Genomic DNA, 72,089 nt, shown 5'->3' on the forward strand with positions numbered 1-72,089 from the left:
TCAATCTCTCTTTGCACCATTATATCTTCCCGTAACTCAAATAAGTATAGAAGTTCTTAATGCTTCAAGATCTATGTGTTAAAGGTAGAATTATTGATGCTCTAATCTCTATGTGATGAGTTTATCTTTCTCATTATCCTCTCTCATTACTCTGCAAAAGCTTAGTAAATTGTAAGTCCTCGAACTACTTGGCCTCCATTGTTTTATGCATATATTTCTGCGATTTGTACATGTGAACATAAATTCATGGCTTAGTCCTTTAGATGAATGAACCAACCCATTCCATTTAAGTATATACATATATAAAATATATGTGATGTCTGTAATTTATTCATAATCATATGAGAAACACAGAATCTAGATGTGCCCACACATTGGTCTTGTAAGCAATTTGAGGTTGTCTTTGGGAGTGAAAAAATCGTTTGGCGCCATTTCTAGGGAATGTATTGAAGAATTTTTCCCCTGGGATATGACAAGTTGAGCACTCTTTGTGTAGGTGATCAAAGATGTTCTGATTACATCCACATCACCTTGGCGACTCCACACACCCCATTATCATTTATCAAGAATTTAAAAAGCCTCAGACTCACTTAGATACCTCTCATTAGAAAACCCCATTTGTATCTGACCCAAAGCAATTAATTTTCAGGAAAGTCTGGAAGGAGAAAACTCCTACTACCTGAGCTACTATCCCATTAGTCTTTGAAGCCTCCTCAAAACAACTATCAACCTATTGTTACTCACTACTCAGGAATTACTCCTAAACCCCTTACATACCTTGCTTTTAGTCTAGCCATTCCTACCACTGTATTTTTTTTCCCAAGTTCCTCAGGTAAGTCTCAGTCCCCCTCCATTAATCAAGATTGCTCTTATGGGTTTTTTGCTAAATTAATATGCCCATATTAATTTACCTTAGCCCTAAGTGCTATTCCCCAGGACTATGTGAAGCTTTTGCCTAGGTTCATTGGGGAGGATGAAAAAAATGCACAAAGACACATCGAAACCTTCTCCACTTTTACTGAGAATCTAAACATGGAACATCTGGATGTGGTCATGAGAATTTTTGTACAATCCCTTGATGGAGAAGCCAGGAAATGGTTTAAAGCTCTACCCAATTCCTCCATCACTTCTGGGAGGAACTTGAAAGATCTTTCACACAAAAATAGGGTGAAAAGAGAAATCATGAGTACCTCTTCACAGAGTTTAATGCTATAAGGAAGAAGCCAAAAGAGGATATCTTAGAATTTATAAAAAGGTTCAATGAGAAGTGTAATAACTTGCTGAGTGAAATAAAGCCTCCTCTAGCTACTACTAGAGTATATTTTCTAGGAGCCTTTGAATCCGACTTTGGTTTTACTCTATGGGAAAGGAATTATCTCACTTTAGATCAAATCCAAATTGATGCACTTGACGTGGAAGAAAATTTCACCTCAACTGGGAAGTCAAGATGAAAGGAGGAACTTACTGAGAATAAAAGACTGAAAGGAGAGGCATCCTCCTCTGGTCAATCTAGAGAATCACCATACCTGAAGTGTGATGAACTAGATAAACTCATTAGGAATTTATCACATAAGGTTGGAAAGCTTGAACTTGAGAACAAGAGTGTCTCCAAAGAGAATGCTCAAGTCAACAACCAAGGTTATAACCCACAGTATATAATGCCTCCATTACAGATACTTCCAAGGAAAATAAAGGAACAAATTGATCAGATCCCTCATGCTCTATCTTTAGAAGATTATCCTAATGAACAATCCTCAGATACACATGAGATGTAGGGAAACTTGTATTCCTATTTCTCTAAAGAAGAACATGAAAATATGGCTCACTAGGAGACCATTCATAATATAGAAACAATAAATGAGGAGGATATAGATTATTTTGTAAATAGTTTGTGGATTTCATGCAAGAACAACCATGCCGTTATAGGGAAAAGTGTCTATTTAGAACTGCTCTATCCCACTAAGGTGTGACAACTGCCTTAGAAACAAACAGAGAAAAAACTACTTTTGTATTTCCTTTATGAACTATAGATAGAGAGGAATAGAAAGAACCAACATGTGTCTTGCGCTAATCCTTTGATCCAATCCCTCTCTTCTTTGATAGTCTCCAGCTACCTGCTCCCTTACTTGCTCAGCTTCACAAAGTACCTGTAAGATCACAGAAGAAGAACACTATACAAAGACATGGATCTATATTCATAAACAACTTAGGATCAGATTTAAGTTAACCATACAAATGTAACAAGCATCAATGATACAAAAGCATGGAGGAAAACTCAAATAGTTTTTATTGATAAACAAGAAAAGATCCAGGAGGAGTTACAACCAGTGGTTCCTGACCCAGCATCAACCTCCCAGCAAAGAAGCCCCTCTTCACCTCAAACAAAGCATAGACCACCCAACAATCTGATGTTTGTCTCAAAAAACCAACAGCAATTCCTTACAATCTGCAAAATTCCAGCCTCTATATCTTTGGGATGAGGGATCCATATATATATATATCTGTAAGGAGGATGAGTTAGCTTGTGATTTGATTAGTTTCTTCTCTCTATCAGTTCTTGCTTCCACTTGGAGACTGAAGGCCTCTTACTCATCCTTGGTCGAATTCAGTGAGGCAAGTGTCATAGGAGAAGATTCTGGAAGCTTCCATTGTCTCTCCACCTCGCAGAATGACACTGCCATTTGTCATTTCTCGCCCATCGCATCCCACAGAAGGGACTTTTGAAATGCAACACACCCTCACAGTGTATTTAGGTGCAATGCAACGCACCTAGCCAGTGGAGCAGCTGAAATGATCCTGTTTTGACTTATTCTGAGTAGTTTCTGGTGGAGAACTTCTGGGAGAAGCTGTAATCTGTTGACCTTGTTCCTTTAGGGGTTAGAACAACACTTTTAGGGACTTAGAAGCCCTTGGTTTATGGACATTTCATGCTTGGAGTTGCAAGGCACAAAAATGTCTATAACAGTTGCCCCCTAAAGTATGAGGCCATTAACCTTTTGGTGTCGGGTGAAATGCTTTATTATGAGGATCCGAAGTTCTTTCAATGCTGGGAGGAGACCTGTAATAAGATATAATACAATACATTATCTTCATACTGTTTTCATGATCTAGCTGAGGCGGGCATTCCCATGCTCAACTTTATAAATTCATTTTCATGTATATAGGACAGACAATCGTCTGAGTGTAGACTGATGATTCTGGTAGAGCCATCATCCTTTTGAGTGGATGATCATCTGTGCAGCAATGATGTACATTTAATGTCTTTATTTCCATGAATATATATCGCAGCCCAGATGGATGAAACTACATCCAGGGTCTTCAAACTCGTTCGATCTTCACTCGAAGTACAAGTCAATCCATGTGAGAAATGTTTTGAAGTTGAACATGGAAAGACATCGCTTGATTACCGGTCAATGATGTAAACCATTAACAAGCGCGAGAGGAATCACCGATAATGATAATGACCCTCAAGGTACTGCAGTACAATTCACGTGGTGTGAATAAAGGACTTGGCGTCGAACACCACGCAAAACCTTTCGGTCGAAGGCCATTGATGTAAACCTGTCGCCGGAAGTGAGAAACTTGCCATTGAGGCATGCAAGCTTCAAAGTACTGAATGGGGTGTTCCTAAATCAACTCCTTGGATAATGAGCTGATGTCGACAAGAAGCGATCCGTCACAGGAGGGCCTTAATGAATCCCACATCAATGACACGGAACGGAGCAAATGATTTTAATGGAAGTGAAAACGATCTGGTGATATAAGGTTCAGGGTGGCGGTCATGAAAGAATGGAGTATAATGTATGGTAGTGGGTGAGGCACATGTGACTTCTCTGGATGACTTCTCTTGAACATATCGGCGACACTGATGTGATGGATTGGTAGCATTAACCCCAAATGTGGATGGTATGGCATGACCATGGTGATGTGACCGGTGAATGAAACAACCCAACCCGACTCGGACACGGAGTGGAAGTGTCATGTTCAAGAGCGACTTGCTACCAATAATGTTTCTTTGAGTTTTCTTCCCAATTTTCCCCAGTCATTGCTGACCAGTACCTCTTTATTTTTGTCAATCTTGAGGAGGATAACATATTCTTGTTCTATAATTTGCCCTTCGGGCAAACCCATCGCTATGTTTTAACGAGCCTAGCGATAGTGAAACTCGTTCTTGTCTATAGACAAGTTTGTCGCTATTAATCTTTTTAACGAGTTTAACGACAAAGATAACTCGGTCCTTTTCAATTGTAGAGAGTCTGAAAAGGAACGTAAAGGAAACTCCAAAATTCCTTTTTCGTCATCTAATCCCTTAAGTCTGAAAAAGTATAAAACAATACAGAAGGGATGAATTTTCGATACTTTTAACGAGCCGAATAAAACAAGCGCTCAATATTTTTGTGTAATAATCCCTCAGGTCCAAAAAGATTAAAATCTAGAGGAGGGATAACACTTCCTGTCCCTTTAACGAGCTGGAAGGCCAAGGACTCGGCAATCTTTTCATATTTTACGAGTCAATTGAAAAGAGCTTAAAGGAGAATCGTCTTTTGAGGAACAAGTGATAACATGGGTAGCAACTGATTCCAGGTAAGGTTTAGAATTTTCCAATCACGGTAGTGTCACAAGGATGGCTAGTGAGGTCACTCTTTGCAACTATTCCTAAAAATGGGTAAACCATCAAATGGAGGTGAATGATTGGCCAATGAAAAGTGGAGGTGACGGTGCAAACACGACCATGGCTTTAATGGCTGAAGTACTGCATTCACGATGGTTATTTACCGGGGAATAGTTCATTTTTTAACGAGCTTAAACACGGGTAGAAACATTTGCTCATGTCTTATGTTTATTTTTTAACGAGCTTGAACTATGTGCTAAAACTGCTCGATTAATCCAGTTGTATGATAAGAATGTCCCATATAAAAACGACTACTTTTAGAGTTTTGCCCCACATCCTTTCTTTATGCAAGTTAGGAAATGATCAATCCAAAAAACAGATAAATGATCACTCTTTTCTTGCACTCCAAAAGGTTTGCATGCCCCCAGGTATAAAACAGAGTTTCAAGGTCACCCTTTATTCGAGCTGAAAAAACATTTGTTTTATCACGAAGGGTCTACCTCTTACAGGTTACCCAAAGATTGTTCTATTCACAGTGCAAACAAAACACTTCTTCAGCGATGTCTACCGAAATAAACAAAGGTGAGCGGATGGTATGGCGTGACCGTCCCTGACATAACTTTGACAAGAGGATCTTGTTCCAGTCCAACTCCCCCTTCCAATCACGGACGGGAGTACGGAGGTCATATTCTCTCACGGAAACCTACCTTATACCCGAAGTTTTCCTGCCGAAGAAGACCAGGATGCATGCCCCCTGGGTTTCAGTCATGTCCCCCCGAATCACTCGCACTCATCGGGTGGACGGACTGGAGATTGAGACATTTCTTGCATGAAAAGACCATTTAGGGATGGTATATGACTATTTTCTGTGCGTGATCCGGGAAATGAAAGATGGTCTACGAGCTTGACCAGTCTTCCTTCGTGCGGAAAACACATTACTCTAAAGAGTGAGGAGACAATTGCTCCCATGCAATAAATATAGTCTCATCCAAGGAGTAGATTGTAATCCAGGGGTCCTTGAACTACCATCACATTCATCTGAACAATTTTCCCTCTCAATGTTATGGGCACATTGGGAAGGATCCCTAACGGTCGACTGGTTTCTTTGTCAAAGCTTGTCAGATTTCTCATCTCAGGCAGAAGCGATGGCGAACCAAGCGCTATCCAAGCAGTCGAGGAAATGATACTCACAGAAGCCCCCTCATCTATGATGGTACCATCCATAACCATTCTATATATTTGAACAATAATTTGGAATGGTATACTAGCTGGTAAATGGGGTCTGCCTAGTTGATTCCAGTCGAAGGAGACAACTAGGTTGCTTGGAGGTGGGACCGAATAGACGGCCGGGTACGACTCTGAAGAACTTTCTTCCTGCGGTAAAGGAACGGGTAAATTGCCCCCATGTTCGTTGGAGTCTGTGTTTATGAAGAGAATTTGGACACTGTCATCCTTGTTCTCTTCAGTGAGTGTATCATCTGAAGATGAAACCTCTGAAGGCAAGACCGGGTCAACTGCCGCCTCGACCTTTTGACTTTCATTTGGTATGGATTCAGATGGTTTATCTTCAATGATAGGTGCTTCAACCGACCACATGAGCGGTCCTGCCAGGTTTTCAACTGGTGACGGACTCGGTAAGAGTTTTTTATATACAGGAGGAAGTCGTGACGGTGAAATCGGACGATCGTCCAAAAATCTTTTAGCCAGTCGTCTAAGAAGGGACAACGGTGGACGGCATGATCACCTTCGCACAAGAAATCTATATTTTCCTTTTTGTCCTGGGGCTTCACTTTCACTAGTTGACGGTGTGTTTTCAACATGATCATCAGAGGTTGACGACAACGGGTTGTGCAAATGGGGAGACTAGTCCCTTAAGATCCGAGGGATACAAGGACAATCTCTGTGATAGTGGTCTCCCTTGCAAATGACACATGGCGATTTAGGCCTGGTCAGTGCAGTGTGTGGATTTTCGTTAGACGACACTCATTTGCCCCCATTCGCTTTCGGCTCCTTCTTCTTCTTCTCTTTCTTCTTCTTTTCCTTCTTCTCCTTAGGTACTTGACTTTTGGCTTTAGTAGCCCCATCAAGCGAAGAGGAAGGAGGAGGGGAAGAATTAGAGGAAGTAGAAGGTTGGTGGGTAACTCTGGACTCGTCTAATTGCTGATTCGATTGTTCAGGAATAGTGGTGTTTTGAACGATAGAGGTTGAGAAGAGCCATACAGGCAAACCAATTGTCAGTCCTGGAAGCGACAATGTGGCCATATGGGGTGCACCAACATCTCCCCAAGAGGAGAAGGGACTAGGATTTCCTCCAAGGGGAATTCCTTGGTTGGTGGACTACATTTTCTCAACCCAAGATCAATGTAGAAAAGGGGTAATGAATATTCCGTTTAAAATAAATTTTAGACGCTTTGGCACAACTTGTTTTTTCAGTTTTTAAGAGTCGAGAAAAAACAAAAGATGACTCTAGTCTCCTTCGATTTTTAATGAGCCTGAAGTGACAAGTGCTCAGATGGACCTTTTCCATTAAGGAGTCTGAAAAGGAACGAAAGGGACTGCTCTGGAAGTCTAGGTAGAGGGAGTACCAAACCAATCGCAAAACTACAGAATACTTTTTATGGTACAACAATCAATCTTCCCGAATGCTGTGTTCATTGCATTCCGATCGATAGGGCGGCAGACACGACTTCTTATGGATAAAGGATTTAAGCCTATAGGGGTCTCCCAAAATATACTCGACGGTACATGGGAGCACAAGTCCGTACTGGCACTTATCGTCTCAAAGTGGAGGAATCACACAACCAACAGTGAGAACAACAGTTACCAGGCTTTACGACACCGGAATACGTCTCTAGCCTAGACCTCTAAATGTTGTGCGTTAAGTTCCAAAGCATTGTTAGATTCATTGAATTTATTTTAAGTTGATCTTGCTTATGAAGTTTTCCTTTTATTCAATGAAAATCCTAGCTACTAGGGAAAAGAAAGACATAATCTTTTCACAAAGAGCAAAGAGCACACTGTAAATGCACTTTCCTAAATCAAGCCAAACAGACTGTCTATATGCAAATGCACATGCATGTATTTTTTTTCGACTTTCTTAGTATATGGATGCTAAAAAGAAAGTTGATGCACAAATCTGAATTTCTTTTCAAGCGACAAACACAAACAAGCTTCTTTTCGAAATAAAAAATAGAGATAATTACGACACCTTACGATTTTGAAATGAATACTCATTTTTGACACTAGAAAATCAGAAATTTAGACCAAAAGCAATAGTAACAGGATAATCAACCATCAACAGCAATCAAACTCTTTCCTACGATTGAAATCGACACTTACGACAGATTCAAATCAAAGGACGACAGTACGATTACGCTACTTTTGCTAAGGAGAACTGTAAATGACTCAACAAACACACAAAAACATCTACATTTCTTTTGTACAAAGGAGGCGGAGTAACAGCAAGGAAAAGGCGTTTCAAACAAACATATATTGATCATAGGCAGCAAAATTCAGAGATAGAACTGGAAAGAATGAAGCACAAGAACCACAGCTGCACAGGGCTAGTCTGATGAGCGCACCTGTAACACAGAGAATCTGAAATGCAGCGGAGGTTGCCCTTTCAGGAAGTGCACTGAAATTCAGGATCTCTTAACAGTACCTACGCTGGGCCAGAAACGAGACTATGTCCAGGTTCCGGGTCACAGTTTGCAGTTCAGTCTTTGGTTTTTGGCCGAGTCAAAAGCAATCAGTAATTCAACAATCAGGGGTAGATCTAAGGAGGATCTAAGAGCTGTCACAAGGGCAATCAGATAGTTTGTGAATAGTTGTTTAAATCATAAATAGATCCAGTGAATGGATTGAAGCAGCTGATGTCTACTTTGCATTTGTTATGGAAAATGCAGTTCGAATGCCACTTATAAGTTTATGAAACAAACAAACAAAGAATGATAAACAAACAAACTAATTAGCTCCCCAGTGGAGTCGCCATTTTGTTACATGGAAAAGTGTCTATTTAGAACTGCTCTATCTCACTAAGGTGTGACAGCTGCCTTAGAGACAAACAAAGAAAAAACTACTTTCGTATTTCCTTTATGAACTATAGATAGAGAGGAATAGAAAGAACCAACCTGTTTCTTGTGCTAATCCTTTGATCCAATCCCTCTCTTCTTTGATAGTCTCCAGCTACCTGCTCCCTTACTTGCCCAGCTTCACAAAGCACCTGTAAGATCACAGAAGAAGAACACTATACAAAGACATGGATCTATATTCATAAACAACTTAGGATCAGATTTAAGTTAACCATACAAATGTAACAAGCATCAATGATACGAAAGCATGGAGGAAAACTCAAATAGTTTTTATTGATAAACAAGAAAAGATCCAGGAGGAGTTACAACCAGTGGTTCCTGACCCAGCATCAACCTCCCAGCAAAGAAGCCCCTCTTCACCTCAAACAAAGCATAGACCACCCAACAATCTGATGTTTGTCTCAAAAAACCAACAACAATTCCTTACAATATGCAAAATTCCAGCCTCTGGATCTCTGGGATGAGGGATCCATATATAGATATCTGTAAGGAGGATGAGTCAGCTTGTGATTTGATTAGTGTCTTCTCTCTGTCAATTCTTGCTTCCACTTGGAGACTGAAGGCCTCTTACTCATCCTTTGTCGAATTCAGTGAGGCAAGTGTCATAGGAGAAGATTTTGGAAGCTTCCATTGTCTCTCCACCTCGCGGAATGACACTGCCATTTGTCATTTCTCACCCATCGCACCCCACAGAAGGGACTTTTGAAATGCAACGCACCCTCACAGTGTATTTAGGTGCAATGCAACGCACCTAGCCAGTGGAGCAGCTGAAATGATCCTGTTTTGACTTATTCTGAGCAGTTTCTGGTGGAGAACTTCTGGGAGAAGCTGTAATCTGTTGACCTTGTTCCTTTAGGGGTTAGAACAACACTTTTAGGGACTTAGGAGCCCTTGGTTTATGGACATTTCATGCTTGGAGTTGTAAGGCACAAAAATGTCTATAACACACGCCAAAAATATGATCTAGGATCTTCAAGAAAGAGGTCAAGGGAACCAAAACAACAAGAGGGAATTTCTCCACAAGTTATTACCCCAGTACCAGACAAAGGGAAAGGTAAGATGAATCCTGACTCTACCAAGATAAAAGTCTCCTCAAATAAGGAAATAAATAGTTCCAAGGCACATGTAGAGAAGGAGAAACCTGTTCTGCATCAAAATGCTAGTGGTAAGGAGGGAGAAGTAGAGCCATGAGGTATAGAAAAAGTCCAACCTACATTCAATCTTCAGAAGGAGCTTGAAAAGGTAAAGATTCATGTTCCTTTGATTGAGCTTCTAAAGTATCCTACATATAAAGCTCAAGTTTCTCAATTCATCCATTCATCCACCTCAGCACCAATCCAAGATAGTTTCAACCTTCAAGAAGGGAGGCCAATGTTTGTTTTTGGGCTGCATGTGGAAGAAATCGATCCTTCTACTACACCCTTCTATGTGACCCTAGTAATCCATGACCTCTTATTGCATAATTTCATGTTGGATTTTGAAGCCTCACACAACCTCATGCTATTAGAAGTGATGGAATAGTTGGGCTTGTAGATCACTAGGCCCTACAAGTACTTATACTCCTTTGACTCTAAGGTGGTCAAATTCTTGGGAATGATAAAATATTTGGTGGTAAACCTGGCTCATATCCCTGTGAAGAGTGTGGTAATGGACATAGTAGTGGCAGACATTCCCCCTCAATTTAACATGCTCCTATGTAGATCTTGGGGTTCCAAGGAGGGGGGGTCTATCAACTTAGATGTGACTTATGCCACTATTCCCACTTTTGGAGGCGAGCAAAGGATCTTAGCCTCACACTCATGTGATGAACACAATAATAAGTCCAAAACAATTAAATTATTCAAAATCAAGAAAGTTGGATTTAATCCTACCTTTCTAGATTGAGTTTGTTCCTCATGGTTAGGAGTTAGTTTAGGCTTAGATTCTTGAGAGATTCTCTCCAACTAGTTAGGCTCCTAGATTAGTGTTTGGTTCAGAGATTTTCCCAACCATAGTGTCCAAGATAGGCGTACCATCTTGAGAAAAAATTCCTCATTTATTTATATGTGTATCATAAGAATTACATGGAGAGTGTGAGGAATATAATACAGTGAGGCTCTCATGCCTTTTCCACCATGTCTAATTTGTGTATATGTCTATTGTTTATTTTATTAGTTGATTGAATTCCATTCATGTGGTATTAGAGCCAATGATTTTGAACTATGAATGAGTGTAACCGAATCTATTGTGGTGAGGAGAATGCTTGTGATACTGTGTAAGTATCGAGACTTGCTCAAAGCGGTGGAATCGGAGGAATCCGGTCCTCTGGGAATCCAAAGTCTCTCAAGAACCCCACAACAATTTAATTTTCTTCACTAGATTCAAATCTGTTGACACAAATTTCAGTTGACTTCAATTTAAATTTTCTCAAGACCTAAGGCGTGCTCAGAATCATCTCAGATCGTGGAACGTGGAAGGCATAACGTGGATCTCCTAACGACATTTTTGGATCAGAAGGAGATGCTATGGATCTTCCTGAGCAAGTGATTTTGGGAAACCTAGTGGAAGTCACGATGGGAGGTTGCAGATCTTACTCTATAAGAGCCGAGAACACTATAGTTTAAGGCAATAACGATGATATGCATCCAGATTCAAGTAGTGACAATGCCAGACCCATTGAACATCCAAGGGAGGTAGTAGAGAGCATCCAAAATTGTTTGTACTTTTTAATGGCTTGTAAGACCAAAGGACCAGGCATATTATTGACAACTTTGAGAAACTAAAGCTAATTTGTCGCAGCGGCCACCAAATCAACGCTGATGACAATTTTCTTGGAAGCTTTGATTTCATTTTTTTCAGCTTCGAGTGTAGTGGAGTAAAGTGTCAAAAGAGCACCCAGGTGGAATCTTCCGCAAGTATTATTTCCTTGTAGATCAACAATGTTGAACAAGGCAAATGGTCAACTCAAAAATCATAGTTGCCTTTGCTAGAATAAATGCTCATCTTGCCTTGATTGTTTTTGGTTCACGAACAAATTTTGAATGCGTAAATATGAATAGCGATGAGATTGAAGGTATATGGTGGAAAACATTTCGTTAAGGCCAAATTCAAGTATTGATATCTCAAAGGAACTAAATGGTGCGTATACCTTTATAGTTTAAAAGGAAGCCTTTAATCACTTTTTATAAAGTGACTTCATGAAGTTCATTACATTATTTTAATGGAAAGTATGTAAAAGCATGATCATAAAGGCTTTTTAAAGAGTGATCATAATATTTTTTTATGGAGGGATAAGAGTGGTATGTGATAGTGGGGGCATATTTTGTATGTGGAGTGATAATATAATTTTCATTAGAGAAAGTCATTGTTGAACTCCAAAGTAATATTTTACTTTGAGAGAGATTGAGTAAGTGAACATCCTGTTTTTGAAGACAATTTGCCTCAATGATGAAAGGTTGATGTACTCAAATACTTAATAAAGACTTATTTTTTGTGGTGTTGAAATGTCCTAGATCCCCCTGAAACTGAATAAGAGGATCTTAGGTACACCTTGTGTAGTGATTGATTGTGCATGTTTTGTGTCTAGTTTTGACACTACAATTATCTTATCTAACACACACAAGGAGTCTAAATCAAGTGAATGAAACAAGCACATTAATCAAAGCACCTAAAGTTAAGAAGCTGCAATGAGAATTCAATCAAGCACAAACAATCACATGCATTTACACAACTACAACACATAATCAAAGTTGGCAACATCAACGTTCTACATCAACAAGAAAACTCACTCAAGGCAAATCAGGTTAATAAAGCTCAAAACTCATGCATTCCAAGGCAAAGTCTACATCAACATTCAACGACACTTAGTCATTGTATAACTTGCAAATAATTTTTGTTTTTTTTTTTAAGTTAACTTGTAAATAAACTCAAATAAAATGGAGTTGAATTGTAAAGGTGCATTCTGGCTCGAAACCGACACCCAAATTGTGAATTTATATGAGGTAAAGTGAGTCAAATCTCCTCAACTGAGTCAATTAAGTGAGTCAATATCATTTGAACTTGTCATTCTAAACATTGGGTGCATTTTTGGTGGTATTCGACACCCTAATCCTATTACAAAATTCAAGCGAGCATGAGTTCAATCATTCCATTGATAAACTAAATTAGGCACAGAAATTCAAGAATTCAAGCGAGCAAGATCTTCAAATCTTGCAAGTGTTATAAGCAAGCATCAAGGAAAATCAAGAAAGAAAGCGAGTGAGTACAAGCGAGTGTGTCAAAAGTCATAATGGGTAAAGGAGGAAAACGTCTTCAAAGTGCAAAAATGGAGATTAAATATTTGCAATATTGCAATCGTGAGTTACAAAAGAAAGTTAAAATACTGGAACGGAAGCTAAAGAAGAATCAAACCTTAATCAATCAAATGACTAGTAAATTAGAAGCAGTGAAAGTATTTCAAATTGAGCTCAAAATGAAAGAAAAAGTCATTCATGCACTTCAAATTAAGTTAAGTGAAAAACAAGATTTACTAGATGCATAATGTCTAGAGAAGATAGATGCAAGTTGTGACATAGAAGACCTCATCAAAAGGACAAATGAAAGTAGTGATACAAGTGATCTTATTCATCATATTAATGAAGGTTGCAACACAGATGATCTAAGAAAATAGGTTGATATAATTTGTGACACAAGTGATCTCATCTAATCAATTGTACTACCAAATGATGCAACAAGTAGTACCAAAGATCAAACTGATCATTTTGATGCAGCGTGTCAAATAGATGAATCGTTAATGATTGATGCTTAGGGTGACACAAAATGTTTAATAAATCAAGAAACATGTTAGCAACAACAATGTTATATACCTAGGGGGGATAATATGGGTACTAAGGGAGGTACCCAAGGTAATAATGTAATAATGGGATGAGCCATAGTAATAAATAAGGTGGCTAACCCATGTCATGTAAGGGACCACAAGTAGTTAATAATAATGTAACGGGCCCATGGTATTAGTTGATGGTATGAGGGAACCATGGTAATGACCCATGGTATTGTATATATGAGGCCTATATAGAGGCTAGAAACTCCACTTGGGAGATAGCGAAGTATTATTGTATGAACAGGCATATGGCTTGTGGAGTGTTCTCCTTCCTTAAGGAGTGAATGTATGGTGTTGCCCTACCTTAAGGGTATTGATAATAAAGAAGAATTTCCATATATTTCTATCTTTTTATTCTTGGGTTATTTCTATTATCATAATATATCTGGGTCAGATCTACAACAAGTGGTATCAGAGAACTTTCTTGGGCACAAAAGTCGAGATTTTTTTTTTTAATTTTTTGTAGGGTTTCGGGGGCGGCGACTTTGCAGGTTAGATCTGTACATTTTGGTGCAAGATCTGTAAAATATAATTACAAATATGTATTCTTTGTGAAAAAATAGCCGATTTCAAAAAAAAAATCGGTTGAATCGGAGTCCGGATGAAGGAGATATCACTGATCTAAAAATCAGTGGGGTTGCAGACAATTTTCAGGGCAGCGATTTTGTGGCGCAGATCTAGGAATTTTGGCACTAGATCTGAAAAATCTAATTGTAGATATGGAATCTTTGTGAAAAAAAACATGATTTCAAAAAAACAATCAGTCGAATCGGAGTCCGGATGAGGGAGATATCGCTGAATTAAAATCAGCTCTTTTTGCAGAAATTTTGGGTGACGGCGGGAGAGTAGCAGCGCAGATCTGTAATTCCAGTGTCTAAATCAGGATTTCTATCACGTGGGCAGATGCAGAATGGTTGCTCCATTTCCAAAAACAGGTTATAATAGAGATTCTGAGCAATATTGATGAAACTGTGACAATTACAAATTTTCTCCAAGTAAGTGAATTTTTTCTTCATGGCGACTCTATATTTTACAGGAAAAGATGATGGTCCTACTATTGAAGAATGCATACAAAGATACAAGTCCACATATAGGGCATTTTGGAAGTTTCAAATGATGTCTAATATGAGAGGTGAGGCTCAAAAATGGAATTTATTACTTGACTACGAGCGGTTGAACAAAATTTCAGATGCAGAATTTGGAAAAGTCTTTTTGGACAAATGGTCTCGGGCTAGGAAAAAGGAGAATGAGACAAATAAAGGGTTAATTCCTACTGGTATATCCTTATTGCAGATTCATGGATTGATTCAGAAAGAGAAGATCATTGTTTCTATCAATCCTAGTTATAAACATAATTTTATCAGTGTTAATTTGGCAAAAAAATTGCAAGTCCCAGCAAAACAAATTGAACATACACAGGTTGATGATAAGGATGTTCAAATTTATAAGAATTTGAAGCTTTCTATGGATAAGTATGTGTTTCATGGTGGTTTTTATGCTTCAGATATGAATAACATGGATGTTGTTTTGGGATATCCTTGGATGGAATCCGTGGGTACTATTAATATTAATGTGCAGAAGAAATTCCTGAAGCTCTGGTATAAAAAGAAGAAAATTATAGTGCATGATATTTCCATTAAGACCCAAGCAGAGACTATGGAGGCAGAAGCACAAAGCTCTAATGACACTTACACATCTGATGATGAGCCAGTGATGATCGACAATCAAACAAAAACAGAGGCGGAAGCAGAAAAGGTAACAGGTGCTGACACATCTGATGAGGGTTTAGTGGTTGAAGTCATATTGGAAAAGAAGACACCACAACGGGCACCACAGCAGGGTGAATTAAAGAAAAAGACATCGTGGGTTAAAACTTCAACATATCATCACTCACATCACCCCGCAAGACAACCATCAAGATGGAAACCAAGTAGTCCCATGACGGATAGCGAGGAGAGAAGATCCACCCACTACACATCAACACAGAAGAGCTGCCACGGTCAACTTCCATCTCAAGCGAGCGAGGCAACAGCGAGATCGAGGGTTCACCTTTCTCTTGGATGGCTAGATGCACGTGCATGGTATTAGTGGACTACTCTTTTGAGTAGATCTTACTATTTATGTTCTTCCCATGTTTCGGGGATGAAACATGCTTAGCGGGGTGGAATGTTATATACCTAGGGGGGATAATATGGGTACCAAGGGAGGTACCCAAGGTAATAATGTAATAATGGGATGGGCCATAGTAATAAATAAGGTGGTTAACCCATGTCATGTAAGGGACCACAAGTAGTTAATAATAATGTAATGGGCCCATGGTATTAGTTGATGGTATGAGGGAACCATGGTAATTACCCATGGTATTGTATGTATGAGGCCTATATAGAGGCTAGAGACTCCACTTGGGAGATAGCGAAGTATTATTGTATGAACAAGCATATGGCTTATGGAGTGTTCTCCTTCCTTAAGGAGTGAATGTATGGTGTTGCCCTACCTTAAGGGTTTGATCAATAAAGAGAATCATTTCTATCTATTTCAATCCTATTATTCTTGGGTTTATTTATATTTTCATATATTTCTGGGTTAGATATACAACAATCTACAACAAACAACAAGTATTCAGAAAAATAGTAGGATAGTCTTTCCAAGAAGGTGATCAGACCCTGGGAAGAAATCTCCTTCAATAGAGATTGACATGGCCTATGATACAACAAAGAAAACACTTTGTTTATTCCAGATTTCTCAAAACCAGTTAAATTTGTAAGTGTTAGATTTCTAGATAGTGATCAACGAAATGGCCATATGGAGAGTACATGCTTTGACCTCCACCCTTTTCACCATTGTGGCAAGATAAATCATTCATTCAAAAGATGTTGCAAGCGAAATCAAGCACATAGAGTGAAGATCAACTATGCATGGATTGATCCTTGGAGGTTGTCATCTACAGTAAAAAAAATTTCATCTACAGTCAGATTTTTTTCTCTGTGTTACTGATGGATTTAGTCTCACATGAATACCAGTTCTACAATAAAATAAATATAGTGAAACTCTCCTACTCCTGAAGGGGGGGAGTTCAGAAATCGAGTGCAAATGATTGTCTCTCCTTTTAGCTGGCAAAGGGGGGAAATGATAATGTAATTAAGGGTGGTTGTCAAACTAAAAGTCTTGATAATATCATCAAAATTAGCTGGTGGGCATCATCAACAAATCATCCAGTGGGCATCATCAAATTAGCCAATGGGCATTCATCAACATCAAATCAGCCAGTGGGAAGTTTCAACATCAACAAATTCGCCAGTGGGCATTCTCAATATCTTGTTAGTGGACAAGCAAATTCGTGAGTGGGCATCATCAACATTTTGTCAGTGGACAAAGGATGTTGATTGAAAGAAAAGGACAGATGGATCCTTTTGTAGCTTGGCACATGATGGAGTTGTCAAGAAAAATTCAGAGATGAATTAGACATGCCGCTGATTCGTGTTCTCTTCAGATTAGAGTTTTTTTTAGCATTCATCTTTGGCAGTTTTTTAGGCAATGTTTTTGAGGATCAATAGTTTTAGCATGAGAACTTGGAAGATGGTTACTATTTCTTATTTTGGACTTATCATTGAGGGGGGGAATGTTAGCCTCACTCTCATGTGATAAAAACAATTATAAATCCAAAATAATTAAATTAATTAAAATCAAGAAAGTTGGATTTAATACTACCTTTCTAGATTGAGTTTGTTCCTCATGGTTAGGAGTCAGTTTAGGCTTAGTTGCTTGAGAGATTCTCTCCAACTAGTTAGGCTCCTAGATTAGAGTTTGGTTGGGAGATTAGCTCAACCATAGTGTCCAAGATAGACATACTATCTTGAGACAAACTTCCTCATGTATTTATATGTGTATCATAAACATTACATGGAGAGTGTGAGGAATATAATACAGTGAGGCTCTCACACCTTTTCCACCATGTCTGATTTGTGTATATGCTTGTTGCTTATTTTATTATTTGATTGAATTCCCTTCAAAGGACGTTGTACAATGAGTCTAGGTTTGTAAAAACTGTGACCCCAGATAAAGGTTGAAAAAACACCCCAGTGAATGGGAAAGAAAGCAACCTCTCTTTCGTGTTCCTAGAAGAAGATGAGACCATCTTAGAGGAAGCATCAATACACTTATCAATGCAGTTACAACACCAGCACAGAAATGAAAACAAATTATGGAAATTATACTTTGACGAAGGAAATTCCAAAGAGGGGAATGGAGAAGGAATATTGTTGGTATCTCCTGAGGGTAGGCTGGTACCCCTCTCATTCAAGCTAGAGTTTGAGGTGACCAACAACATGGCAGAGTATGAAGCATTGCTCCTTGGGTTAAAAAAGAAAAAGAATATGAATATTGAATGCCTAATAGTTTATGAAGACTCTAATATGGTCGTAATGTAGATTAGAAATCAGTTCCAAGCCAAACACTCCAAATTGAGGACTTACCAGAATGAAGTGTTGGATTTAATTGATAATTTATTCCTTGCCTTTAATATCCAATTTTTGCCCAGAGAAGGAAAAAAAATGGTTGAGTACCTTGATGTAGCGATAAGCAGTTTTAGCCGCCCTCAGAATCTGCTCCTCAGGTATGAGGAGAAAATCAGATAAGGACCCTCTATACCTAATAATGTCAAGCACTGGTAGGTATTCGAGGACAACGAGCTGGTTAAAAGATCCATAGAAGTCATTGGGGAGTTTGTTAAATCCACCATTGATCAAGAAGAAGAAGAAGCAAATCAAGAAACCACTTCGGTGGAAGACATAGTGGCTGGGCACAAAATTCTGCAATTGAAAGGGAATACCATCCCTCATGGAATAGACCCACTCGAAAGGATTTTTAACAAGGATGACGTAACAACCAAGCCCATGGTTCCAAACATAGATGATCAAATAGAAAATTTCAATATCGGCTTAGAGGAGGAACCCCAGATGATCAGGTTATCTAAAGGAATCCCCTTGCAATACAAACAAAGGTATTTAAATCTATTCAAAACCTACAAGGATGCTTTTTCTTGGTCTTATGAGGATTTGAAATAATTTGATACTAACATCATACAACATAAGATTCCTTTAAACAATGGAATAAAACCAAGCAAGTAGAAACTTAGGAATATAAATCCACTCTTGCTCCCCTCCATTGTAAAAGAAGTGAGGAAGCTCCTACAGGAAAATATAATAGTGCCTTTAAGGTACTCACAGTTGGTGGCCAACTTAGTCCCTGTCTGAAAAAGAATGAAGAAATAAGGCTATGTTTAGATTTTCAAAATCTCAACAGGGAATTGTTGAAAGACAACTATCCACTGCTTAAGATGGATTCTATATTGCAGAAGGTGGTTGGCTCAGCCAGAATGTCCATGATGGATGGGTTCTACGGTTACAAACAAGTAGCAGTCCACCCTAATGATCAGAAGAAGACTGCTTTCACCACCTTGTGCGGAACATTCATGTACGCTCGCATGCCTTTCATACTTATTAAAGCAAGGGCCACATTTCATAGAGCTATGGACATAGCTTTCATAGGGGAGAAAGGGAAATTCGTGGTGGTCTATTTAGATGATATCACATTCTTTTCTAAGACTGATGAAGAGTGCATCCTCAACTTGAAGCTCACCTTTGCGAAATGCAGGAGGTATGTTATTTCTTTTAATCCTAAGAAATATTAGTTCGCGCTGAGTGAGGGGAAGATACTAGGACACATCGTAGCATAGGAAGGTGTAAATATCAATCCTAAACAAATTGAAGCCATCAATCATATTCCTCTACCCAGGAATAAGAAACAAGTCCAAGCCCTTTTGAGGAGAATAAATTTCTTTGAGGAGGTTCATACCCAACTATGCAGAAATAGTGAAGGGTATTATGAACATGATTAAGAGGGAAAATGAATTCAAGTGGAGCTCTTCCCCCAAATATTCTTTCATTAGAATTAATGAAGCTTTGGTTGAAGCCCTCGTACTAGTCAACCCTGACTATTTAGCGCCTTTCTATATCTTCTCTTTTTCTTCTCCACATACTATTGTTGCGGTTATGCTACAGAAGAATAAATATGGTTATGAACATCCCATCATCTTCTTCATCCAAGTCTTGAGGGATGATGATATGAAATATAACATCTTGAAGAAACAATCCTATGCACTAGTTAAGGCTTTGAAGGAATTTTGTATGTATGTGCTACAATTGGAAATCACACACTAGTTAAGGCTTTGAAGGAATTTTGTATGTATGTGCTACAATTGGAAATCACAACAATTGTCCCAATGACAGCAGTCAAGAACATCCTAGTGAAAGGAGACAGTGAAGGAAAAAGGGATAGTTGTATAGTAAAGATACAAGAATATGAGTTAGACATAAAGCCTACTAAGCTCATAAAATGCCATGGGTTGGCCAAGGTTTTATCTAAATCTAATTGCCAAGATTTAGGGATAAAATTGATAACAGGAATGCAGACCAGAGGATAATCAGAATAGAATTAAAATATCCGAGTAGATGATCTATGCTAAATATGAGGGATCACCCTGGTATAAGAACATTGTTCATTATCTCTTATTCCCAAGGTGCCTGGTGGGGATAGATAAATCCAAATACTGAAATTGGATATTGCAAGCACAAAAATATATCATATCCAACTGTCTACTGCACTAGAAGAACCTGGTGGGAGTATTGTTGTTATGTCTAGTAGAGGGAGAAACCCAAAAAGAGATTGAGGATTTTCATGAAGGAGTTTGTGGAGGTCATTATAGCTAGAAGACCACAACACATAAAATCCTCAAGGTATGATTCTACTGGCCTACGCTATTCAGAAATGTTCATTCCCAATTCAGGTCGTGCCAAAAGTGCCAAGTGTTTACTGAGAGGAAAAATCTTTCTCCACACCCCCTGATTCCAATACATGTGGAAGAACCTTTCAGATAGTGGTGACTATATTTCATAGGAGAAATAAAGCCACTGCCCAATGGCCAACACAAGTGGATATTGACGGACACAAATGATTTCACCAAGTGGGTAGAGGCCATTCGAGCCAGAAACGCTACAAGCTCAGTGGTAATCAAATATATGGAGGAAAAATATTTTCTCGCTTTGGTTGTCCTATCAAAATTATCACTAATAATTCTTATTTCTTCAAATCTTCCAAATTCAACACCTTATGCTAGAAATTTAATATTATTATTGGACACTTCACTACCTACTATCCTCAAGGTATTGGCTTGGTTGAGTCGTCAAACAAAACTGTGGTGAGGGTGTTGAAGAAGACCATTGTTGAGAATCAGAGGAAGTAAGACTCCCAACTGAAGTTTTCCTGATGGGCCAACCAAGTAACTCCTAAATATTCCACGTAAAAATTTCCTTTTGAGCTAGTGTATGGTAAAGTTGCAGTCTTCCATCCAATTAGTGATGCCGGTGGCAAAGTTACTACAAGAATATGAGAAATAGCCAAGTTCCTTGACATGAAGTATACATTAGATGGTCGAGCATCATGAAGGAAGAGAACATGTGGGGGTCAAATTGTCAAGTTACCAACAAAAGATGAAATCCCTATTTAACAAGAAGGCCAAGGATCGACCTATTCAACCAGAATATTTAGTTCTCCAATGGGACGTCCGACGGGAAGACAAGGGAAAACATGCAAAATTCGATCGACTGTGGTTAAACCCTTTAAAGGTTACATAAGAAAGAGGAAATAACATGTACATGCTTTACAATCTGAATGGTGAATCGCTGGAACTATTGGTATATGGTCAGTTCCTCAAAATCTATTTCAAAAACCAGAGGTACCTGTCTTGCACCCATTGTAAATACCGGTGTGTGTATTGTGATTGTTATATGAAATTTCCATTTTATGTTGAAAATTCTACTTTCACAAAATTATCATAGAAAGGACTCCATTAACAAAGGAGAAGTTCACAGTCTACAAGTTCTCAGTACCTTGCTAGAAAGGCACTATCCCTAGTTGGAGCCAATGTTGTCACTCATTTCATTATGAGTTTTCAGTTGTTCAAGGTGAAAAAGTATAGTGAAGTTTGATTCCACCTTCTAGGCGACAAAAGCACTCAAATACAAATTGGACCCTCTCCATTGCATAGTGCTCGGAACTAGATTTCCAACGGTATATTGAAGTCCGAAATGGACTTATGGATCAGAAGATATGACCTATTGAAGTTCAAGGGTTCTGTTTCCTTTGAAATGAAGGAGAAGACCTTATCGGAGGTCTGGGATCATATCATAAATCACAATCATAGTTTCCTAGAAGCAGCAGTGGGGTGGGGACAAAACAAACTTGCGACGGAGCGATCACTGATCTGAGGCATGGCATATCGGTGATCAATGGGATTTCAAAGTGCAGTACAAAGTGGTAGAGCTCCGATATCAGTAAATCGGTGATCGGTGGGTCCAATCGACCATTCTTAAGGAATAGGGAGGAAATATGCAAATAGTGTTAAAGCAGTAGGGGAGGGACGATGGTGATTTACAAAGGAAATTAGCTACAAAAACAGAGGCAGGTGCACCTTTTCGCTCTCCTTCACAGGGGCATGTGACAGAATACCATTGGTCCGAATGATTAAACACAGCAGCTGACTCTAGCATGATGTGTCAATACGGAGGACATGTGGCTCACATATTTGGAATTTTCAGAGGTCCTATGGGGGCGTACCCGGGTGACACGTGTCACCACTTAGGAGGTGCCACATTGCACTAATGATGTCATCAATCTTGTGGTCCCTCCTCCACCATCAAATAAACACCCCCAATCTCACAACGACGCAGATTGACTCTGGCATCTCGATGGCTTCCAGGCCTTTTCAGCAGCCCCCAACATCTTTCCCTTTATCACCGGGGGGGGGTTCCAAAAAAGCAGTTTCCCTTCTAGGCCCCAGCATTACGTGTCCCTCTCATATCATTTTGCACCCCCCCACTTAAAATTTACTGCTTAGGCCCCCTCTGAAAACAACTCACCCTCACACTCTCTCCTTTATTACGATTGCGATACCCCGAGTGGTCCCAATACCGCAGATCAACGATCGCAAGGGTCAAAGGCATATATGAAAGGAAAAGCATTGTAAACTGCTGGTGTGCGGGATTACATGTAACAAAGGAAGAAGACCCCTAGAGGGGAGTTTAAAGGCCCCAACACTCCAAGGACTAAAAGCTTCATCATAGCCCTTGGATACATGAAGCAAGAGGAGCTAAAGTGGATCTGGAGACCCGTCCTGTAAAAGTTTCTTAGTGAGAAATCCTGATATGAGAACTCTTTGACCAGGCAGTACAAAACTTTAAAGGCACGTGGTTTGGCAGTTGTGGTATTTAATAAGGAAGATGGAGCATTCGAACCTGACATCGGTTGATCCAGAAAGGCCCTCTGTGACACGAAACCAGGGTCGACACTGGTAGAGCTAAATAAATACTTGGTAGCTTGGGAAGACATGATGATCCAGCATGGTGCTCTCATAGAAAGGGAAAACGAAGTACCACCTAAGGGGCCTCTGCTTTAGTATTGTGGCATGAAATTGATAGTGCCCACTCCTAGCTTTGAAGGATGAATGGTTCAAGTAGTAAAGGAAGAAATGACAAGAGTTGGATGAGTAATACCTGAGGCCATACCATGAGAAAACTACAACCTGAAGCAGAAGTGATCACGGGGATGGGCATGAAGATATTTTGTTATCATTGTTCATTTGGTTGATTAACTGATTTGTTATCCTATAATTTGTCACCCTTTTAATGAGGAGAATAATTTTGTAATGCTTTTGGGCCACAAATCCATCCCTAGCTGAGACAGCAAGTTGACCTGATAGTTGAGACTCTGTTGAAGATATTTTGATGTAATGAATGTTCAACGCTCCACCTCTCTAGATAAATAGGGGGAAGAAACACTTCACAAAGTGTTAGGACCCTATATTACTAGTGATTCACCCATTACTATTTTCATTGTATCCCTTATTATTATTTTTGTTCCCCTATTGTCCCCATATTTTTATTATTATGCCCCATAGAATCCCACTATTGTTATTTTTGTTCCCTTATATTATTATTATTTGGTCGGATTTGGTTATATTTTGACCCCTTATACTCCTATATGTAGAAAGGAGGTTTTTTCATTTGTACATCTAAGAATGGGCTGATTTCTAAGTCATTGATCTATCTTTTCTATTGTTTTGTGAGCTGGTTTCATAAGATTTGGCATCAGAGCTTCAGATTCTAGGGTTTCACTGCTCCAAACAGGTCATCATGGAATTTTTTATATAACTTTGTTTCTATGATGTTTCAGAAGCTACAAAACAAACCCATTTGAGATGAAATCATTCTAAACCTCGGGTCCAAATTTCAATGCTTGTCTTGCTATATTTTCAGATATATGATCTAATATAGTTAGGGTTTCGACAACCTCCAAAATTACATCTAAAACAGGCCATCATGGAATTTTTGCTATAATTTTATTTTTTTATGAAGGTTCAGACACTGAAATTAAAACCAATTTGATCTGAATTCATGGTGAAGCTCGGCCCTAAATTTTAGATCCTCTTTCACTATATATTCATAGATGCAGTCCAAGACATTTAGGGTTTCTGTAGGCTCCTGAATTACATCCCAAACAGGTGACCTTGCGAAAATTTTCATAAATTTATCTCTGAGCATCAAACTGAAATTTCGTCAAAATATACATAAACATGACAGAATTTACTTTTTTGTATATTGGTTTTAGGTCCGAAGGTCGAAACAGTAACACGTGGCACTGCGTACAAGTTTTCTCTACTGAAAATAAGAAGGTCATCTTTGGAGGTGGGGCATAACTCTTTCTTGGAAAATCCAATTTCAATCAGACTAGTGGCATTAGAAAGAGGGAACGGTGGGATACTATAGGTTGCAATTCTAGACCTTGGAGATGTGAAATTACATAGTTACATTCGTTTCGATATCACGCTCCTATAAAGTGAAAAAAGGTGTGTAGTTTTTTTTTTTAATTTTCCATAAGTTTGGTTTGAAAAATTAGTTTGAAGGAATTCAAAGGGCATAGTGAAGCATTATTATTAGTAATTGATGCCTTGAAGAAAGAAAATGGAAACACCTAGTAAGCAACTTGAAAGCTCTAGCATGACTCATGATGAAGAGGAAGAAATGCAACATGATATATCAAAATTATGAGACCCACTGCAACAAATTTCACTCGTACAAAAAGTAACAAAAGATAATATGGATGGTTTAAAGAAATACGTAGAAGCTAAGATGTATGGCATGGAATCTAAGATGGATGGTTTAAATAAAGGCGTAGAAGCTAATATGGATGGTTTAAGGAAAGGCGTAGAAGCTAATATGAATGACGTGGAAGCTAAGATTAATGGCGTGGAAGCTAAGATGGAAGATTTGAAAACAGATTTGACAAAATTTCTACAAGAAATGCTTACTAATGGCGAAAGGGTAGTAAAGGAAAATCATGATAAGAACAAAATAAATGTTAATCATGATTTGATAGACTCTAACATTGGATCGAAGAAACACAATGTTCCAAAGATCAATATGAGGAAGTTTGATGGCAAGGATCCTGCAACATGGATACTACAGATGGAGCAATTTTCGATCTCCATAATGTCCAAAACACACAAAAGGTACACGTTGCAACTTTATATCTGGAACCAAATCAGTTTGTATGGTATCGATGAGTTTTCTCTCATAAACAAATTGTCACGTGGGCTATTTTTACGTTTGAAATGATATCACATTACGAGGATACAAAAAGAAACATGTTTTTAGCCAATTGATAAATCTCAAACAAAGGGGTTCAATGATGGAGCACATTGAGGACTTCCAAAAATTGAATATAAGGGTAAAAGATATTCCAGAGGAGCATAATATTAATGTGTTCATAGGGAATTTAGAGGATAACATCCAACATGAGGTTCGCCTTTGGGAACCTAATTCATTAGAGAAGCAAAATTATAAATATGGAAGCGTACCACTCACAATCATAAATATGGGAGTTTTGTTGCCCCTAGCCATCCACAACCTACAAGGTTGACACCACAACAATTCGAGGAAAAAAGAGAAAAAAGGCTTTTTTATAGTTGTGATAGAAAATACACTAAAGGTCATATGTTTGCTGAGAAGAAATTATTTTACATAGATTGTGAAGAGGAGGAAGAAAAGGAACAAGAAATTTCAAAAGAAAAGGATATACACCAAGAACAAACCCTTGAGAAAGAAGAAATGAATCCAACCATATCTTGTAATGCATTGGATGGAATTACCACTCCTCAAACTATCAAGATAGAAGGGCATATCAAGAAGAAAAGGGTGATAGTGTTGATTGATTCCGGAAGTGCTGATAATTTTATTCATTTTAAGATAGCCAAGGAATTGAATTGCTTCCTATATCTACCACCAGAGTGTCAAATGATGGTTGCAAGTGAAGGAACCATGAATTTCTCAAGAAAGTTCCATAATATCAAGCTATCCATGGGAGAATATGTATTGAATAGCCCAATGCTTTCCATTCCAATGGGTGGTGCTAATGTTGTACTAAGAGTCCAACGACTTCAATCCTTGGGTACAATAGCTTTTAATTTTCAAGAACTTTTCATGAAATTTTATTCAGAAGGAAAGGAAGTTGAATTAAGGGGTATCACAGGGAAATCGGGAAAGATAATAAGCTCTAACGGAATGATAAAGCTTCTAAAGAAAGAACAACATGGCATAATTGCACAATTATGTTCATTAGAGGTTCCCACATTGAAGTCATCTATTTCTCCAGATCTCCAAAAAGTCATGGACAATCATTCCAAGGTATTTGATACTCCCAAAGGCCTCCCACCTATTTTTGATCATGATCATGCTATTCATTTGATTCTAGGAAGTTTTCCTCCAAAAATCAGATCTTATAGATATCCCTATGCCCAAAAGAGATAAATTGAAGATATGGTTGTAGAAATGCTAGAGGCTAGTATAATTCAACCTAGTCAAAGTTCTTTCTTTGCTCCAGTAGTATTGGTTCACAAGAAGGATAGGTCATGGTGCATGTGTCCAGATTGTAGGGAGCTCAACAAGGTCATTATTAAAGATAAATTTCCCATTCCCGTCATTGATGAATTATTGGATCAATTGCATGGACCAATTTACTTCACCAAGTTGGATCTTCGTTCAGGATATCATCAATTTAGAATGAAGATTGAAGACATTCCAAAAATAGAGTTTAGAACTCATGAGGGTCATTATGAATTTTTGGTCATGCCTTTTGGCCTTACCAATAAACCTTCTACATTTCAAGGTTTGATGAATTCCATTTTCAAACCCTTCCTTAGAAAATTTGTGTTAATATTTTTTGATGACATACTAATCTACAACAAGTCTTGGAAGGATCATGTTCAACATGTTGACAGGGTGCTCAAACTATTGGAGGAGAAACAATTATATGCAATAAGATCCAAATGTTCCTTTGGAGTACAAGAGGTGGAATATTTGGGTCATAATGTATCTCATGAAGGTGTTAAGGTAGACCATAGAAAAATTAAAACCATTAAGGAATGGAAAATCCCCACATCCATAAAGCATCTATGAGAATTTCTCGAGTTGATTGGGTATTATCGCAAGTTTGGTAAGAATTATGGGAGAATAGCAGCACCTCTAACAATATTATTGAATAAATATGCATTTTCATGGACTCCAGAATCAATGAAGGCATTTGAACATCCTAAAGAGGCAATGTGCAAAGAATCGGTCTTATCTACATCAGACTTGACAAAAACCTTTATTATGGAATGTGATGCCTCAGGAAATGGAATTGGTGCTATTTTAATGCAAGAAGAAAGACCCATTTCTTTCGAAAGTCATCCAATCAAAGGAAAGTATTTACAAAAAGATATTTATGAGAAGGAAATGTTGTAAATACTACATGCACTTAATAATTCCGACCTTGTCTAATGGGAAGACACTTCAAGGTAAAAACAGATCATGATAGCCTTAAATACTTTTTAGAACAAATATTATCTTCAGAAGAGAAGCAAAAATGGGTCACAAAGATGTTGGGTTATGAATTTGAAATCATCTACAAATAAGGGAAGAAAAATGTTGTGGCAGATGCACTCTCAAGAAAGGATGAGGATGTGGAAGCATTTCTTTGTGCCATTTCTATTATCCAACTAGATTGGATAAATGAGGCAGGAGATGAATGGAAGAATGACAAGAAGTGTGGGCACTCATTCTAAAGCTACAACAAGAAACCAATACATTTGATACATTTATTTGGAAAAATGATTCGTTATGGTACAAATATCGATTATACCTATGTAAGAATTCCAAACTCAAATAAAATATTCTTGTTGGGTGTGGAGCTTGATAATCTTCTTTATTCAGAGGTATCACTGCATTGGACCCCAGTTCGTAATGTGGTGAAAGCATTTCTTGTAATATTTTCACTGCAATGGGGGGTCCAGGGGGGGCGGTTGTGATCTTTGGGAGGCCACCCCAGCCAAGGATTGGGGGCAGCACCCCTGAACCTAAAAATAGCTGTAAAATTGCCTTGTAAAATGTTGTAATTTCATATTCAATCTGGGTCATTCTTTAGGCAAAGATCTAACGGTAGAAGTTATGTTTAATTTAGGGTTTTTGGTCCTAAAAGGAAACCCCTCGCTATATATGAGGGAATTGTATTGCGTCTATGTAGATTTTGTATTTTGAGTGAAAAAGAGAGAGGAGATTGTGTGAGAGCGAAGAGGGTATCACAACAGATCTACTGTAGGTTGTATCTCTTCAGTTTGTTGGATAATATAAAAGGAAGGACTAGCTGTTTCTCCATGGACATAGCCAAAATTTGGTGAACCACGTATATCTATGTCTCTCTTGTTCTATGTGTTTTTTGTGTTTATATTTCGGAAATATATTTTATGTGTTCCAATTCTCTGTAATATATAATTTACTAACAACTGGTATCAAAGACTATAGAAAATTTGTGATACATTAACCTAATAATGTAATATAAATCAAAGTAGAATACTATAACCTACTTCTACTATCAATTTGCGGAAGCTTAAAGATCAAGCTAAACAATATAACTAGAAGAAGACGAATCAATGGCACAATACACATGAAAATACTTTGGGGAAAGTCACAGATAAAAACCCCACACTATTGTATTATCATACATGGTGGAAATACATAAGAGTTATACAAAGCCTTAGCTCTCACAACTAGCTAGCTCTCACTATAATCCCCACAGATACTCACAGGAAATCTTGGCTTCTCTCAAGCCTTTGCCTTTTCCCTCCAAGCTCTTATTTCCTTGCGCTGTTCCTTTTGGATGATTAGCCTATTACCAAGTGGAAAAACAAGCCTTCAAAACTGTGCAATCCTCAAGGATGAATCATTGACTACATGCATGAGGTTTCTCCATGAGAAAACACGTGCAACTAATAGTACACTATCCTTGAACATTAATCTCAACTGGGTCTCTCTCATAATAGACATGCATGAGTTTCTGATGAGGGAATATTCAGTTAACTGGAGTAGCACTAGTTGAGTGCATTGATGCATCAATTGATTGTTAACTCACTATTAATTCCTCAAATAGTTTGGAACTAAATTAACTAGAATTAACTCAGTAAACTGAGTTAACTGATTACAAGTCAGATATAACTCAATCTTATCTCCTTAATTTAAGGGATAACTCTTGCATGACTTCAGAAAGACTTCTAACTTGAATTTCTCCAACTAGTTAATTTAGAATAAATTAATTAATTATTTCCAAGTAGTTGTTAAGACTAAATTCGATTTTAATTCACAATTTAATTCAAGGACAAATTAAATTGGAATATTCTTGTTGCCATATTTCAACACTCCCTCTCAACAAGAAAGGGATTATCTGCCACCTCAATCCTGTCTCTATGGAACTTGAATTTACACTTTGACAATGCCTTTGTCAAAATGTCAGCATCTTGCTTCTCTGTTGAAATATACTACAACAACATGATCCTCCCTGCTACACAGTCTCTGACATGATGATACAGAATGTCGATGTGCTTGGACCTATCATGAAATTCTAGATTCTCAGAGAGTTTGATACAACTCTGATTATCACAATATATCACAGTTGGATCAATCCTCTCATCAAACAAACCAACTAGGATTTTCCGCATCCAGATGGCCTCACATGCTGCATGACTTTCAACCATGTATTATGCCTTTGCCAAGTTGAGTGCAACCGACCTCTATTTCCTGTTGTACCAAGAAACTTCTGCTGACCCAAGGTTGAAAATCCATCTTGATGTGCTCTTTTGGTTTGATGGACACCCTGCCCAATCTGCATAAGTGAAGCCCTATAGCTTCACTCCCTCTATCCATATGTACCATAATCCATACTAAGATGTGCCTCTGAGGTATATCAATACATGCTTTGCTACCTTCCAAAACATCTTTGTAGGTTGAACCATTGCTTGACTGAGTTGGTTCACTGCATAACACAAATCTGGTCATGTGTTTGTTAAGTACATCAGTGAACCCACAAGCTACCTATACATAGTAGCCTCTACCACTTCTCTTGAAGTAGCAACCTCCTTCCTCCAGTTACCTTCTAGAGGAGTCTGCATGGGCTTGCACTTCTCCATGTGGAATCTCCTGAGTATCTCATTGGCATACTTGCTCTAAGACTCAAGCAACTCCCCATCCTTCTACCACACTTCCATGCTAAGGAAGTAATGCATGAGACCGATGTCTTTCATCTCAAATTATCTTGCAAGGTCCTCCTTGCAAGACATGATCAACTAATCATCAGCAATAGATATGAGATCATCAACATTAATTACGATGATCAGCAGCTTACCTTTCAACACGATGTGGTATAGGTTCGCATCTGCTTCACTGTTTATGAAGCCCAACCTGGTGAAGTAGTTGTCTATCCTGGTGTACCAAGCACAAGGTGCTTACTCTAGCCCGCACAATTCTCTCTTGAATCGGCACACATGCGACTCACAATCGAAGATCTCAAAACCTTCCGGCTGCTCTATGTACACCTCTTCCTCTATCTGGACATTGAGGAATGCAGTCTTCACATCCATCTGATGGATCTTCCAACCCATCTATGATGATAGTGCCAACACAGATCTGTTAGATGAGTACCCTATGATAAAAGCAAAATTCTCATCATAGTCAATCCCCTTGACCTCTGAAAAGCCACGAGCAAAAAATATTGCCTTATGCTTTCCTCACTACCATCAGCAGCTTTCTTTACCTTGTAAAGCCAACGAGAACTCACAACTGACTTGTTCTCCAGTCTCGAAACCAGGTCCCAAACACTGTTACGAACTATGGAGTCATACTCCTCCATCATCCAATCAAGCCAAATCGGCTATTGCACTACTTCCTCAAAGGAAGATGGCTCGGTCTCAACACAGTCCCCAGCAAGGGCCATGTATCTTGTGTACCTCTCAGGTGACCTTCTCTATCTGTGCTGAGAAGATGGTGCTCCCACATTCTCTCTCGCATCCTCCAACAATTTGTCAACTTCTCTTGTGCACTTCCATCCATCTCTGGAAGAATCTGCTTGAGTGGATGTCTCCACTCCTGAAACCTCTGCATGCGGCTGCTCCGCATCAGTCTGAGGCTCCTCCTCCTTAGGAACCAATAGTTCCTCCATAGCCTATAGTTAGAGCTCCCTGTCAGGGGAAAATCGCATGGCCTTCTGCTCATCAAACTTGAGATCTCTACGAACCACTATCCTCCGATTGGTAGGCAAGTACACCCGATAGTTGTGAGGTGTATTAAGTTACCCCACAAATATCCCCAACTCTGCTGTCAGCTCAAGCTTCTTCCATGCATCCTTTATCAAATGGAAAGAGCCTCATGAGCCAAAGATCCTGAAGTGACCCACATCTAGTCTCTTACCAGAGAAAGCTATAGGTTTTAACCCCGTACAGAAATTACCTGCATACAAATTCTAAAACACTCAAAATAAACAATGTGAGAGCATAACACATTAAACACATATACATACAGATTTTCCCCTGGATCCCAAAACCGGGACTACCAGCTTGATTTTTCATTATGTTCCTTTCAATGTTATAATACATATTTATACATGCCGAAGCATCCAATACCATGGACTGAAAAAACATCGCATCCAATACCATGGACCGAAAACCATCGTGTCCAATACCGTGGACCAAAAACCATCGCATCCAAAAAGCATGTGCGAAAATCATGCACAAAACCATAGGTGGGTCCACCCAACCTAACATAGGGTCCAAAACCAAAATTTCTGGGGCGCTGCCCCAAACCCCATAAAGTGGGGTTACGGGTACCCCTCAAACCCCCTATGACCCCCCCCCCCCCCCCCACACTACACAATCGGTGCAACGAAGGGGGGACTCTGCCCCTCCTCTAACCCCACAGTTAACTACATGGGTTAGTCATGGAAAGAATATAACACAACCCAACATTCTCCCACTTGTTGTTTTCTTTCCATAGGGGGCCATAAGAGAGCTTAGTCATTTTTCCAGCCCTGAAACACCCATTGTCTCTCTACACCAACAGAACTTCTCAAAGCTCACAGATTTTATCAATGCATTTGCAGTGTTCTTCAAAATGTCCACCTTTACCAGCACCACCTTTTTGTCTTCTATCATATCCCTCATGAAGTGATAGTGAACATCAACGTGCTTTGTCTTTGAATGATATGCGAGGTTCTTTGCCAAGAAAATTGCACTTTGGCTGTCACAGTCTATCCTTATAGCTCCTTGTACTAACCCCATACTTGAACAGAATCCCTGTACTGGCATTATGTTTCTGGTATGGCTATATGTTACAGATGTTGTACTTGATGGCAACTCCCGTGGCAAGGCTCTCAATTTGTTGAAAATTAAGAAGTATGCAGGAAATCAGTTCAGAAGGTGCGTACCCGCAGGTACACCATGCAGGGACCGCGTCCAGATACGCAGGCCAGCCGTTCAGGAGGTGCGTACCCCCAGTGCACACATTTCAAGGCAAAGAAATTCACATGTGGGGTTTTCTTATGTGTTACTCTTGGTATTTAGCCGACGGTATTGGGTTATTATAGTGTCGGCTCGTGGTATTGTTCCATGATTTTAGGAGGAGCTTGCCTATATAAAGCAAAGGAGATCACTTGGCTAAGCATCTTTTGCAATTGAATATCTTTAGATCTGAAATATTGGGTTATGGTCTTAAAAGCTTGATCTATATGAAAGGGAAGTTGAAGGCGAATCTGTGAAGGGTGATCTCTCGAGCGCATGATCAGATCTGAGCAACTGTGCCACTCTGGTGGACTGCCTATTCGGCCCTAATCAGAAGGATGCAGGTGTTTAATAGAAGAGCTGCATGGGTACGCAGTGCAGAAGCACGAGATCTGCGTGGGTACGCAGTGCAGAAACAGGAGATCTGCGTGGGGACGTAGATCAGAAATAGGAGACCTGCATCGGTACGCAGAGCAGAAGAAGGAGAACTGCGTGGTTACACAGAGCGACTAAGGTTCAGGTGCGTACACATAGTAAAAGTACGCGTCGCGATAGTATTTCCAGGTGCGTACCTGCAGTAACAGTACGCGGTGCGATAATGTCTCTGGGTGCGTCCCTGCAGTAATAGTACGCAGCGCGGTTCAAGGAACAGTGTGTGGGCACGCAGTTCAGCAGAAGGATCCCTGCGGGTATACGCAGGAAAGCAGAAGGTGAACTGCGTAGCGACGCAGGCCACAGAAGGGAAAACTGCGTATCTGTCTTAAAATGTTCTGTTGACTGAATTTTTCTGTTGATAAGGTGTTCTGGGTTAGTTCTGTTATTGCTGATCTGATAACTGTAGTGGACTGTAACTTTTATGTACTTAATGATCATTTGATGCTGTATGAAAAGAAGTAGGGGGTTGTAGCTCCCTTCCAGGAGAGACTGGAAAACGAGAGAGAGAGAGTTGTAGCTCTCTGCAGGTTGCAGCCTGCGTACTGGCAAAGGACTGCACCAGTACAAAACCATTGTAAAAGGAGTTTCTAATTTGAAAGAAGATAGAGACATATTGTAGCAGGTGGTTTTCACCCACATTCGGTTTCCACCTTACATCTTGTGTTCTTTGGTGTGACTATCTGTTTTCTTTGTTCATGCTCATTATTTTATGGTACTGACATGAAAAACTAATTCAAAGAACAAATAAGGAAGATTTATTAAAAGAATTAGATAATACTGATTCACCCCCCCTCTCAGTATTATTTCCAACAATTGGTATCAGAGCGGGTTCTTCAGAGAAGCTTGATCGCTTGAAGGTAGATCGTTCATCATGAGCAATTACGAGAGAGAAGCATCAATCAGGCCACCGGTTTTTGATGGGACAAACTTCAATTATTGGAAGGTAAGAGTTACTGCCTATCTTCAATCTCTTGGTACAGAAGTTTGGGACATAGTAGAGACAGGCTACGCTTTTCCTTCAGCTACTCCTACAGATGCAGCCGAGAAAAAGAAGTATGAAACAAATGCGAAAGTAGTCAGTACTCTATTAGGATGTATATCTCAATCAGAATTCATGAAGGTAATGCACTATAAATCCGTAAAAGAGATATGGGACAAAATTGTCACGAGCTATGAAGGAGATGAACAGGTAAAGCGTGCTAAACTTCAAACTCTCAGAATTCAGTATGAGACTCTCAAAATGTATAATGATGAAAGTGTGGCTAACTATTTTCTTCGGGTAGATGAGGTTGTTAATTGTATGAAAAATTTGGGTGAAGAAATAAAAGAGGCTATTGTGGTTGAAAAGGTTCTAAGATCATTGTCCCCCAAGTTTGAATCTAAAGTATCTGCAATAGAAGAAATGGAAAATCTACGAATTCTTACTATGTCTCAGCTACATGGAATTCTAACTGCTTATGAAATGAGAAAGGGAGGTCCATCAGACAGAAGAGAAGCTGCTTTCAAGGCATCAGGCAAAGGAGATTATTATGAAGCAAGCCACGTCCCAGAAGAAGAGGAAGAAGAATCAAATTTTGTCAGAAATCTTCAAAGGGGTTCTGGAAGGTTCAAAGGTAAGTTACCTTTTAAATGCTTTTCTTGTGGAAGAGTAGGTCATTATGCTGCAAAATGTCCTTATAAGGATAAAGGAAAGGAACCTGCTAGATGGAACAAGAAACAGAATGCAAATAAGAAAAGCTACTATACTCATGAAGATAGTGATGGTCTATCAAACAGTGATGAAGATGAACAAGGTAATGAATATAAGTTGTTAATGGCATTTGAAGATGATGATTATATGGATGCTATAGATGTGGATAACCTTTATGATGAAATTACTAGACTCAAGAGATGTATAGAAGAAAAGAACATGATCATTGATACTCTACAATTTCAAATTGATGAAAAGGAAAAACATCTTGAAAAATTAGAAGGTGAAATTGTTGGTCTTAGAAAAGAGATTGAGAAAACAAAAGCTATTAATCTCAAGTTTGTCAAAGGATCTGAAACTTTGGATGAGATTATCAATGTGCAGCGGTCTCCACTAAACAAGACAGGTCTGGGCTATAATGGAGAAACTTCTCAAGCATCCACCTCAAAAAGTTATCTTGATGCAGCAAGAAGAAATGAGCAAAAGCAAAATGAAGATCATCAGGTAAAGCAGGGACGAATTACAAACAGAAACTATCAGGGGCAATCCATCTTAAGGGTGAACAAAAGCTACAACCAGCCACAGGTAAAATCTTCTCAATTTGGTTCAAGAATGGATGACAATAGAAATTACAATCATTTGGCCGGTAGATTTGATAACCGCAGAAGTTTCTTCAATGGACAATGCTTTTCTTGCCATAAATTTGGTCACAAAGCAGCTCAATGTGTTGCATATAAAACAATCATGACTAGGGAAGATCAAAAACAAAGAAGTATGACCGGGATTACAAAAAGGACCTATAACAACTTTTCGGTTCTTGAAAATGAAGTTGAATGTTCTATTTGCAATAACTTTGGTCATGAAGACTCTGAATGTAGGAGCAGATTTCAGTAGAAAAAAGAACAAGCCTCAAGCACCAAAACATGGAGAATAAAGGAACCACAAACAGAAAGATGTGGGATAGCATTTTATGCAGAGGGACAGGAAAATCTATGGTACATTGACAGCAGATGTTCGAAGCATATGGCAGGTGATAAAGAAAAACTTGAGTCTTATTCTGCTCTAGAAAAGGGAAAGAAAGTCTCTTTTGGAAATGATACTCCTGCAACTATAAAAGGAAAGGGCATTGCTCAGTTAAAAGAAAAGGTCAAGGCTGGAAATGTTTTGTATGTTGATGGATTGAAGCATAATCTTCTAAGTGTCAGCCAGATGTGTGATCAAAGAACCGAGGTTATATTCAGATCAAATGGATGTCTTGTTCGTGATCTTGATACAGGTAAAACAGTGATCAAAGGCAAAAGAACTCCAAATAATCTGTACATATTTGAAGAAGGACAACAACAATGCTATATGAGCAAGGATGATGAGCACTGGTTATGGCATCGGAGGTTGAGGCATCTAAGCTTTTCACAAATAAGGAAAGCATGCAAATATCATGCAGTTCGTGATCTTCCAGATATCAAAATTCCTGACAACACCATATGCAAATCATGTCAGTTTGGAAAACAAACCAGAACTAACTTTCCAGAGAAGGAAGGAGCAGCTAGCATGCCTCTTGAGCTAGTTCATATAGATACATGCGGTCCATTCAGGAAAAGAACACCTAGAGGAGAAGAATACTTGATATTATTCATTGACGATTTCTCCAGGTTTGTCTGGCTAGGACTTATGAAGCACAAAGATGAAGCATTCAAAAAATTCAAATCCTTCAAAGCCTTGGTTGAAAATGAATCAGGTCACAAAATTAAGTGCCTCAGATCCGACAGAGGTGGGGAGTTTACCTCAAATGAATTTTTCGATTTCTGTGAAGAACATGGGATAAGAAGAGAATTCTCTACAGCTAGAACTCCTCAGAAAAATGGAGTTGTGGAAAGAATGAATAGAACAGTCCAACAAATGGCTCGTGCTATGCTTGATGAATCAGGAACTCCCGCAACTTTCTGGGGTGAAGCTGCACATGCTGCGGTTGTTATTCTCAACAAAACAAATGTCCGGGTGAACAACACTCAAACTCCTCATGAGCTCTGGAGTGGTAAGACTCCTTCGGTAAAGCACTTCAAAATCTTTGGGAGCAAATGCTATATCAAGAATACTGATGAGCAGCTTGGCAAACTTGAACCTAGAGTAGATGAAGGCATTCTTCTTGGTTACTCTCCACATAGCAAAGCATACAAATGCTACAATAAAAAACTTGGCAGAATTGTTGACAGCATTGATGTAGTGGTTGATGAGAAGGGATACATTCCTAGGCAAGTACATCATGAAGACATCGAAGAAGATGAAGGCTACCCTCAAAGACAGAATGATGAAGAAGAAGAACCTCAAGAAGAACCAGAGGAGCAGACAAGAATAGAAGAAAAGACTCCATCCAGATATGTTCAGAAGAATCATCCAGAATCTCAGATTATGGGGCAGAAAGAAGCAGGTGTACAAACAAGAAGAACAGTTGCAGAAGCTTCAAGCTATTTGGCATTACTCTCCTCTACTGAACCACAAAGTGTGAAAGAGGCATGCAAAGATGAATGTTGGGTGAAAGCAATGGATGAAGAACTTGAGCAAATCGAAAAGAACAACACTTGGGAGCTGGTTCCTAGACCAAAGGATAAGAATGTTATCGGAACAAAATGGGTCTTCAAAAACAAATTGAATGAAAATGGAGAAGTAATTAGAAACAAAGCCAGACTTGTTTGTAAAGGGTATGCGCAGCAAGAAGGAATAGACTTTGAAGAAACCTTTGCTCCTGTTGCAAGACTTGAGGCCATCCGAATGTTCCTTGCTCTCTCAAGTTTTCAAAACTTCCAAGTATTTCAAATGGACGTGAAATCAGCCTTTCTGAATGGAGACCTGGAAGAAGAAGTATACATTGAACAGCCAGATGGGTTCATTCTTGGAAATGATCCAAATCTTGTATGCAGATTGAAAAAGGCTCTCTATGGTCTCAAACAAGCTCCAAGGGCTTGGTACTACCGTTTGGACAAATATCTTCATCAACAAGGTTTTTCAAAAGGATCAGCAGATAGCAATCTTTATATAAAAGTTGAAAATGACAAATTGCTAATACTTGTTGTGTATGTAGATGACATTATTTTTGGGAGCAATGAAGAAGCTATGAGTCAAAGTTTTGCCTCGGTCATGCAGAAAGAATTTGAAATGTCTTTGCTAGGAGAACTGACATATTTCCTTGGTTTGCAAATCCAACAAAAAGAAGGAGGAATCTTTTTATCTCAAACCAAGTATCTCAAACAGATTTTGAAGAAATATGGTATGGAAGATGCAAAACCAGTATGTACACCCATGGTCACAGGATGTAGCCTCAGTGCAAATGATGAATCTGCAGCAGTACATCAACCAACCTACAGATCTATGATTGGAAGTTTACTTTATTTGACAGGTACCCGACCGGACATCATGCATGCAGTTGGAATAGTTGGAAGATTTCAGGCAAATCCGAAGGAGACTCATCTTCAGGCAGTGAAGAGAATTTTCAAATATCTTCAAGGGACTCAAAATTATGGCTTATGGTATCCTAGAGATACAGATCTTACACTTCATGCTTATACAGATGCAGATTGGGCCGGAAGCGTGGATGACAGGAAAAGCACAAGTGGTGGTGCGTTCTTTATGGGTTCCATACTGGTATCTTGGTTCAGCAAGAAACAGAGTTCAATTGCCTTGTCTACAGCTGAAGCGGAATATGTTGCTGCTGCATCTTGTTGCACCCAACTCCTTTGGATGATGCAGACTTTGCAGGATTTTCAAATCACTTGTAAACCACCAATCCCCATCTTATGTGATAACACAAGTGCAATCAGCATCTCAAAGAATCCTGTTATGCATTCAAAAACCAAGCACATACCAATCAAGTACCATTTTCTCCGGGAACAAGTACTTGAACAGAAGGTCAAGTTGGAGTACATTCCTTCTAAGGAACAAGTTGCTGATATTCTCACAAAACCATTGCCCAGGGACACTTTTGAATACCTCAGGCAAAAGTTGGGGGTTCTTGATGCATCATCTTATTGTTGAACCTTTTCTGATTGATGGTACAGGTTCAGGGGGAGCATATAATGCATTGTTGGCATTATGGAGGATGGTCAGAAGGAGATCTTGGAAATAGCTGCAATATGTCTCTATCTCTTTCATGGTGTATTATGGTTCTTTGTTGCAGATCTGGTTCATTTTCAGGGGGAGCATGATCTTAGGGGGAGCATACCCCTTTTCCCTTGATGTCAAAGGGGGAGAATGAAGCTGAAGTTTGTGAGGTTGCCATCAAGTCCAAAGGGGGAGATTGTTGGCATTATGTTTCTGGTATGGCTATATGTTACAGATGTTGTACTTGATGGAAAATCCCGTGGCAAGGCTCTCAATTTGTTGAAAATTAAGAAGTACACAGGAAATCAGTTCAGAAGGTGCGTACCCGCAGGTACACCATGCAGGGACCGCGTCCAGATACGCAGGCCAGCCGTTCAGGAGGTGCGTACCCCTAGTGCACACATTTCAAGGCAAAGAAATTCACATGTGGGGTTTTCTTATGTGTTACTCTTGGTATTTAGCCGACGGTATTGGGTTATTATAGTGTCGGCTCGTGGTATTGTTCCATGATTTTAGGAGGAGCTTGCCTATATAAAGCAAAGGAGATCACTTGGCTAAGCATCTTTTGCAATTGAATATCTTTAGATCTGAAATATTGGGTTATGGTATTAAAAGCTTGATCTATATGAAAGGGAAGTTGAAGGCGAATCTGTGAAGGGTGATCTCTCGAGCGCATGATCAGATCTGAGCAACTGTGCCACTCTGGTGGACTGCCTATTCGGCCCTAATCAGAAGGACGCATGTGTTTAACAGAAGAGTTGCGTGGGTACGCAGTGCAGAAGCAGGAGATCTGCGTGGGTACGCAGTGCAGAAACAGGAGATCTGCGTGGGGATGCAGAGCAGAAACAGGAGACCTGCGTCGGTACACAGAGCAGAAGAAGGAGAACTGCGTGGGTACACAGAGCGACTAAGGTTCAGGTGCGTACGCATAGTAAAAGTATGCGGCGCGATAGTATTTATGGGTGCGTACCTGCGGTAACAGTACGTGGCGCGATAATGTCTCTGGGTGCGTCCCTGCAGTAATAGTACGCAGCGCGGTTCAAGGAACAGTGCGTGGGCACGCAGTTCAACAGAAGGATCCCTGCGGGTATACGCAGGAAAGCAGAAGGTGAACTGCGTAGCGACGCAGGCCACAGAAGGGAAAAATGCGTATCTGTCTTAAAATGTTCTGTTGACTGAATTTTTCTGTTGATAAGGTGTTATGGGTTAGTTCTATTATTGCTGATCTGATAACTGTAGTGGACTGTAACTTTTATGTACTTAATGATCATTTGATGCTGTATGAAAAGAAGTAGGGGGTTGTAGCTCCCTTCCAGGAGAGACTGGAAAACGAGAGAGAGAGAGAGTTGTAGCTCTCTGCAGGTTGCAGCCTGCGTACTGGAAAAGGACTGCACCAGTACAAAACCATTGTAAAAGGAGTTTCTAATTTGAAAGAAGATAGAGACATATTGCAGCAGGTGGTTTTCACCCACATTGGGTTTCCACCTTACATCTAGTGTTCTTTGGTGTGACTATCTGTTTTCTTTGTTCATGCTCATTATTTTATGGTACTGACATGAAAAACTAATTCAAAGAACAAATAAGGAAGATTTATTAAAAGAATTAGATAATACTGATTCACCCCCCCTCTCAGTATTATTTCCAACACCCTGCAACCAAACTGCTTCCTTTCTTGCATGAGTGGCTGCCATGTATTCTGCCTATGTAGTTGATAGTGCCACTACAAATTGTTTCTTACTCATCCAACTAACTATACCTCCAAATAGGTTAAACACATACCCACCTGTAGATCTTCTCTGATCCAAATCTCCAGCCCAGTCTCCATTAACAAAGCCATGAATATCCAACATTCTATCCCAATCCTAGTCTTCCTTGTTAGGACAAACCATAATCACCAGTGCCATGCAAATACCTAAAAACCCGCTTCACTGCTGTCTAATGCTCCTTCCTTGGTTTTGACATAAACCTACTCAATACTCCCACTGCATGTGCAATGTCTGGTCTAGTACAGACCATTGCATACATCAGGCTATTGACTGCACTTGCATATGGAACATGCGACATATCGTCTTCCTCTTCTTGTGTCTTGGGACACTGTTCAACAGATAACCTCACACCTATAGGAATAGGAACCTTCACTGGTTTACTATCGTGCATATTAAACCTCTGCAATATTGTCTCGACATACTTCCTTTGGTTTAACCAGAGCTCCCTGTTTGTCAGATCTCTTTTAATTTCCATGCCCAAAATATAGTTTGCAGTACCAAGATCTTTCATGTCGAATTTGGAGGACAATTGGGTCTTCAAATCCCGGATAATTTCTTTGTCATTTCCAACCAGCAACATATCATCCACATACAAGACTAGATAAATAACATGGTCACCAATTAATTTAAAATACACATAGTGATATGCTTTTCTTCTAGTGAAGGCAAATCCCCGTATAAATGTATCAAATTTCTAATACCACATCCTTGGTGACTGTTTTAAGCCATACAGAGACTTCTTTAACTTACATACTAGTTCTTTCTTACCCTTCACCGCAAAGCCTTCAGGTTGCTTCATGTAGATCTCCTCTTCTAGATCCCCATGAAGAAATTTTGTCTTCACATCCATCTATTCTACCTAAAAATCAAAAGCAGCAGCAACAGATAAAAGTAATCTAATAGAAGCTACCTTGGCAACAGGAGAAAAAATATCACCAAAATCAATTCCTGGCACCTGGGAATAACCTTTTGCTACCAACTGAGCTTTGTATTTCTCCACCTTTCCTTCTGCATTTTTCTTCTTCTTGAACACCCATTTGCTGCCAATGGGTTTCCTTCTAGCCGACAACTCCACCATATCCCAAGCCTCATTTTTGTTCAAAGATGCCATTTCATCAACCATGGCCTCTTTCCAGATTTTGACATCTTTGAATCTACTGCTTCCTTCACAGTTCTAGGATCATCATCAATAATAGACAAAGAAAAATTTGAACAGAAAGCAGATGGACTATACCTTTCTAGCTGCCTTCCTTCTCGAATTGATCTTCTCACACCCGGAGTTTGTGGCTCTTCATCTTCTGATTCCTTCTCTATTGTAGAGTCTGATTCTTCCTCCTTAAGCTCAAACTCTATCTTCTCAGGTTCCTTTGGTTGGAACTCATGTTTAATAAAATCTTTTACCTCTCTGAACACCACATCTCGACTGTACACAACCTTCCACGTGACTGGGTTCCAAAGCTTATAACCCTTTAAACCATCCTTATACCCAATAGAGATGCACTTTTCAGATTTACTATCCAACTTGGTTCGTTTCTGCTTTAGAACATATACATATGCATCACATCCAAATACCCTCAGATGTGAAAGAGAGGGTTTCTTACCAGTCCATATCTCTTGTGGAGTCTTATCCTCCAATGCTGATGAAGGTGATCTGTTGATCAAGTAACATGAAGTATCCACCACCTCTGCCTAGAATTCTTGTCCTAACCTGGCACCACTAAGCATGCTTCTTACCCTTTCCATCAACGTCTTATTAATTCTTTCTGCAACTCCATTTTGCTGAGGTGTATATGGAGTAGTCTTTTGTCGTGCTATACCACACTTCTTACAGGATTCTTCAAATTCCTTGCTGCAAAAATCCCCACCATTATTTGTCCTTAGCACCTTTATCTTCTTCTCTGTCTGATTTTCCATGAGATCCTTAAATTCTTTAAACCTATCAAAAGGCTTCAGATTTATTCTTAAGGAAATATATCCATGTATTCCTTGAGAAGTCATCTATAAATGATACATAGTACATAGAATTACCTAGTGATGGAACCTTCATAGGTCCAAACACATCACTATGCAAAAGTTCTAATATTTGTTTCGCCCTCTTACTACTAGAGGGGAAACTCACCCAATTCTGCTTCCCATATACACAATTTTCACAGAAATCAAAATCCAGAGAGCTGTTAATCATACCTTCTACCATACCTTTACCATGAAGTATTCGAAGGCCCTTTTCTCCAATATGTCCAAGCCTTTCATGCCATAGCATGGTCTTTTCAACAAAGACCACTAGATTTTCTGCTCCACTTTCAGGAACCAAAGAACTGTTGCACCCATCAACAACAGTGCTACCTTGCAGCTTATACAAAGTTCCAATCAGAACTCCCTGCATCAATACCAGTGCTCCCCAAACCATCTTGTAGGTATCCTTCTCGAACACTATTTTTACACCTACATCATCCAACTTGCTTATAGAAATCATATTTCTGGCCAATGCAGGAATATGTAGAACACTCAGAAGTGTTCTAACCCTTCCACCTTGCAACTTCAACTTTACCTTTCCATGACTAATGATTCTAGCCTTCCTATCATCCCTTAAGAAGACATCACCACCATCATATTTCTCATATTCGCAGAACTACTCTCGATGGGGAGTGAAGTGAAAGGATGCACCTGAGTCAATCAACTATCCCTCATGATCTACATGTGTACTTGAAGAATCCAAGTACACATCCACACCTTCATTTGAGGTGGTTTTTGCCTCTGCAGAAGGAGCATCATCAGATCCATTTCCTTTATCAGGAGCTTTAGATTTACAATCCTTTTTGTGGTGCCCTTCCTTTCTGCATTTCCAACACACCACCTTTATAGGTTTTCCTCGAGATTTAGATCTCCCACTCAATGACTTATTTTTGTTTCTATTCTAGAACCATCCTCGTATGCATAAGGCATCACCATTCTGGCTCTCCATATTTTTCTGTCTCATCTCCTCCGTCAGCAAGGCTAAGACTATTTCATCAAACTGCAAGGCAGTTGCATTGCTACCTATTGCAATAACTTTACTATCCCACGAATCTGGTAGAGAACACAACAAATTGATGCACTTATCTTCATCTAAAATTTTAATATCAACAGATGCTAACTAACTTACCACAATATTAAATGCGTTCAGATGCTCTTTCACTAAGTCTCCATCTTTCATCCTCAAGTTATATAGCTTTTTCTGTAGGAACAATTTATTCACCAGAGACTTAGATTGGCACGAAGTCCCTAACTTGTCCAACAAAGCCTTTGCTGTAGCTTCCCCTGATACATTCAGCAATACTAAATCTGAGAAACACAATCGTATTGTGATTTTTTCCTTCCGATCCAACTTCTTCCATTCTTCATCGGACAATCTCGTTGGTTTAGTACCCGGATCTACCGCGATCTATTGATATTTATCCACCAACAGATCCTCCATCTTGAGCTTCCATCACTCAAAACTCTGACCATTAAATTTCTCTATCTCTATCTTTCCACTACTTTCCATCTTATTTCACCACCAGAATTGATCTCACATATCTCGCATTGAAGAGGGTCTACAACAAGCCTGAGCAAAACCCCTCAGCCACAAAGGCATCCCCTTGAAGCCAAAACTACTCTGATACCAAATGTAGTTTTGAACCCTGAATAGAAATTACCTGCATATGAATTCTAAAACACAAAAAATAAACAATGAGAGAGCATAGCACATAAAACACATATACATAGAGATTTTCCCCTAGATCCCAAAACTGGGACTACCAGCTTGATTTTTCATTATCTTCCTTTCAATGTTATAATACATATTTATACATGCTAAAGCATCCAATACCATGGACTGAAAAACCATCGCATCTGATACCATGGACCGAAAAAAATTGCGTCCAATACCATGGACAGAAAACCATCGCGTCCAAAAAACATGTGTGAAAATCATGCACAAAAGCATAGGTGGGTTCACCCAACTTAACATAGGGTCCAAAACCAAAATTTTTTGGGACGCTGCCTTGGACCCCATAAAGTGGGGTTATGGGTATGCCTCAAACACCCTGTGACCCCCCCGCTCGCTACACAATTGGTGCAATGAAGGGGGGACTCCGCCCCCCCTCTAACCCCCTCGGTTAACTACGTGGGCTAGTCGTGGAAAGAATATAACACAACCCAACAAAAGCTTCCTTTGGTGTCTTCATCCCAAGTATGCGATGCGAACTTCTATTCTTCAAATAGACCATTGTGTTGCATGCCTCAACCCATAAGTGAAGTGGTAAGGCTTGGTCATGCAGCATTGCTCGTGCTGCCCCTACAATAGTTTTTTTCTTCCTCTTTGCCACCCCATTATGTTGTGGGTTATGAGGCGCCACCAATTCTCATTTAATTCCTTCTGCTAGACATAAGTCCTTAAAATATTGAAGGACATATTCTCCACCATTTTCAATTCTCAAGGCCTTGATCTTCTTCCCTGACTCTTTCTTGACCAAGGCTTTGAACTCACAAAACTTTGTGAAAGTTTTTTCCTTCTTCTGCATGAAATAAATCTAACATTTACGAGAGTAGTTGTCAATGAAAATCACATAATACCTTTAATTCATTGTGGATGCTGTCAAGAATGGTCCACACAAATTAGTATCAACTCACTCTAAGATAGCCTCTACTTGACTGTCTTGATCATGAAAGGAAGACATGGTGTACTTACCGAAGGCACAACCTTTGCATGTGTCAACTTGCCCATGTTTACCTTTGGGAAGTCCTGTAGATATCTCCTGCATTATCTTCAAAGCCCCATGATGCAAATGTCCCAACTGCCTATGCCACAGCTCGCTAATGTCTTGGATTTGTACCAATTCTACTTTTGTACTCAATGCTGCACAATCATCTACCTCTAGTTTATAGAGATTCTACACCCGAATCCCTATCCTCTTGGGCTGACCCATGGCTATGTGTCTTAGAAACACCTTTCCTTTACTGAAGAATACATTGTAGCCTTTTTCCTCCAACATCGCGACCGATGCCAAGTTCTTCTTTAGTCCAGGCACATACATCACATTTGTCAAGGTGAGAGGAGCTCGATGCTCCCTCTGAAAAGAAATCATGCCCACTCTTGAAACACTATACCTTCTGTCCTCACCCATCTCTATGAACATCTTGAGGTATTTCTCCTCCAAGGCACTGAATAAATTTTTATCACCGGTCATGTGGAATGAGGATCCACTGTCAAGATAACAGAGACAACCCCTCATCGATGACACCATGCATGCGATGAGGGTAAAGTCCATTTCGAACTGAGAGGCTAATGCCTCACCTTTTGATCATTCCGAGGATCCCTTCTTGGATTTCTTCGATGGGAAATTAGTCGCATAATGTCCCATCTTGTGACAATTAAAGTATCTTACTTTATACATGTCACCCTTCTTCCCTCCATGAGAAGAACTCGATTTGAAATGGGAAGCCTGCCCCTTCCCTTTCCTTGGCTTACTTGCTAAGGCCAGATTTTCTTCATCATCATTCTTCGATGAAGAACCATCTCGTGTGCTCCTCCTGATCTCCTCCTGCATAAGATCCAACCACAGACATTCCCAATTCAGTAGTTTCTCCCTTCCATTCACAGAGTCCTCGTAGCTATTCCAACTCTTTGGAAGGCCAAGGAGAGCGAGGCTCACCATATCATCATCGGCAATAGTTATTCCCACACTGCCAAGCTCATCTTTGTAGGTGGTGAGCTTGTTCAGATCTGTGGAAATAGTATCACACTTCTCCATCTTGATTCTTTGAAGCTTATCCTTGAGCGCTAATTTCCTCTGGTCACTACTATTATGGTAGAGGTCCTTCAATGTCTTCCACATTGAAAATGGACTATCCTTCCCATGGAGACTCGAGAAAATATGGTCTCGAACTCCCTCAAGAATGATCTGTCTTGCCTTTGCCGCACACTTCTTCCACTCAGCCAACTCTTGTGCATTAGTTGAAGCTGGCTTTGGGATTTCTTGATCAATGAATTCCTTCAAGCCATTGTCTTCTAATACAACCTCCATTCTATCTTTCCATGATATGTAATTCGAGCTACCTTCCAAGGCATACTCGAGTCTCAGGCCATAGAATGCCATTGGCCAACCTTGAAGTATGATATGAATTCAATTTTCACCTACAACCCCAAACATCAAACTTCGAATTCTCTTCTCAGTATACTGTTCACAGCTCCGATACCATGTAGAAAATCTGTGATAGGTTAACCCAATAATGCAATATAAATCAAAGAAGAATACTATAACCTACTTCTACTATCAATTTGTGGAAGCTTAAAGATCAAGCTGAACAATATAACTAGAAGAAGAAGAATCAATGGCGCAATACACATGAAAATACTTTTGGGAAAGTCTCAGATAAAAACCCCACACTATTGTATTATCATACATGGTGGAAATATAGAGGAATTATACAATTCCTTAGCTCTCACAGCGAGCCAACTCTTAGTACAATCCTCCCAGGTTCTCATAGGAAATCTTGGCTGCTCTCCAACCTTCTTCTCTGCCATCCAAGCTCCTATCTCCTTGCATTGTTCCTTGTGGATGATTAGCCTATTACCAAGTGGAAAAACAAGCCTTCAAAACTGCACAATCCTCAAGGATGAATCCTTGACTACATGCATGAGTTTTCTCCATGAGAAAACACATGCAACTAATAGTACAATATCCTTGAACATCAATATCAACTGGGTCTTTCTCAGAATAGATATGCATGAGTTTCTGATGAGGGAATCTTCAATTAACTCGAGTTGCACTAGTTGGGTGAATTAATGCATCAACTCACTGTTAACTCACTATTAGTTCCTCAAATAGTTTGGAACTAATTTAACTGGAATTAACTCAGTAAACTGAGTTAACTTATTACAAGTCAAGTATAACTCAATCTTATCTCCTTAATTTAAGGGATAACTCTTGAATGACTTCAGAAAGAATTATAACTTGAATTTCTTCAACTAATTAATTTAGAATAAATTAATTAATTATTTCCAAGTAGATGTTAATGATAAATTCAATTTTAATTCACAATTTAATTCAAGGAAAAATTAAATTGGAATATTCTTGTTGCCATATATCAACAAAGACGAAGGTCTATTTGGTTGATAAACTTGCAGGAGAGAAGGGTTCCTAGTTCGAGTGGGAGCAATGGTGAAAGATGGTAGGTTTAGGGTCGAAAAATTTAATGGCCAAAATTATCAGCTATGGAAGATGCAGATGGAATATTATTTCTACTAGAAAGATATGTACCAACCATTGAGCAGAAAAAAAAAAAAGTGGGTGAGTATGTCAGACACAGAATGGGATATTCTCGACAGAAAGGCAGTGGGAACAATATGGTTGTGCCTAGCGGCATCGGTAGCCTTTAATATTTCAAAGGAAACAGAACAAAAGGGTTTAATGTCAGCATTGGCTAAACTATATGAAAAACCATCGGCCTCAGATAAGTCATTCCTTATGAAGATTTTATTTAATATGGACATGTCAGAAGGTGGATCTGTTTCTGATCATTTAAATGAATTTAATACAGTTACTGGTCAGTTAAGTTCTGTACGGGTAACTTTTGATGATGAAGTTAGGGCTCTGTTATTTCTGTGCTCATTACCAAAAAGTTAGAATGGTTTAGTTATGGCCATTAGTAACTCTATCTCTGGATCTAGTACTTTAAAGTTTGATGATGTTGTCAGTTCAATCCTTAGCGAGGAAATTCGACGGAAAAGGTCCGGTGAGACATCAGGTATTGCTTTGACTGCAAAGACTAGGAGAAGAAAATTGGAAAGAGGAAAGAGCCAAGGATATTGCAGTAATTCAAGGAAATGAAGATCCAAGTCTAGATCAAGGATAGTGTGCTGGAAATGTGGGAATAAAGGACACCTAAAGAAATACTGCAAGTCTCGGAAGGGAAAAGAAGGAGGCGCGCAACAAGAAAACAATCATGAAGCTAATGTGACAGGTGATTTGTTGCAAAATTCTTTGATTCTTTCATTAGAAAATATTATTGATGACTGGGTGGTAGATTCAAGGGCCTCATTCCATGCCACACATGATAGGAAACATTTTCATGATTATGTTCAGGGAGATTTTGGAAAGGTTCTATTGGATGATGATAAACCTTGTAAAATCATTGGAATGGGTACAATTTTCATAAAGCAAAGGAATGGAAATCAATGGCTATTGAAGGAGGTAAGGCATGCTCCAGATCTGAAGAAAAATCTAATCTCAATAGGGCAGTTGGGAGATGAAGGTTGTGTGACTACCTTTACAGATAAAACCTGGAAGGTCACTAAAGGATCCCTGGTAATAGAAAAAGGAGAAAAGGTTGGTACATTGTATTTATGCAATGGAATTTCTAATTTTGTTAATGCTTTAATATCTACAAGAGAAGATATGGCATTATGGAATCATAGGCTTAGGCACATTTGTGAGAAGGGGATGCATATTCTTCACTCAAGAAATTTTTTTCCAGTTTTGAAGCATATTGATTTAAAATTCTCTGAGAATTGTGTTTATGGAAAACATAAGAGAGTCAAATTCCTCAGAGTTGGGAAAGAAAAGAAGAGCAAAAAATTAGAGTTTGTGCATACAGATGTATGCGGACCTGGTCAGGTATCACCTCTCGGTGGGTATAGTTATTATGATACTTTTATTGATGATGCAACCGGAAGAACCTGGATTTATTGTATCTGAAATAAATATGATGTATTTCATACTTCGAAGAAATGGAAATCTTTTGTTGAAAATGAGACAAGAAAAACGTTGAAGTGTCTTAGATCGGATAATAAAGGTGAATATTGCAGCAGTGTTTGATAGATATTGTTCAGAGAATGGAATTCGTAGAGAGAAGACAGTTCAAGGAACACAATAAGAAAATGGTGTGTCAAAAATGATGAAGAGAACAATCATGGAGCGCGCAAAGTGAATGAGATTACATGAAGGATTGCCTTTACAATTTTGGGTAGATGTTGTAGATACTGTTGTTTATCTAATAAACAGAGGGCCTTCAAGTTCCTTGGATGGTGGTATTCCAGAGAAGGCATGAATAGGTAAAAAGGTAAACTACTCATTTTTAAAGACTTTTGGTTGTGAAGCCTTTGTCCACATTAATAAAGAAAATAGAACAAAGCCTAAGGAAAAATCAAAGAAATTTACCTTTATTGGATATGGTGTTAATGATTTTGGTTATCACTTATATGATTATGGAAAACACAAAATCATTAGTAGCAAAGATGTCATATTCAATGAAATGGTTTTGTATAAGGATTAGCTGCAGGAAAAGAAACAAGAAAAAGAAAACAGAGAATACACAGTGCTTGATGAGATCAAAGAAAAAGTGAAGGTGCCTGAAAATCATAATGATCAACAGCTAGAACAAAAACAACAAGCACCTCAAACATCTGAAAGTAGTGTTAGAATATCTACCAGAATAAGTGGACCCCCTAAACAATACTCTCCTTCATTATATTATGTATTGTTGACTAATTCTGGTGAACTAGAATGTTATGAAGAAGTAGTGTAGGTAGAAACCAGGAAGAAGTGGAAGCAAGCCATGAAATAAGAGATGGACTCGTTAGCACATAACCAAACTTGGGACTTAGTTAGGTTCCCTGCAGGTAAAACAACATTGCAGAATAAATGGGTTTACACGTTGAAGGAAGAAGATGAAGGTAGAAAAAGGTATAAAACTAGAATTGTGGTGAAGGGGTTTGCATAAAAAAAGGGTATAGACTTTGATGAGATATTTTTTGTTGTTGTTAAAATGACTTCAATCAAAACTATTTTAAGTCTAGTAGCAGCTGAAGATTTTCATCTTGAGCAGTTAGATGTAAATGCATCCTTTCTCCTTGGGGATTTGGAGGAAGAGATGCATATGCAGCAACCACAAGGATATGTGGTAAAAGGGAAAAAGAAACTAGTGTGTAGGTTGAGGAAGAACTCGTACGGATTAAAAAATGCTCCAAGGCAGTGGTATCTAAAAGTTGACAAGTTTATGTTTGAACAAGGTTATACTAGATGTCACTCTGATCATTGTGTTTATCTCAAAAGGAAAAATGATGGTAGCTATATTATATTGTCATTGTATGTATATGACATGCTTGTTGCAGGTTCTAACATGTAGGAAATAAATGTGTTCAAAAGAAAATTGGCAAACTCATTTGCAAAGAAGGATTTCGTTGCTGCAAATCAAATCCTTGGTATGAGAATAACTAGACACAGGAAGAATCGAAAATTAACATTGTCTCAGAGTGAGTACATATAAAAGTTGTTGAAAATATTTAATATGGAAAATGCAAAACCAGTTAGTATACCTTTGGCTAGCCATTTCAAACTAAGTAAGGAGGTGTGTCCCAAGACTCAGGAAGAAATGGCTTATATGTATAAATTTCCATATGCATCAGTAGTTGGAAGCTTAATGTATGAAATGGTCTCCACAAAGCTTGATATTGCACATGCAGTGGGAGGTTTATGCAAGTACATGAACAATCTAGGAAGAGAACATTGGATGGCAGTGAAGTGGATTCTCGGGTATTTGAGAGGTACCACAAATCAAGCATTATGCTTTGGTGGTTCAAACATTTCTCTACAGGTATATGTTGATGTAGATATGGTGGGCGATAGAGATAACATGAGGAGCACCATAGGCTATGCGTTTACTGTAGGTGGAACAATTGGCAGTTGGGTTTCAAAACTACAAAGTGTTGTTGCACTCTTAACAATAGAAGCAGAGTATGTTGCTGCTACAGAGGCTAGTAAACAAATGATTTGGTTACAAAGGTTTCTGGATGAATTGGTTAAGAAGTAGGAGTTGGGTAGGTTATATAGTGACACCCATAGTGCCATACATCTTGTAAATAACTCTACATTTCATTCTAAGACTAAACATATACAACTCAAGTACCATTCCATATGGTCAATGTTGGAAGATGGACAGTCGAAGCTGGAAAAGATATACACTAGCCAGAATCATGCAGATATGTTAACAAAAGTTGTAACCAGGGAGAAACTGAGATTCTTCTCATTTTCAATTGGTCTTCAAGTATGATGAAGAAGATGAGAAACAACCAAGTCCAAAGTGGAGTCATTGTCCAGCAAATGAAGTAGTGATGGAGTTTCTATAATCAGTATCCAAGTGGGAGATTGTTGAGTGTGGAGCCCGATTATTTTCTTTATTTATAGATATCACCACAATGGACCCCAGTTCCTAATTTGGTGGAAACTCTGCCTCTAATATTTGCACTGTAAGGGGGGGTCTGGGGGGGCAGTAGCGATCTTTGGGAGCTCCACCTGGTGAGGGATCGGGGGTAGCACCCCTGAAGCTAAAAATAGATGTAAAATTTCCTTGTAAAATGTTGTAATTTTGTAGTCAATCTATGCCATTTAGTAGGCGAATATCTGACGATAGAATTTATGTTTAATTTAGGGTTTTTTCCCTATAAGGAAACGTGTTGCTATATATGAGGTAATTGTGTTGCGTCTTTGTAGATATGTATTCTGAGTGAGAAATATTGAGGAGATTATGTGAGTGCGAAGAGGGTATTACAGTGTATATGTGGTAGGTTGTATCTCTTCATCTTGCTGGATAATATAAAAGGAAGGACTGGTCGTTTCTTTGTGGACGTAGCCCAAATTGGGTGAACCACGTATATCTGTGTCTCTCTTATTTTATGTGTTTTTTGTGTTTAGATTTCTGCGATATATTTTATGTGTTCCATTTCTCTGTAATATATAATTTTCTAACAATTCTTAGGGAATTGCACACCTCTCCCTTAGGAGGGCAATTAGGATTTCTAAAAACGTACCACAAGGTTAAGAAGGATTTTTTTTGGGATGGACTTAAATTGGATACTCAAAATTTTGTGGCCAAATGTTTGGATTTCCAACAAAATAAAGTTGAAACAATTAAGACCCCAGGTCTATTACAACCTTTATCCATTCCAAGCCAATGTTGGGAGGAGGTTTCAATGGATTTTATGAGAGGTTTACACAAGTCCAAAGGAAAGAGTGTTATCATGGTGGTAGTTGATAGACTTACCAAGTATGTACACTTTTGTGCATTACCTTATCCATTTAAAGAGAGTACAGTTTCTACTACATTTATGGAAACAATTCCAAAGCTACATGGAAACCCAAAGATTATTGTAAGCGACAGAGATCCCATTTTCACTGGAAATTTTTGGACAAAATTATTTAATTGTCTTGGTACTTAGTTAGTGCATAGCTCATCTTATCATCCTCAATCTGATGGGAAAAAAGAGATAGTAAACAAATGTTTGGAAGGATATCTTTGTTTATTTGTATATGATAAACAGACACAATGGGTCAAATGGTTTCGTCTGGATAAATGGTGGTATCACACTTCCTTCCATAATGCATGAAAAATGACCCCATTTATGGCACTTTATGGATATCATCCACCATCCATCACATAATATTTAAGAGAAAGTTCTAAGGTTCAAGTAGTGGAAGGTCACATCGAGCATCAACAACAAGTTCTCCAACTCTTAAAGGATAACCTCACCTTAGCGCATAATAGAATGAAATAGCAGGTAGATCAACATCACAACGAAATAATTTTTGATATAGGTGATTGGATATTCATATGGCTACAACCATATAACAAATGTCCCTCAAGTAAGCTAAGAAGGATAATAAATTATCATCAAAGTATTATGGTTTGTACAAGGTGTTGCAAAAGATAGCTACTATGGCATACAAATTGGAGCTTCTTGCAGCTTCCCAAGTGAACCCATATTTACATGTTTCATACTTAAAGAAGTTTATAGGTGATAAGATCCCAGTACAAATAATATTCCCAAAACTTGATGAGGAAGGGAAAATCATATTGGAACCTGAAGTAGTCAAAGAAACAAGAACTCGACAACTATGAAATCTATCAATTTCAGAGTATCTCATCAAATGGAAGAACTTACCCATTGAAGATTCCACATGGGAGGACAAGAATTTTATTAAGAAACATCTAGAACTACTCAAGCATTTAGGAAAACACTTTTTTCAAGGAGAAGGGCATGTTAGGTCCCTATAATACTAGTGATTCCACCATTACTATTGTCATTGTAGTCCTAATTGTTATTTTTGTGCCCCTATTGTCCCCATATTGTTATTATTGTGCCCCATATAAGCCCACTTTTGTTATTTTTGTGCACTTATATTATTATTGCTAGGTCGAATTTGGTTATATTTTGACCCCTTAGACTCCTATATATAGAAAGGACGTTTTGTCATTTGTACATCCAAGAATTGTTCATTTGTGTAATGTAAAGGAGGTTGTCCCCTCAAAGAGGCTAATTTATAAGTCGTTGATCTATCTTTTCTATCTTTTCGTGAACTGATTTCATAACACAAAGCTTCAGAAATCATAAAGAAAATGTTACATGTTATTTTTAGACTGTATGAATTTATAATATAGATCTTTCAAAATATCAAGAAAATGGTGGTGATTCCCCCTTCTAGTATTACATTATGCTATCCCTATTTTAAAACCCATTATTTTCATGCTTCTTCTCTCAATTCATGAAATCATAACTACTCGAAATATTTCATACTTCCTCAAAGATTCATTTATATTGAATTATTAATGCATGTGCATATATGGATTATTGATATTATATATTTAAAGTTGCACCACATGAATCATAGCATTCAATCTCTCTTTGCTCCATTATATCTTCCCGTAACTAAAATAAGTATAGAAATTCTTAATGCTTCAAGCTCTATGTGTTAAAGGTAGAAGTCTTGATGCTTTAAGCTCTATGTGATGAGTTTCTCTTTCTTCCTATCCTCTCTTATTACTCTGCAAAACCTTATTAAAGTATAAGTCCTCGAACTACTCAGCCTCCACTGTTTTATGCATATATTTTTGCGATTTGTACATGTGAGGAAGTACTAGAAATTCATGGCTTACTCCTTTAGATGAATGAAATAACCCATTACATTTAAGTATATACATATATAAAATATATGTGATGTCTCTAGTTTGCTGAGAATCATACGAGACATGCAAAATCTAGATGTGCTGAGGCATTGGTCTTGTAAGCAATCTGGGGGTGTCTCTGGGAGCGACAACAGGTGGCAAGCCACCACCTTGACCTCCATCATTATCCTCATGTTCTAACTTTTCTACCCTTTCACAAAAACCTCCAAATTCTCCAAAGGGACATGGTAAATATTCTTTGCTTAAGCTTGATATAAACTTTAAATTTCCTATGTACAATAGGGAGGTATATGCTGAGAAATTGGATAATTTGGTTCATCAGATTGAAGTGTATTGTAGGATACAAATAATCAAGGATGATGAGACAAAAATTCAACTTGATTCTCTTAGATTGGAAGGTGCGACACTTATTTGGTGGGAAACCAAAAATCAAGAAGAAATGGAGAAAGATGGTAAGGTTTTATCATCTTGGAATGATTTATTGTTGTAATACGAAGGCAGTTTTATCCATTAGCATACATTCAAAAATCTATAATGGATTGGCAAAACTTTAGACACGCTAAGGGAAAAATATTGCAAATTTATACTCAAGAATTTAGGAAAAGAGATTTGATTTTGGGTATACGTTTTTCCTCTCAAGATACTTTTCTCAAATACATTAGAGGATTACATAGTTATTTGAGACATACAATTATCATGTTTAACCCTACAAAACTAGATGAAGTTTATGAACATGCAACTCATTCAGAAGCAATAGGAAAGAATGTTCCTCAAGAGGGAAGAAAATTTTGTTTCATGAAGGGAGACAAAGGAAAGGGAAAATTTAAAGGAAAAGGAAAAAATAATGCTTCACTTAATAAAGATGGAGAAAAACTCACACGTAAAAACTATTCAAAATAAGGCCATGATGAATACCACTGTTGGAAACTTCATCCTGAAATGAAACCCAAAATGTTCAACAACAAAGGGAAACAAAAGACTGTTGAAACTACACAATATGATTTAAGATCTAATTCCAGGGGTGAAACAAAGATCACAACCATGGGATTCAAAGGTAAGGAATCTATTGCAAGTAACCATTCTTCAAGTATCCTCAATTAAACTCAACATGAAAAAGAAAGAATAGAGTTTTTCCACATTAGAGTCATTTCAAAACATACCAAGATAGATACATTATTTGATAGTGGATCACAAGAAAAACTTATTTGTGAAGACATTCTTAAGAAATTGAATTCGATAGCTACTCCACATCCAAAACTCTATCGCTTGGGTTGGATATGTGACAATGCAAAATTTCATGTGACAAAAAGGTGTAGATTGAGATTTTCCATCACTTCAAACTTTATAGACGAGGTAGAGCTTGATGTCATTCCACTTGAAATTTGTGGTATTGTTTTTGGAAGTCAATATCTATATGACATGAGATCCATATTTCATCACTATGAGAACAAATATTGCTTGTTTAAATATGGAGTTGAGCACATTGTTAGAGCACATAACAAGAATTTGAATTTATCACTTGTGAATGTTTGACAAATGAAAAGGCTTGTTAATGCTAGTAAGAACTTTGTACTCTTGATGATCAAACCCAAAGAGAATGTTGAAAATGAATCTTTCGAAGGATGTGATGCAAGGTTAAAATATGATTTATATGAGGTTGTTAACACCTATGATGAGAATTTTCATGAACCCAAAGGATTGCCTCCTAAAAGAGGAATCCAACATGAGATCCAATTGCAGCAAGATTGTCCTCTTCCAAACATTGACATGTACAGGATGTTTGCCATGAAGAATGAAGAAATCTAAAGACAAATCCAAGATTTTATTGACAAAGGCATCATAAAACCAAGCACACCTCCATGTGGGTCACCAATTGTGTTAGTACCAAAGAAATATGGTACAAGGTGCATGTGTGTGGATTTTAGATTCTTGAACAAGATGACAGTAAAGAATCATTACCCTCTTCCTCGAATTGATGATTTTCTTGATCAGTTGAATGATGTTGTGTATTTCACTAATTTGGACTTGAGAATTCATTATCAACATATTATGATTGTTGAAGGAGACATTCGGGATTGTTTGAATGGTTGGTTATGACATTTAGGATTGTCTGAATGGTTGGTTATGATATTCGGGATTTTTAGTGCTCCTGCAACATTCATGCGAGTTATGAATGATGTCTTAAGGCCTTTTATTGATGGTTTTGCGATTTTCTGATTTTGATGTTGAGAAAAACTAGTGAAGAACATGATAGGCATGTTAGGCAAGTCTTAGATGTCTTGAAGAAATAAAAGTTGTTTTTAAAGATGTCTAAGTGTGAGTTTGGAAAGACCCGATTAGTGTATTGGGGATGCATTGGTGGAGGGGTTGAATTGAAGATGGGTCCCTCAAAGGTCAAAGCCATTGTATATTGGCCTAAGTGCAATAATGTAACTAAGGTTAGAAGCATTTTGGAGCATCCAAATATTGGAGAAAGTTAAATTCTAAACTTTCTTCAATTGTAGCTCCATTACATGCCTTGACAAGTGTGAAGCAAGTTTTTCAATGGGGAGGCAAGTAACAAAAACATTTTGATTCATTTGAGAGAACTGGTACAACTCCATTTCTTGCATCTCCCAACTTAAGACATCAATTTGAGATACAAACAGATGCAAGTGAATATGCTATGGGAGCGGTCTTGATGCAACATGGTAAGCCCATATGTTATCATTATGAAACTTTCAATTTTGTAGTGGTTAACTATCCTACATATGATAAGGAATTTTATGCATTGGTGAAAATTGTGAAAAAGTGGAAACACTAATTGATGGGAAAGGAAACTATAATTCACATAGACCATCAACCATTGTAATACTTGCAATCACAAGCCAAGCTACAACAAGCAAGGCATTTCAAATGGATGGGTTTCTTGCAGTAATTCCACATGGTGTTAAGGTATAAGAAAGGTATCTATAACAAGGTTGCTGACATTCTTTCTAGACCAATTTTTGGTGCTTAAGTTATTCTTAAGCATAATTCTATGATGCATGAGAACTATGTTGAACAGTATGCTTTAGATGGTGATTTTAAAGATGTATATGCAACTTTGTGTCAAGGAAACTAAGTAGAGGAATTGGATTACCATGTGCATGATAAAATTTTGCATCATCTTGGAAAGTTATGTATTCCAAAAGGTGAAAGAGTCAACATCATAAGGGAAGCACATATATGTATTCCAAAAGGTGAAAGAGTCAACATCATAAGGGAAGCACATACTTCTCTTATTTCTAGTCATTTTCATGTACGCAAGATGGCGACATAATTACAAAGGTGTTTTTATTGGCCTAGAATGAATGAAAGTGTGTCACGATATGTCAGAGGATCTTATTTATGTGCTACAGCTAAGCCTAGCAATAGAAATTTAGGATTTTATACTCCAATTCTAGTTCCTTCTCATCCTTGGGAAAGTGTTTATATGGACTTTGTAGTAGGATTGCTTGTCTTTAAAAAAATTGATGATTATCTTTATGTTGTGGTAGATCCTTTCAACAAGATGTGTATTTTGGTGCCTTGTACGAAGGAGGTTACATTTGAACATACTGTACAAATGTTCTTTCAACATGTATCGATACATTTTGGGTTGGCCAAATCCATTATTTCTTATCAAGGTTCTCGATTTGTCAGGAAATTTTGGTCCAACATATGGGGACTCATGGACACTAAGTTGAAAAAGAGCACATCATTGCATTCACAAACTGATGATTAGACAGAAGTGGTGAACAAAATAGTGGTACATATTCTTTGTGGTTATTGCAACAAACATCCCAAGATTTGGGATGAACACTTACACTACATTGACTGTGCTTATAACTGGGAAAAGCATTCATCGACTCAAACATCTCCATTTAAGGCATGATTTGGTTACTTACCAAAATCTCCTGTAGATTTTATCTTTGGGAAAGATGTTTCTATTGATGGTCATAGTGACATTGATAAGGCCAAGTGATTCATTGAACAAGTTCAATTGGTGCATCATATGGTTCAAGAATAGTTGGAAAAGAGCTAAGCCAAGTATAAGACAAAGCATGATAAGCATTGCGTTGACCACAATTTTCAAGTTGGAGATAAATTTTAGCTCTACATTAGCAAGGAGAGGCTTAAAGGAGAAGGTAGAAAACTCAAACAAATAAGGTATGGGCCTTTTCAGATTCTAAAAAAGATTGGCAACAATTCCTTCCCGTTGGATTTTACTCAATATATGCAAATGTATGTAGTTGTTGATGTTGAGAATTTGAGATTATATGAGACTCGTTTGATTGATTATCAAGGAGAGAATGTTGAGATTCCCTCAATAGAGTATTTCCCTCCAGAAGTTCTTAAAGCATTGCAACACGGTACTATCCTTTACAGGAGGACAAGATCTTCAAAACGAGGGAATATGAAGTGCCTTCATACTGGTCTCAAACACCCAAACCAAAGAAAAGATAAATGGATTGAGATCGTAAGGGTGAGGGAATTATAACCTCATCTATTTGTTGACTCAAAGTAGTATTTTGGAGGTCCAAAGGCTTCCAATGGGGAGGATTGATCGAAGGGATTAATTTAGTGCTCAAAATTCAAAGAGTGCAACAAAGTGAGAAACTTATATTAGTGTGTATATCTAATTGATCTATATCCAATGAAAATTATATCATTCAAAATCGATATCATATGCTCCTGATATCACATTCTGATCAAATTCCCAAACATGTAAAAAAATTGCAGAATGACAAGGTGGTTGTACATTTTGGGCCAATGGTAGGCTACCATTTGGCCACTCCAGATTGGTCCAAAAGTTATAAAATTTGATTGGCTCAGAATTTTTTTATTATATTTTGGTGGTTGATTGTTTACTTGGATGGTCCAACAAATGGAGGATAGATGGGCCAATGGAAGGCTTCCACATGTCCTCCCAACAATGTGGTAAAATTTGGTTTAGGACTGGAGCAACCCATAGGATTGAAACGAGTGACCAAGAACCAAGCAATAAGACCCCCTACCATTACTCCATCACATTTTACTTAACCATATATGCCCTCAGGTTATATTTAAGTTTTAGCGTTAGCGCATTTGGGGGTAGGTTCTGGGCTAAGTCCCAGCCCTGGTCACTGCACCCATGAGAACCAAGGTGCCATACCATGGGATAGGGATTAGCTCCAGCCATAAGCCATGGTTAGAGCCCCATTTATGCACTAGAGTAGACCACAAGTGAGTTGGATTGGTCCAGCTCGTAGTGCACAGAGCAGGGACCAACCCCATGCTACACGGACCTCAAATGACTGTAGGGTAGTCCTTAAAATTTGGCACGTTGATTTATAGCACCCAACCCTGGATTCTGTGGCATTTCATGTGACCACTCCAATTATGTTGGGGGCCCAACCAATGGGGGAGGCGATTAGCCCCAGCCCTTGGGCACGTGGCCCCCATACAGCCTTAAATTTTGGTAAGTGAGGGTTAAGGGACATTTTAACTATCCGCAAATTTCTCCATGCGGGCGGGATTGTACGTCAAATTTGGACACTAGTTCTGGGTTCGAGGCACTCAATCCATGTTTGGGTCGAATTGGAGGATGGTTAGCTGTGGAAATTGGGAAAAACATGGAAGGAGCATAATTTTCAGAACTTTTGGCCAAATGAGGTGCAAAAAGAGCCCAATTAGGGGTTTTTGATAGTTTTGGATCCATTGGAGACATTTTTTTTTTATTCTGAGAGTTGTAAATCTATGTAGACACAAAATTTTAGCACTTAGTGGAAGAGGCCCTGCATTAGAAGTTGTACCAGGAGAGGGGTGAACTCCTTTATCATGTTTCTTGTTATGTGTTTCTAGTATGGTATTTTGGCTGTTAACTAAGTTTAAAAATCATTTGTTTATGTGTTTTGTAACTCGATCCATTACCCAAAATAAATAAAATTTATGCTTGCAATTTGTTCAATACCTTCAAGTTTGCATTACAGATCAATTTTCCATAATGCTAACAATCTCCCCCTTTGTACTTGATGGTAACGACTTTGGTGTTTAGATGCCAACTGCAAACATTGATATACTAAAACACACCAAGCTTCCCTCCAATTGTTCTTCTCCAAACACCAAGCTTCTCTCCCTCCTTTGAAATGAAGGGAAAGGAGATGATCTAGGCTTAATGAAGTGCTTCCTCTATAGTGTTTATTATTTTAGGTCTAATCTATTGAACATGAAATCTGCATATCGACTGTGCTCTCCCTAAGCCTATGTTGGACCTTATAAATATATACAATAAAAGCACAAGGCTTTATGACAACCAAATATGACCTTTCCTATCACCAACGAATTTATGTTCCCATGATTACAACAATCACCCAACATAGTAGCTTTATATATTTGACCCAACTTTACATCAATTTCCAAACATAATGGGATCACATACACACATGACTAGATTTTACAACAATTACAACATGGGTCTTTTTCATGACATTTACATGAAGAGAAATATATGACAGTTGTCATGAAATAAAACAAGCTCCACCATGAGGTAGCAAGGCCATAATAGTCATCAACAACCATCATTTACCATAGAGGAATCTGCAACATAAACACCTGAAAGTAAAAACATATACAACATCATGAACATCCTCATCATCAACATGTAATATAAGATAGTGTAGTATCAATATCTCCAATATAATCAACAAGCGACCAAATAGTGGTTCCTAGCATCACAAATTAAATGTAATAGAAGCATAAGATAGTGCAATAAATCTTTGCCAGCAACTCATCCTCTTGACCTCATATCATCGAGGTCAACATGTTCTTTCCATTTGTAAGAAGTACCACAATCCTTAAGTTCTAAATTCATATCAATCTCTTGTATAACAACTCCATAAGAAACATATACTACATATTTGAGAACCAAGAGTACCTCCAACCTCACAAGACATAGAATAGAACTGATCAACGACATCATCAACTAACATCTTCAATGAACATAACATATGTATCTTATTTACCAATGTTTAACAACAACATATTTTCCAAAAGTAGCTCAAGTAACATATAGGCATCATCCATAACTTCACCACATGCCACCCATGCATCATTGATGACATAATGACAACAACATATAAATCTTGTCATCAATGTCGACAGATAGTGAGTGAATCATAAACTCACCATGATCAACAAATGTCAACAATGACCATAGTATACACATCCTCTTCATCAAGTGTATCACATAGGATTAACAACTTCACTACATGTAACTCAAGCAATATATAGGCATCATCAATGACTTCATCATCACTAATGATAAAATCATAGCATGATATATGTATTCAACAATAAAAATAACAACAACTATACATTAGAAATTATGTGTACTAATCATAAATGAACACGCAACAAAAAATGATCAAGAAACCGTAATGCCAACAATGGACCATTTAAAAGCATTGTAGATTTTCCCCCTGAACCTATGCCAACTATTCACTGTCAAATTTGATCATATCCATCTCATCAATCCAAAAATCCATCAAAGAAGCACTTTAATAGAAGCAATATAGGATTTTGGAGCTACTCATATACTCATCATTAAACAACATCATTCCTAAACATCATATGGGTGTTATTAACAATCTACAGTAAAAAAATGTCAGTACTAGAATGTCAATAACCAAATGATAAAAAACATATGAGAACCTCTCATTGAGTCTCTGCCTCTTCTTTTTCATCACTGAGAAATATACGTAGTTGTATAGATTAAAAACCACGTATATATGTGACTGTCTCTCACAATATCCACATACAAAATATAAATTGTTGATTCTTTATAGCCATAATTCCCCTTGAACATGTCATGTATGTTTCTATTCCCTATTACTTCATCAGATATAATGTCAGTAATAAACATCATCATAAAAAATTCAAAACAACATAGGGAATCATGAGGATACACATGTATAGCTCCCCCTGAGAGCATACAACTAATCTTGTGGACATGATCTTAATGAGATTATGTACCCCACATTTTCTTCCACAATCCCTATTAGAAGTCTACTTTAAATGAAATACACTGTAGTAGATCTTGTCTTCTTTTACTCCAAATCTGAAGAAGAGGATTTATGCTTCCTATTTTAGCCTGAATTTTTCTTTACTAGCACATATAATTTGTCTGGATTTTTGTATCATCTTGTTGTAACCTTTCTCATTTCTTCATCTATAAATTTTCATTTATTTAATGTAAATACAATTATATGTCCTTTATCATCCATTCGACCTACACTTAGAATACTTTGTGTTAGACCTTGAACTAATAATGCATCAGCTACATACTTATCAAATTTGGCTCTCCCTTTTCCTAGAAATTTTGTTGGAGAAATATTTCCAATAATAACCTTACCATATTTGTTTTTCTTGAGAGTATGAAGCGTGTTCTTATCTCTAGTCATGTGATGAGAGAATATGATGTCTATCTACCATTCATATTCGTCTTCAAATGAACAAAGAGAAAAGCCACAAATTATTTGTTCTTCTTCCTTTTTCTTAATATGAGAAGTGTTGGTGGATCCATATTTCTGAGGTCTTTCTGTAACAATATTATTTTCTGGTTGCTTGCATTTTTGTCTGTGAAAATCCACTGAATTGTTCCTACATTCTTTTTTTATATGCCCAAACTTGTTACAAGTACAACATCTTACATGACTAGAAAAGCGAGTAGAGGAATCATAATATTTTTGTTTCAGATTCATCCTATTGCAATTAATAGCTTTGTGACCAAATATGTTGCAAGAAAAAAAATTCCTTCAAAGAATGTGAGTACTTGGAAGTTAATGATATTCTTATGAAGTTGCTACTTGTTTGATATCAGAACAATCTACTTCTAAAATTGGCTGCAATATGTCCATAATTATGACATATAAAACATTCAATGTCATTGACGAGAGGAGATAATCAACTAATGTTTCTATTATTGGGAGTAAATGATTTCCTTTGAGAATTCATGATCCATGGTTGTTGATCATATTGAATTTTTATCTCTTTATCAAGCATTTCATATTTTGCATTGTTATCCTTTAAGTTCCTTGCACAAGTCTACGAGCTAGATTCTTCTTTAACAATTTCATGAAAACCAAGACTAGATATAATGGAGGGATACCTTTGACAACTAAGAATGTTATACAAAATTTAGTACTATCTTGAAATCACAAATGTTTATATTTTTCTTCTAATTTTCCTTTTAGAATGTTTACCTTAACGCTATTCTTGCTTTTCTAGATATTTCTTCCTCTTTTCTTTTTCAACCTTTCTTCCTTCTTCGACTTTCCCTTTTAATTTGATAACATCTTGCTTCATCCCATTCTCTTGGTCCTAAAATACTTGAAGTAGCTCTTCATTTTGCTTGTTTTACTTTTCAAGATTTAATCTTAGAGAGAGGATCTCAAGTTCAAGTCCTTCACAATATTGTTTAGATTGTACTACAACATTTACCAATTTAACATGATCCTTGTTATTATATGCCTCCAACTTATTCATAATATTGTTAATCCTCCTCAAGGCAACAACAATTTTTCTTCTCACATTAAGCTCTTCTTCTAACATGTCTTCCTTTGATCTAGAACTCTACCTGACAAAACAAAGATTACTTTATTATCATACTCGTCTTCTCACAAATGAATGTTTCCTTTGGAAACAAGATTACATATTGGTTCTTCTGATGAATAGCCTTGCTTTATATTATTTCCTTCTCCTTTTTGAATGACCTATAGATTATCGCATACTTCTTTTATGATTTCATAATGTATGACTTTCTCTAATACCGAATCAATAAGCCACAAAATATTACATTTATTTCTTGTATATTCATTTGAAATTCTTCTCTTAATGGGGAATTCTTAGTGAAACCATTACATACTAAATGCCAAACATTATATCCAAGGTCCATTAACATAGATTTCATCGTTTCTTTCCATTCATGATAGTTAGGATAACTAAGCATGAGAATACCTTTATTGTCCATTATTTCTGACTTTCCTTGTTTTGTTGTAGATTGATCCTGGCCTATAAGTGAAGATATTGCCACAACATCAGATTCATCACTATCACTTCTTTCTTGAGATTAATTCTTCCTTTGAGATGCATTCTTATTCTTTTTCTTCTTTCCCATTGTCCCTGATCTAGTCTCATGTGGTTAGGCTTCTGCTTGAGTGACCTATTATGATTCCAATTGTTAGGAAAAATAGTGAGAGGGAGGGTGAATCAGTGTTTTTAACTCACATTAAATTTTCATTTTCTTATTATAAATTATCTACTCTATTGTTATTTATGTAATCAGTGTATGTATGTGACTTAAGTGAAAGCAAATAATGCTTATCTAGTTAACCAATTCTTCATAAGTTCCATCAGATCTTTATCTTTACCCAATGCATTATTAATTTCATCATACATATAGTATGCAATAAAGAGTAGAATAAACCACCAAACATAAGAAACACAACAATGCATGAGAACACCAAGTTTTTTAGGTGGAAACCCAATGTGGAAGAAAACCACTGCTTTAGTCATCTATGTCTTATTTCTTATTACATAAAGAAAACATTCTTTACAATCATGTACTAGCAAAGACTCTTACCAACATGTAGGCACCCACCTATAGGAGGATATAACTTCCACTCATTCTTCAGCACCAACTCGAAGGGGGATACAACCCCTTGATCTCGCTTACTGGCTCTTATAAGAAGGGAGCACCTACTCCCTGAAAAAAACTTACAATCTACCACTGGAAGGAAGCTATGACTCCATCGTTGAAGCCTTGAACCCTCACCACCTCTTGCAGACCCTATTTCATAATATTTCATCTTCGATCCACCTAACTAAAAAAATCAAAACTTGTAGGTCACCTTTCATCCTATTTTAAAACTGAACCCACTTCCAAGATTAAGACCAATACCAAGTAACAATTCTGAGACCAAACTGTTGAATCAAATCATCCAATCACTGAGAAAACCAAGAGACCATACTAAATCATAGAATAATTAATTTATATTCAATCACCATAACTTGATCATACAAATGCCCAACCATACATTGTTAGTCATCACAAAAAAAAAGTGATGTCACTGCAAACCCTATTTATATATACTTAAAAATTTATATGATATAGTTCTGACACAGACACATGTATGTATGCGCTTCCTCTATATTACACTTGTGTAAAGATCTCAAATCACTGACTACTGGATCATGAATCAGTGCAACACTGAATTAACCATTAAACCGTACATAGATCATTTAACCAAGCACAAATAAATTAACCAATTGTAGATCAACATAATGTAGCATCATTACCAATTAATATTCCATTCCACATTTAACCCAATCAACACTGTCAGACTCAGATCATCAAGATAGAGACATCATTGATAGAAAACAACAAACATAGCAGAACTCATCAAATGTGATCATCAATCCATACTATAAAACCCTAAAAAATATACACAACATCCATGAAGCATATCAGCATATGTACATGACTATCATGCATAACACCTGTGTAGTGATCTCAACATATTGAAAATTGTATCTCACATTATACACATGATTACCAAAAAATGGATATGCATATGTATGCGACTATCCAAATACAAACTTGTGTATGGATATGAAAACCTTTGTTGAAAATATAACTTCACTCTCTAAAACCTTTACTTTCAAAAAAACATACTTTTGAATAACTAATTTAGATCACAACATCATTATAACCACAAATATATCATTTCTAGTTACTTAGACATTTGCAATGAGTTAATCAACCAAGCATATATGTCAACATACTTCATATATTTTTAATATGAGTCTTCTCCTCGCTCCTTGGTGAAGCCCTATTCTAGATCAGATTACATGTGAATAAACCATTTTCGTTCAAACTTAACAACTTTATCTCCATCTCCTTATATAGTTTTAGCCTTAGCCAATACCATAGGTAAATCCCTTGCTAATGTTGTTATTATTCTTTTACAAGATCAAATAACTATTTTCGTTCTAATTACTATGGGCCAATACCATGGTAATGACCCTTGGTATTCATATTACCATGGTTCGGATTATGGACACAACTTTCACTCACAATACCTACGTATGTACGTGACCTTTCTTCATAGGAATTATGTATACTTTCTCAAACTTTTACTTTTTTCATCCAACTGTCACTGAATTTTCATTTCTCTTTTCATGCCCTATGTATCATCTATACCAATCTCCATGGGTTCCATAATCATTGTATTATCATAGGTTTAGCATTAAGTAAATCTTTATCAAGTAGGTTTCCATCAAGGTCAACACATTAGCCATAATGCCAATAATATTTATTTATTTTATTTCCAATGAATTTCATAGTGTTTGTGCGTATATCAAGAAATAACAAAAATAAGAAATGAAATATCAATATAGGAATGAGTTACATAGAAGAGGTTACTAAATAATTGGTGTTACAAAGAGATTGAGGTGTAGTGAAATTGGACACATGTTTAACTCCAAATTAGAAGGGAGAAGGGGATGACTTATAATATTCCATGTGAAATCCATCAAGATTGTCAAAAGAATACATAGGTTGGGAAAGATAAATCACTTCCTCGGATTGCAACACTTGGAAGCTAAGGAAATAATGAAAATATATTAGGTTTATCATTTCACATGTCTTCTAAAGGATTCATTTCTATGGGTTAAAATGTTATGGTCATTATTAATAAGGATAAGTTAATCAACATAAAGAATAAGGATTACAATATAGCTTCCTGCTTTGTTGGTTAAGATAATTCTCCCATACTGACATCTAGAGAAGCTAGTGTTAACAAGAAACTTGCCCATTTTTTCATGCAAATCTTGAGCAGCTAGATATTTCTTAACAAACATAAAAGGCTAGAGTTTATTTTAACAGAGCTAAGAGGTTGTTCCATATAGATCTATTCTTAAACATTACTATGTAATAAAGTGGATTTCTCATCCATGTGTGGTAGAAAGGGATAAAACAAGGTAAATAGAATTTATTTTGGTCATATGAGAAAAGGTTTCATTTTATTCCATTCATTCACCTGAAGAGAACCCTTTACCATATAAAAAATAATTATGTATTTCAACACTTCCATATTACGCATACTTAGTTTTATACAACCATTTACATTTGACAAGTTTTCTTCCTTTTGGAAGAAGGACAAGTTCTTAGACATCATTCACCATTAAGTAAAAATATTTTCCATTAATCATTGTAACCAAATATATATTGCATAAAGGTTTTCTATATGCTTTGAAATCATGAGTCTCTAAAATTTTAGCCAAATGATAGGTATCTTAATAGAGTTCTGAATGACTATAACAATAATCTGTAGGATCATTGGCTTCCTCTCATGTTGAATAGACCCATATAGGAAGCCATGGTGATATTGCAGATTCATGACCAATAGACTCTTATAGATGAAGGTGAGAAGTTAGATGTGTATTTTCATTGTCACTATCATAATATAAAGAAAAAACTAGAATATGAATAGAATATGTCACAAACAACAAATATAGTTCACATAATGAAGATAGAAAAATGTTGAATTAATCTTGCAAACCAAGATATTTGTGTCAAATTTAACATCTCTTTGAATAATTATTTCATTTAAATGAGATTGAAGAAATCTATAATCATTTTCATATTTATATATTTAGAATAAAAACACACTTTTCAATTTCAAGCTATAACTGTTTCCTTTTCTTATCAAGAATGTGAGCCCATGCTATACAACCAAATACATTGAATTTTCTTACATCTTTCTTAATTTTATCCAATGCTTTGTCTAGTGTTATATTTTCTAAAGAATTTGTAGGAGTTTGATTTAATATGTAGTTTTCACAATTGATTGATCCCACCCAATAATGAAGAATTAATCTTTGAGATTGAATCATACAATTGGGCATTTCCTTTAGATTGTAATTATCTCTCAACAACACTATTTTATCATGGTTCATATGGAATATGTTGCATTTCATGTCCTCTATAGTGAAATAAGTTGTGAATTCGTTGTTAACATATTCACCTCCATTATTTATTCATAACCTTTATATTTGATCTCTAAATTGATTTTTGACGTGGTATTTGTAGGCCAAGAACAAGTCAAAATTTCACTCTAAAGTTTGAAGAAGTAAACCCGGAAGCAGCTATAGACGTCTATGATAAAAGTTAAGGAGTATTTATACCTAGAGAAATAAAGAAATGAAATTGGAAAGCACAAATCACTTGTGAATAAGATACAAAGGGGTTTATGCATGCTAAGGGACATGATCTTGAGACATTTTATGATGTTGTTTGTTGATTCACAACTAGCACAAACACCACCTCTACAAGAAACAAGTGCAAGACCAGTCACTATATTTTGATTATGTAGTTGCCACAATGCATGATACTTTTAATGACCAAACTTCTCATGCCAAAGTTTTCTCAATTCATCGACGTGAGCAATAAAAGCCAATGGAAAATATGATTACCCAAACTCATCAAATTTACACAACCTAAAAATATTGTAACTATTCCAGTGGCTTTGACATGTTATTTTAAATGTTGGTTAAACAACGTGATGAGGTGGAAACTATAATTTTTTACCTTCACCTAAATGAGTGATATGACATATTAATATAAGGTTGTAGGAAACACTTGTAACACATGGGACATCGTTGAAATTACCATTATTTAAGTAAATTGTTCGAGGCCCTACAACAGTAGAATATTTATTGCCATGAACAAAAAAATGTTTCATATCATAACCATTGGGAGTAGAAAAGATGAATTTATCATTAGCCATATGATATGATATTACATTTTCAATAATCCATTCATTGAAAGAATAAGTGGAAGTTGCATTCAAAGGAAGAGCTAAAGTAGAAAGTGCATGTCCATGAGAGGAAATTCTAGAAGAACAAGAATTGATATTAATGTCATGTTTATTTATTGTTTCTTCCAAGGCTTTCATCATTTCAAAACATTTAGACTCTAGATGGTCATATTTACCTCAAAAATTATAATGTTTGTCAGTATTCTTACTCTTTGATTTGGGTAACTTGTTAGCATTGAGAGTACAAATTAGTTGAGAAGGTCTAACAGCCTTCTTTTTCTTATTTTTGCAAGGTTGTAGTTTCATATGATGCTTGTTTTTATATTTCTATTAGGCTATTAGGGCCTTGCCAGATTTACTTATGATGTTAAGCACTCCATTATGCAATAAGTTATCCTTCCTTCTAATCATATATTCACAGAAAGATTCAAGGTGAGATATTTATTTGTAGCCATTAGAACTTCTCTAATGAAAGAAAGAGTAGATACAATAATATATGCAAAACAATGTTGGGAAAGACTAACATATATACATTAGTCATCCTTCAAGTTGACTTAACAGTATTTAATTTTATGTCTAATCATTTTTAACTTGGATAAATATACTCGAATATAAGATAAATAGTTAGAACTTAAACTCATGATCTAATTTTCAAGTTGATGAGATCTAATGACATTAGATTCACCAAGTATTTGTTTAATATTTTTCTATGTTACATTTGAATTATTTATTTCTTGAACATGAAACCATAAATTAGTAAAAATGTACATTCCAATTAAACATGCATTTCTTGATTCTTATTTTCCAATTTCACTTTTTTATTGGCATCAATGAGGGACTTTTTTTTTTTGAAGTTAATTTGGTATAGTCCTTTACTTCATCATAGATCCTCCATGTGGGATTTACATGGCAATTAGCTGGTACTAGTAATAAATTTTTGTTTGGTGTGGCCTTATTAATATATGATAATAGTGAACCAAAATATTAAACTAACTATTTTTATGGAAATCTCTTGAAACATAAGTTGTTTAGAAAAGGTACTAAAAATGGTCTTTGAATATGAAAGTTACGACATCTTTAAAGAGAAATAAATCAATGACAATAAAGATCCATGTGCCAAATAGAAGTGGGTCCATGTGTTGATGAATGTTGACGAAAAATAAAAATATGTTGTTTACCTCACTAGCTTTCCTTATAAACTCACTTTTACAAATAAAATTTTTTTATAGAGTGACCCACATTTCATAAAATAAGTGAAAATAACTGTTATAATGAATTTGTTTTATAAAAGAGAGTTTCATGTAAAAAGTAATTAAAAAAAGTGACTTTGTAGTGATTTCCCTGTGTAATAAAAGTGAAATGTGTTTTACAAAAAAGTATAATATTATCTTAAGTTTGTATAAATTTATTCATACGGTAATTTAAATAAGACATAGCAACTAAAGGGCTCTTACTAGATAATAGATAATGTAACTCAGCCAAGTCATTTATATCAAAAAACATAATAATACAAATGAAGGATGTTGGTGTTGGTGATGATGCTTCATTTTGAAGTGTGTCCTTACCAAAAAAATCATGTTAATTGAAAAGAAAGCAATAATTTGGAAAAGGGAAACAAACAATTGGATTACATTTCCATTAACTGACCCAAAAAATGTAATTTCTCTGTAACCCATTTTTAATTTATCAATGTCACATCGAGTTCATGAGAAAGGGCATACCCAAAAAGGAAAAAACTTTTCACTATTCATTTCATTTGGTGATTTTACACCAAGTGAATAGTAAAGAGTACATAGAGATTAGATAGAAAGGGCATACACAAGAAATAAAACATTTTTCACTATGATTTTGATTTGGTAATTTTACACAAAGCGCATAGTAAAGAGCGTACATAGACTAGATAAAATAGAAATGTGGAAATAAAAATGGAAAATAGAAATATGAATTTTAAAAAAATTAAATAAATTTAAAGGGTATATTCAAATCATAGACCTTGAGATTTGACTATGTAGAAATTCTCACTGTAGATTAACCTGATTATGCAATATAACTAAAGAAAAATACTTAATCTACTTCTACAATCAAACTTTCATAAGCTTAATCAATTTGAGCAAGATAAAGCAGAACACATATAATAGAGAAGAAGAATCAATACAGATGAAACAGAGAAGAATAATCCGGGGAAAACCTCAGCTAAAAACTCGCTATCTGTATTATCATACAAGTGGAAATATCTCAAAATTACACAAAGCTTTAGCTCTCACAACTATCCAGCTCTCAGTACAATCCCTCACTGCTGCTCATAGATAGAATAGACAACTCATATGCCTTCTCCTCTGTCCCCCAAGCCTCCTCTTTCCTTGTGCAGTTTTCCCTGGGTGCTCCATCTATAACCTTGTGTGACACTGATCTCACACACTGCTCCAACAGAATGTAAAACTGTGAAAATATCAAGGAATGAATTCCTTCTCCATGCAAGAGATTTTCTTATAGGAAAATTCTTGCAACTGATAGTACATTGTCCATGTCTTTAATCTCAACTGGGTCTTTGTTTGAACTGACATGCATGAGTTATTTTTGAGAGAATCCTCAGTTATTTGGAGTACACTAGTTTCATGCATGCATGTATTAACTGACTGAACTCACAATTAGTTCCTCAAATCGCTTGGAACTAATTTAACTGGACTTAACTCAGTTAACTAAGGTAACTAATTACAACTCAAATACAGCTCATCCT

Source organism: Pinus tabuliformis, chromosome 4_2 (assembly GCF_031772625.1).
Source record: "Pinus tabuliformis cultivar Carrire ecotype Pingquan chromosome 4_2, CPIR1, whole genome shotgun sequence".
NCBI lineage: Eukaryota > Viridiplantae > Streptophyta > Pinopsida > Pinales > Pinaceae > Pinus > Pinus tabuliformis.